The sequence below is a fragment of the Tamandua tetradactyla genome, chromosome 7 (assembly GCF_023851605.1).
Source record: "Tamandua tetradactyla isolate mTamTet1 chromosome 7, mTamTet1.pri, whole genome shotgun sequence".
Taxonomy (NCBI): Eukaryota; Metazoa; Chordata; class Mammalia; order Pilosa; family Myrmecophagidae; genus Tamandua; species Tamandua tetradactyla.
The window spans coordinates 56,850,753-56,911,975 of record NC_135333.1 but is presented as its reverse complement, the minus strand read 5'-3'; the positions used below and the strand labels follow the sequence as shown (position 1 = coordinate 56,911,975).

At 40.6% G+C, this 61,223-nt stretch overlaps 1 long non-coding RNA gene across 1 annotated transcript; it reads left to right on the top strand.

Annotated features, from left to right (window-relative positions):
- The first annotated feature begins 6,537 nt into the window (after positions 1 to 6,537).
- Positions 6,538 to 14,385, top strand: LOC143689685 (uncharacterized). Its single transcript, XR_013178890.1, has 3 exons — positions 6,538 to 6,682; positions 8,560 to 9,006; positions 13,719 to 14,385. It is a non-coding gene; the product is annotated as an uncharacterized LOC143689685 (long non-coding RNA).
- Positions 14,386 to 61,223: the final 46,838 nt, after the last annotated feature.

Genomic DNA, 61,223 nt, shown 5'->3' with positions numbered 1-61,223 from the left:
TACCCTAATCCATGACCATTTATTGTATCAATGATGCCAGAATCTCCTTCCACAGTTTTACATGCACAGTCCCTTTCTTTGGCAAATTCAGAGCATGTCATTTTCTGGATGAGTAACAGGCGCAAAGAGCTTTGCAATAGATGATTTTATGCTGCCGCTCCTTGCTTAATCAAATCAAAGCAGATATGGTTGATTACATGGACCAAAAAAAAAAAAAAAAAAAAACCGAGTGAATAAACACATTTGTTCAGGAGTAACTAAGCATTAGATAATATTATGTAATGTGGAAGTAAGTCACTGCCTGGCTTAATGTTATGGTTTCCATGGAAACTACCTCAGCAAAGGGTAAAGAAGTGCAAAAATACTGGTTTCTTTCGGTGCATAAAGGAATACCTCCGATGCATGGGATGTATTTGGTGGCTTTTAAAAAAGTATTACACTCATTAGTGAGTGAATTTAGTCATTCATGAGTGAAAATATTTGGACTATAATCTTAGAAAGAAAACAGGTTGGTGTTTGCATCTCTTATGTTCTTTGGGGATAGACATGATGTTCAATTTGAGGGAAAGAGAGGACTGCATGAATTTTACATGCGACATAGAGCACTGGAAGCTTAGTCCCCTCACATGTAGGGTCTATATGCCATAGATATCTTTTTCTTCTTTTCCAAAATGAAAGACAGTGACAGCGATCGCAAAAAGCCAAAGTCCCAGCCAAATGCCAAACACTGCAGAGGACGGTTCTTGCAGAAAGCAGAAAAGATTAATTATGGGAGGAGGAGGAAAGGAGCTTCGGTTTTGTATTCAGCTGGGCTTTGCAGCGCTCTCCTTCCCTTTATCTCCTGCAGCAGCGCAATTACCAAGCATGGAACCAGCCGAGGGTTCACGGGAGGGGGGTGTGGTCGGATGATCCAAGCCCAGTTCCAGCATTGTTGGTCTGTTTTTAAAATTTTCATTTTAACCTCCATGGGTTTGATGAAGAATAAAGTTAAACATACAAATTCTTCTGAATTGCAAGTCACACCTTAATAAGACTTAGAAAATCCTATCACTTTTTATTCTGTGGTTGAAGGGGAAATTTGTTTTGGTGGTCAGCATGTGGGGTTGACAGACAGGAGAGCCGAACTCTGCTCTTGGCTCTTCCACCTGCACCCTTCGAAACTCATTGACTCCTGATGGCTGAGTCAATGGTTTCCCCTGAAGCTTGCATCTTTAATAATAAGATCCTTAAAGTTTCCTTCCAATCTGAATATTTTAATTTACTAGGGATCTTAACTTTGTAGTTCATCTTCAGGGGTTCTTTGCTACCCACCTCAAAAGTTAGTTTTGAATAAAGAGACTATGGGTTTATAGGACTCTTCGAATGGACTTTCACTGGGCTCTGTTCCAGATCTAATGCCCATCCATGTGTCAGCTGCCCCACATATTTTGTTATTCTCAAGTACCGACCCTCCTCCATTTTATTTTAGATAATCAACCTCCAAGAGGACTCCCATGCTGTTAAAATGTGATTCACATTTATAAGTCTACCATACAATATGAGGAAAACGTGAAGTAGCCATTTTTCTGGCCCTGCCCTAGAAGTTGGAGCATGCTATAGAGAGTACAGTCTTGGAGTTACCCCACAGTTCTAATGAATTGGATAAGACACCTTATGAAGCAATGACATGCAGCAACTTTACCCCTTGGAAACTTTGACTCATTGGGTCTATGTGAGGATTGCTGGTTCTGTGATGCTGTCTACTTTATATGCAGAAAATATTGGCATGTAGAATAGTTTCTGTCAAAGTAGAGCCCTGGCAGGAGATTTGTCCTCTCTTTTTGATCTTCCTCATAATAATGAAAATAGAATGTTTACAGATTGCTTGGTATGTGCCCAAAGCACTTTATTTCTCCATCACAAAAAGCACTTCAAGGGAGTTATTACCATCCCCATCTAACCAGGTAAAAGACAGTGTTATATGAGTAGAGCTGGACTAGCAGGGGCTCAACCCAGAATCCCAAGTGCTTGCCAATACATGGCCAAAGGTCAGAGCGACTGTTGCCTGAGGTCTGGAGTTAAGTCGTGAGGCTCCAACCAGAACGTCAGGCTCCTGCAGGAAAGTAATTATAACAACAAGAGGTCTTCACCCATAAACACCTTTTCTAGAGATCACCTTCTCTGAGTTAGGGAGAGAGTTCTGGTCCATGTTTGGAAAAGGCTTGCCGGTAAAATAAAGCCTGTGAACTGTTGGCATACTTACAACAAATACCTTCAACCTGGTACCCTTCCTTGTTCCTCTTCATCAGCATTTTGGCCAAAAAGAGGAAGGGTTTTAATAATGTCCCACTTGTGTATAGTATTTCACGGTCTCCATAGGACATGCCATTCACTCACAACAGCCCAACCATTGGTAGATATTATGATCTTCATCTTACTTGGGTGAAAACTCAGGCACGTGTCAGCATAAGACATTCACCCAAAATTAAGGGGCTAGTAAATGGAAGAATTGGGACTCACACTTTGGTTCTGTGTTTGTTTAGTCTTGTGTTTGTTCTGCTGCAAAATGTGTATCCCCTGATATGGCGTCTGATAGGCCATCTGATGGCGGAGCCATGGCATCAAAATAAAGACGCTGCCCTCCCATGTTTCCCTGACTTAACTAGGGTGCGATCTCACTGTCTTCGTGAACATTGGTTTCTAGCATGACATGGGAGAAAAATCAGCTCTACTTTAATAGTTTTTAAATAAAGTGGTTATTTGCCAAGATATCCTCTTATCAGAACCTTCCCAGAAAATTCATTAGACTTATGTGGAAAACAAAGGCAGCCTTATGGCCCAGAAATGAGAGTTTTGATTCTGATCTACCCTCTGGGAGTTCTGAGGCCACCTCAGCTCATTTAACCTCCCGACTACACCGCAGCTCCCTTGTCTGTCCTGAGTGAAATAATGATGGCGGTTCACTGTACATACGTATAATAAGAAATAGCTTCTAAAATTGGCCATCATGAGATTTGCCTGACATAAAGAGGTCTCTGATTGCTTATTCTAAAGATAATCTACCTACAAGCACTGGTTATCCTGTCTTAGCTGCACACTTGCTATTTGTACTGAGCTGGGAGCTTGTTTCCAACATTCCATGAACAGTAATTTGAAGCTCAGTTACCCTCCCCCTCCAGCTCTGTTTCCCACAAAGAAAGTAAAATGGCATTAAGACTATCATGGGAGGATGTTGATTATTACCAGTCTGCTGTTTAAGGAAGCGAGATTTTTCTTTTCTTCTTTTTTTTTAGCCTTTCCAAAAATGAATATTTAAGCCATCTATATAGTTCACGAAGGCAGGCCATTAATTATTTACTGATAAGCACAAGGCAAGTAGATCCTATAGAGGACAAAAAGAGAAAAAAAACAACAACACAAAACACACAGCCTAGTCTAGTCTAAGAAATCGATTCAGATTTTATCTGAACAAAAGAAAAACCTTTCAATGCTTCTGCCCAAATAGCTTATTTTATTCAGGCCTCAAAAGTGAGTACATGGAAAATGAAGGTGGTAGTTCTCTCAGATATTGTACAGTTTTCTTCGAAAGATACTTTTTGATGAGAAAAATCTGAGTCTTTCCCTTGAGAGCCTTTGGCAGTAGCATCAACGGCCATTCCATCATGAACCAACTTGTGGGCAGTCTTCTACCTTTGTGATTAAGTAAGTTGTTGTTGCTTATTTTCCCTGGCCTTGCTGAACCGCTTGAATTTTCATCCTTAATGGATCCCAGCTCTTTCTTATTGGCTCTCCGAAAGATGCTGTCAGGACCCTCTTTAGATGGGAAGTTGGTAGTTCATTATTATAAAACTTCTCTTTTACTAAGAGCCCCCGGAGAAATCTCTGATGCAATGCACAGAGTGGAATGTAATGCCTCAGCTATGCTAAAAATGATAAACTGGAAGAGACAGACAAGCAAAGGAGATTTGGCATGCTCAATTTCTTAAAGGGTATGTTTAAGAATGACTAGCTTTGGAGTAAGGCTTGGTTTTGAATCTTATCACCCTTTGACAGTTTTAGAGGAAAGATGCACTAATCTTGTTCCCCTACATGTAAAATGAGGACACAAATGCCTATCTGGAAGTGCTGGGAGGATTTGACATTTTATGAAAATAACCAAGCATTGCTGTAGGTAACAAATAATTATTAGCTCTCATTATCCTTTGTCATTACCAATAATGAGGAATATGTCTTTTTCAGGGGAAACTCAAAGCTCTTCAGATTGCAGCCTTCCTTCTCTAGATACTCAAGGTAGCATGGACATATCCGCATGGAGAGGGCAATTAGCAAGCTTACAATCTGTGATTCTATTTAATTATGATGGTCTAGGGTTAGGGGTCAGCAAATGTGGCCCTTGAGCCAAATCTGGCCTGCTGCCTATTTTTCTAAATAAAGTTTAACTGGAAGATAGCCACGCTTGTTCATTCATATATGGTCTGTGGCTTGTTTTGTGCTACAACAGCAGAGTTTACCAGATGCGCTCAAGCCTCAAATATTTACTATCTGTCATTTTACAAAGTAAAAATGGCCTGTCCCTGATTTTGGGTAAATGTTTCTAAGTTTACATGAAAGTATTGACTGATCATGACTGCTTGAGTAGGAGATTTGCATAATTCAAATGCTAGTCTCCCCTTCATGTACTGATAGTCCTGAGAAAGGTACAAGTTCTAATTTCTAAATACTTTAAAAATAATGTAGACCCAGACATAAGTATAGGTGATGAATCTACGCAGTTGTTCTGCCAGTCCTTTGGGGAATTTATTTGGTTCGTGGGAGAATATACTTAATTACACCATATACTTGGCCTACTTGTTAATATTAGGTATTCGAGTTGCTGGCCCAGTCAGCCCAAACCACTAGGCATGCGTCCCCAGCCTGGCATGTCTGGGTTTGCTGACCCAGTGCAATGAAGAACATACACAGAGCAACTGTGGGGCATCTCGTCAAAAATTTTTTTAAATGACGTTATTATAGGATTCTGGGAAATGGTGGATAAAATTTGAATGAAGCAGTGTTTTAATAGGGTCAATGCAAATCAGTGTAGTTACAAGGTATCCACGTCAGGTCTAGACAGAAAACAGGCTCCAGGGTCCGGTTTTCTGGGAAACAATAAAGTTAAGATGTGCGTGAAATGGTGTGACCCCAAAAGCCCCTGCCTGAAGTGCTACACATGGGGTGTAAATCCAGGCTGCTTCTCTGTGTCAAGAAGCGACTAGAAAGTGGAAGGTTTCGTTCTGGCTGATGTAATTTTAAAACAGCAAAGGTTCAGATAGTCTATGATTTAGAGAACGAAGTTTCTCCGTAAGTAAAAAAGCAGTAGCCTCTCAAGGAAGGGGTGGTTACAACCCGATAGAATTGCAGCATGTCCTTGAGAGAAATATTGTTTCCTGTAAACTTTGCAGCCGGCTTTATCATTCTCTGTGATTCCAGCTTGATGAATGGCTAGGTGGATTTTTACATTCTGGGTCTGAGCTAATTTTTAATTTCCCCTCCGGAAGGTGGTGCTGGTAAGGTGGGGAGGTGAAAGTGGCACAGATAGACAAGGAGGAGGGAGTAAAGGTGGAACAGAAATAGTGGAGAGCTAAAGTCAGGTTGCGGGCAGACTGAAGGGAACTTTCCTACAGCCTCATATAGTGTAGTAAATAATATCTAATTTAATAAATATGTACCCAATAAATGAATAAATCATCTTTAAGTGGTTCTATAGTCTCCAACTCCCTTCACGAGTACTTGTGTTTACCCTATTAAGGAGGAGTAGTAATTTAATGACCCCAATATTATTAGTTAGACTCTTAACATAGAATTTCCTGATGCCCATTTCAACATTTAAATGGAAATTCTGAGAGCAAACCAACAAATGTGTTATAATCTTTTTCTTTAGACAGTCACAAAATGATTACCAGGCTATTTTTCATAGCCTTCAGTTGGTTGGAATAATCAAGTGCCTTGAGCAGTGAGAGTCCCACCGGTGGTGTTAGAGTAACAGATTTTAGAACCTAAGATTGACTTGATTCCTGGAACCACAAAGTTCATTTCCTGACCTAATTCTGAAGGACAAGATGTCCTAAATAAATATCACAATTGAGTCAGGAATTGAGCCATGTGAGTCTAGAAAGCAAAAGGGTAGCTGTACTCAAATATCCGACGTACGGCAGCACCATTACTTCATCCATGTGTCCTCCTAAAGGAAACGAAACACAGGAACAAATCTAGGTGAAGGCAGCAGCTTCTCCAAGATCCACACTTCACTCCTTCTCTCTAAGTGCTAACCATGGGTTTCCCTGTCTTCTGCAATCTCAAAGATAAGGATTAGTTGAGAGAAAGAGGTTTAAGAACTTACTACGTTCACAGTGCCTCCATCTTTCGGTTTGGAGATTTTAATGTCCATGATTTCACTTGGCATTTGAAGAAATTTCTTGCTATCAGCACTGACTTTTCTTAATGAAATCTTTATTTCTGGGAAGCTATTGACCTTTACATGTTCATCTCTCTGCAATCTCTCTTTTTCAAATTTTTCTCCTCTGTCTTGCACAAGTCATTAGTGTAAACTACTTTTAAAACTGGAATATTCTCCCCACCTTCCATCCGCCTTCCCTTTCACCTGGCTCTGTGAAGCCTCTCGGCTAGAGTGAATTCCTACTGAGCAGGGCCTGAGAACTGTTACGTGAGTTCGTCCCATTGGGGGTGCGGGTGGGTAGGGAACCAGTCCTACTTCAGAAAATATGGACACACTGGAGATAAAGAGAAGGGCAAGGGAGATCCTGAGCTGCATTGGAAACAGGTACATTTACCATGGGAGGCCAGCAGCTAGCTGTGGGAAAGCAAAGGAAATGAGAATCTGCTTCCCAAGCACCCTGAGTCATCTAGTTTAATGGGGAGATCGGTGTCAGCACATGAAGCAGGGTGAATGCTGTGGGAGAGAATTAGCTTTGATTAGAAGCAGCTGGGAGCAGAGAGTGACCCCCCCCCCCCCCACGCCTCAGGTCCTCAAACAAAGGAACAGGCGAACTGGTAAAATACAGTCTTACAAGCTCAACTTCATTGTTCAGCTAAAATAACTGTTGATAGTGTATATAGTTAGGTAGTTTACGGTTCAGCTAAGATAATTGGAAGACAAATATTAGGAGGGGAAAAAGTAGTAACCTATGCAAACTAACTAGCGTCAAACCTGAGAATAATGAAATCCAGGACTAGTCATAGCAGCATGGATTTGTTTGGGACCAATAGTATCTGGCAAATTCAATAGCTTGCTTCTTTAAAAGAAATGCATGCACATATCCATGCACACACGAGCCACTAGAATGAAAGGTTTAAGGGGAACACAGCATATGTTATCTATTTGGGATTTACTAAAGCACTTGATAACAATGTCCCATGAAATTTTACTTGCAAAACAAGTTCAAATTGGCTGGAAGAGAACTCTGATACAGATTGGAAACTGGCTCCAAGACCATAAAACAAGGGTCATGGGACTGATAAATAAATGGCAGCATAAATAGCTGAAGGAAGGTATTTAGCAGACTGTCCCAGGGGTTACCGTGAGGACTGAGTTTATTAAAAATCTTTATCAGTGGGGTGGAAGAACCAGTCAACATGATGCACAGGAATTCTTCCAGGGACACTAAATTAGCGAGTGTTAGAGACAGCACAGAAGATCAAGGTCTAGGATAAAAGAAGAGGTTAGAAGTGTGTATGAGGAGAAGGAAGGAAAAAGCATATTGCTGATCTGTAGACCACTGGGCTGTGCAGTCCTATAAAGGTGACAACAAAAGCAGGATGGTAGAGAACAGCCCTGGAGAGAGAGGAAACAACAAATGAGGGATAATTGGGGGATGCTGTTTGGTGGTCAACAAAGAAAGATATAAGTTTTTTGAGGCCTGGAGTTTATAAAATTTGGGAGGCCATCTTTAAGAGAAAGACAAAACATGATGAATTTTCAATGAGGTATAGGGTCTTGAAAGGAACATGAGTAAATGAGGGGCCCAGAAGTTTAAGCTTAATGAGCTTAGTGGTTAATCTGCATGTCATGGCCAAGCCTAGCACTAATCAAAGATTTTCTCTTCTTGGTTTGGATAAGAGGAGTAGAGATGGACAGGGTGGGCTGAGCAGTTCACTAGTTGGAGACAATTGAAATCTAAGTGAATTCAAAAGCAAGAGACAAAGATTACCTGGCTGTGTGTAAACTGCTTGAAGGCATGGAAGAGGAATAGGATGAAACTTGAAATAGGATAGAATCAGAAGGAAAAGAGAAGGAATAAGACTTGGCCTGTGTCCTGAGGGGAGCTGAAGGCTTGGAATGATCCACTTAGTATGCATTAGTAAGGAGCAAATTGTTTTCTTAACATAGGCGCCCAAATAATTTAAACTTACATCTATTATAACAATTTTTCTGCTCTACCTAAGTACTTGTTTATAGAGTTAGTGATTGAGTTCTTTGAGGAAGAGCCTCCAAAGGGCTATCAAGTAGAATTTCAATTTTCTTTCATGTGTCTGAATTGGGCTAAGTGCTCATTGATCTTGTTTCCACTTCTGATTACACAGAAAGGCCAAAATCTCCACCTCTCTTGCAGTTACACTGGTGCCAATTTCTGGCCGATGGAATAAGAAAGAAGTGATGTATGTCAGGAACAACCCAGCAAGATCATGTCAAAGATGGAGGCATTGCAAGATGGAAGGAATAACAGATTTCTGAAGCCCTGCTTGGAAGAAAACCAATCAGGAGAGCTGTCTAACCCAGGTCGGGCAATAGCATGAACAAGAAGTAAACCATTATTGAATTATGCCATGGAAATTTGTTATAGCAGCTAATGTGACTTATCATAACCAAGAAATTGAAATGAAAAAAATGAGTTGCTTTGGCATCATTTAATCTACCTGGATTTTTATTTCATCACCTATTTCAAGAGAAAAATGAAATTATAGTCTCAGTACCAATTATTTTGTAAGCATTCCTGTTCTGTACTGAACATCAGGATTCATCTAGTATTGGTGAGGTGCTTTAATATTTATTTAATTAGTTAGTTAGTTCAAGGGTCACAGAGTTAAGTCGGAAAATCAAATTGATAATCAAATATGTAAAATAATTATATCTATCGGTGTTTCCTAAGGAAAATCTAGGCTCAGAATAAGGTTTCTTGGTAAACAATAGTACATTTCCAGTCCTATGTACAAGTAAGTTTGTCTCTGAGGAAGGAAACAAAGATAGGGAACTCTAGAAAAGCATACAGGAGAAGGTAGTTTAGAAACAAATTCAAAATTTCTGGAGAGATTCAGGATGGAAGACATTCGGGGGGGGGGATACTTTAAATGAAAAGGGCAAGTAGATTGAAGAATTGGAAGTGAGAGAGGGATCATGCAGAGGCACCCAAAGCAGAAGCGCTGGTACAGAACTATTTCGAACAAGAAGGACTTCCATGTACAGCAGTGAAAAACATACATTAGCAGGTAAATTAAGACTTTAGAACCATAGAGGAAAATTGAGGTGAAGAAACGTGCATGTATGTCAGTTTAATGCCATGTCTTAAGAGGAGGGGGGTTTTGAAACTAGAGTGTGCCGTCCAAATAGATCTTCCTAAGAAAAGTACAAATGCAACATCAGGGGCTGGGAATGTCAGGGTAGGTTAATGACTCTTGCTTCTGACATGTGTTGTGGCTCAATGAAATTCTGAATGATCTGCCAGGACTAGGCCTGAGGGAAGGAACGGCTAATAGGTAAATGCTTGGGGGCAGTTAGTGTGGGAAGACCAGGTCCTTGCTGAAGTTGCGGAGGACATTTGGACTGGAAAGTGGGTGCTCTAAGACAACGCTTCCCGAAGCACATTCCACTGCTGGAAGTTAGTAGGAATTACAAGGATATATTTAGGTTATACCATTTGAAATTGCTGTTTCTATAGGTGAAAAAAAAACTGGTCAAATTTGGCAGTTTGATAAAGTTCAACCTAGCTGGTGAAAATGAGTCTTGATGTAATATCTAACAGAGGAGTTGGTGTGTGATAGAAAAAAAGCTTTATCTTTATCCTTTGAGCAAGGCCAAGGTGTGGCCAAGGAAACAGAAATAGTGAATGGTCTTCCTTTTCTCTCCAAGGAAGGAATAGCTTAAAGAAATTAGAGCTGTCAGCAACTGGGTCCCTGTAGCCCTGGGTCCCATCATAGGGAGTTTGTCTGGTTTGTCCAGGGCAACCACCTCTCTGCGGCCACTGGGACAATGCACTGGAGCAGAGGCAGGAGCTGCAACCCCATTTGCTTAATCTTGCCCCTGTTCAAAAGAGCCTCAGCTTTGTTCTCTGCGGTTATTGGTCCCTCCAGTTCCCAGTTTCCTCCCCACCTAGTCTTCAGCTTATAAGCGCACTTATAAGGCTGTGATATAACTCTTTGCAATAGCAGTTCATGGGTGATAGGCTAAAGGAATAAAAATTTAGGATAACTTTGGGTTAATGAGATTTTACTTTGCATAATTTAATTTCGAATAAGGATGGGGATGTGCTAGACTTCCTTACTTGATCAAAACTTTTTTTACTCCCATATTAGGGCTGTATGAGACACATTTCAGAGACGCTGCTCTAAGGCTTCATGAAGCAAGCTTTCTTCAGCTCACCCTGAAAGTACAAAAAGGAATGCTGACAGCAATGCTGGTCTCTAGACAGTCAGTGTTCCATGGGTTGAGTAGCAGGCATAGCAGTCTCCTGTTAGAGTGCTGCAGTATTGCCTTACAGTGCTGTGGTGGCGTAGAGTTGTTTGTACCCCAGAAAAACATGTTCTTAAACTTAATCCATTCCTGTGGGTGTGGACACATTGTAAATAAGATCTTTTGAAGCAGTTCCTTCAGTTAAGGTGTGTTCTAGTTTGCTAGCTTCCAGGATGCAACATATCAGAAATGAAATGGCTTTTAAAAGGGGAATTTAATAGTTACTAGTTTAAGATGTCCCTATTAAAACAAGTCTATAGAAATGTCCAATTTAAAGCATCCAGGGAAAGATATATTGGTTCAAGAAGGCCAATGATATTTAATGTTTTTCTCTCAGCTGGAAGAGTACATGGAGAACATGCCGAGCATGGCGAACACGGCAGTGTCAGCTGCTTTCTTATGGCTCTACAAAAAGGGCTTTCTCCAAAATGTTTCCTCTTTTAAAGGATTAATGGGTGGAGTCACGACTCCATGGAAGCTATCTGATCAAACGTTAATCATCCACAATTGGGTGGGTCACATCTCCATGGGAACAATCAAAATCCTCCCACCCAGAAATATTGAATGAGGATTAAAGGACATGGCTTTTCCAGGGTCCACCACAGATTCAAAATGGCACAAGGTGTGACCCAACTCAATCAGAATGGGTCTTAATCTTATTATTGGAGTCCTTTATAAGCAGAATGAAATGAAATTCAGATAGAGAAAGCAAGCCATGGGAAACAAGAAGCTGAAGGTCAACGAAAACTGAAAGAGAAGGAAGAGGCCAGGATAGGCTGCCCCATACATTTCCATATGACATAGTAGCCCAGGACTGAGGATCACGGAGAGCCAGCCCCAGAATGCCAGTCTTTGGAAGAAAGCATTGCCTTTACGAGGGCTTGATTTAGATTTTTTCTTAGCCCCGAAACTGTGAACTAAATAAATACCCATTGTTTAAGCCAACCCATTTCACGGTATTTGCTTGAGCAGCCAAGGAAATGAAAACAAGTGCTGAGTGTAAACTGCTAACTGAAAATAAATGTCAGAGCATTTGGCTAACGTAGAGTATTGCGTTCATGCTAGAACATAGTGTCTTTGCATTAGGATGAATACCATCTGGCCCTGCTATTTTCCTGCTTGCCTTCCCATAACAATGAAGCTAAAAGAGGTCTTTACCCTTCACTTCTTTATTGCATTTATATACATGGTGATATATGGACAACCTCTGAAGATCTGGTAAGACACTCATCTCTACTGTCTGCCCTTCTCTATTCTTTTCCTTTAACTACCACCTCACTCTTCTATTCTGCCTTTTGTCACTTCAGAAAGTATCCATAAAGATGCCATGGTTGTTCTGAATTGCTAGAGCAGTTTCTTAATTATGGAAATAAAAGTGGGAAAAAAACAACTCTTGTCCTTGCTGTTTTTTATTATCTCTTCCTCTCATTCATTTCCTATTCCTATCACCAGTATTTAGCTGTGTGGGATGCTCGAGATTTGTGGTAAACAAGATGGATAGAGTCCTGAACTTCCAGAGCTTGCAGCATTGGGATTGTTTTAAGATCTGCCCAAATCAGGGACAGCCCCCTCATTCAGATAGATTAATATGATTCTTTAGTTCAGAATTCCAAGAGGCAGAGACCAATCGAAAGAGTTCCCTATCCCTTTATTGCTAAGTTCATTGCTAAGCAATTTTCAGGCATTGATTGCCCTTATATTTAAAAGTTCATTGCTAAGCATTTTTCAGGTATTATTCACCCTGATTTCAGTCCTCTACTGAAGTTGATGTTTGATTTTTTTCTTGGTCCAAACAGTCTTGGACCCCAGAACTGGCGTGGTTTACTTGCTGGCCGTGTTATTTTGATGCCAATGCACAGCTAAGCAGTCAGGTGGCCCTGCCAATGAGATTGTGTTCTCAATTATTATTACTTAGAGCAAAAATTATAGTGCCCCTGACATTCAATCAGCTACCTTACCTCATATAGTGCAGGTTTCTCCAAATTATCTCTCCAATGGAAATGTCTTAAAAAATTAACTCAAAATAAACATGCTTTCTACATGATGATCAACTTTCCATAGGAAATAGGTTTGTTGTACGCTCTTTTCCGTGAGATAGACAGTGCTTTATCTCTGAAGAGGAGCATACATTTTGTATCAAACTTAAGAATAATCATGAAAGTCTACTGGTTGCATTGGATTCCCATGAGAAGGAGCAATCTGTGCATGTAACTATCACAGGAGACCCAGGCTCTCTGTGGAGAAGATTTTTCCATGAATGTTTCATAATAAGGTGAAAGTACACAAATAAACAGGCTACTGTGAGAAGTGTGATAAATGATGGGGATGTATAAGGTGCTGGTGGGTGGGGTGAGGAGACCATCTCACCAGTCCTGGAGAGTACCAGGAAATCTTCTGGGAGAAGTAACACTTGAGCTTAATCCATATAAAGCTGGAGTCAGAGGGGACCTGGGAGACAGTATGAGGAAATGGTTTAGGCTACTTAGCAGGTGCCAAGGCCTGAAGGGAGGAAGGAGTTTCTGGTGTTTATGAAGACCCAAAAGTGGTTCTGCATGTCAAGAGCACAGGATGTGAGGCGGGAAAGACAAAACATGAGGATGAAGAGGAAAGTAAGGGGCTTTGAAAGCTATGTTGAGGAATACTTACTTTATCCTGATTGTAATGGGACCATGAAAAGGCTTAAGCAGGGGAATATTATTATGTGAATTGAGCATCATAAAGATCATCTGGCTACTGGGTAGAAAGTGGATGCAAGGGAGAAAAGAGAAAAATAGATTACATTGGAGGTGGTAGCAGAGAACCAGATATGAGATGATAGTTGCCCAGAATGGAGGAAAGATGGAAGAAAAAGTGAATATATTTTAAAAATAAGAAGGGATGGGAATAGGTGCTCAATTAAATGTGGAGGTAAAAGATAGGATTTTTTAAAAATGTCTATAATTCTTGCATTTGAAACTGGAAGGATGAAGGTGCCAATTCACAATACAGTGTTCCTAAGCTTGACTTCTTATTTCAGGGAAATCACCTACATTTCTCTTGGCAACTCAGAAGAAAAAAGAGTTATAAGTCTCCAGGACATTGCATTTCTGGTAAGATACTTGATATATGCCTATAGAAGGACTTTGAAAAAACTGAATGCCCTGGTCAGTAGAATTATTATCTTCTTACATTGCCAACTCTTCAGATCCTGGCTACATAGAAACAGATGGAAATTATAAGAAAACATCTTGGTGATGGTGAGGTGGTGACCTAGGGTGTGCAGCTCAAGTTTGAGCAACATTCCAGTTCAGTTTTCAGAGAAACCCAATGATCTAGGTAATTATGTGCATCTGCTTGACACACCCAAGCAAAGTTCCTCCACCATAGAGAGTCTGGAGTCCAGTTTGATTCTGGATGATGCTGAGTTTGTTGAAGTCAAGCTGTAAGCTGAAAACTGCCTGAAACTACAAAAGAGGTGGACAAAAAGCAACAGCCAGAAGACGGTTTGGAAGGAACTGGCTTCAGCCCAATGGACCTGGGGATGTTTGGAAATTTTGCTTTTTCCACTGAAGAGCTTGGAATTACAAACCTCTTTGGACCAGTTGTTCCCTTCAAATCTGCAAAACTGGCTTGGACATTACTGGCGAATAGACTTTTCTTGTCAAACTGTCATTATATTCTGCTTCCAGCTGAGCTGGAAACACCCAAAGAAATGCTTTCTCTTGCAGCATTCTGTATAATTTTATTCTGTGTGGATTCCCCATCATGTATAAGGAAAATAAATCGCTTTCCTGAGAGCAGTGTGCTCGTGGTGTATAACTATAATCAGTCTCAATCCTTTTGAGTTTCGCCTGCTTGTCTTTTCATTCCAGTCAGAGGTGCCGGGTTCTCACGGTGCCCTCTTTTTTTAGTGTATTGATCTTGGTCTATAGCATCTGGCTTGATAAACGTAAAAATCTTGTGTTTATCATCTGCCAGGTTTTTGTTGTGAGTTTTACTTTTTTTTTTTTCCTTTACAAGCTGTTCAAGTGTTCTAGCTAGAGAGACCAGATGGTTTTTCTATCCCCTTGATATTTCCTTCACATGCATAATTGTACCGAGATGTTCTAAGGCTGGACCAAGATAGTATAGTTTCTATAGCTACCCTGGTTAGCCTCCTTGCATTTCTGCCTTTGCCAGCATGAGAGAATATTCAATTTATCAAAGTCTGGAAACCACTTAAAATAAATAGCCCTATGTGTTTGGAAATCATGTGGGGAAACCCCCAGGTTTCAAGTAACCATTAATAAATAATTACCCTTTTGTTAATGCATCCTGCCAATTCCATGATAAGGAATGTTGATGGTTGGCTTAGCAGTTTGTGAATGTAGCCTTGAGTTTATTAGAATGTGCTTGTCTGGTAATCCCCACAGATATAAGCTTCTAGAGAGCACGTGCAAAGCATGCTGTCCCCACACTGTATAAAGTACTTGGTGCCTAGTTAAAAAATATGAAGACAAAGATTTCCTGTAAAGCTTTAGGCCAGAGCTAAGTGCATAGATGCCCAGTAAAGATTTACTAGCTGATTGTGAATTCCTGACTGGTGATAATGGGAGGTCAAATTTTTTTTTTTTTAGGATTTTTATTGTTAAATATAACAAATATACAAAGAAAAAAAAAGAACTGATTTCCAAAGTACACTTCAATAAGTAGATACAGAACAGATACAGAACCAAGAACAGAATGTTAAGGGCTACCATTCCACTATTTCAGATTTTTCCTTCTAGCTACACCAAAACCCTGGAGGTTGGAAGAAATAATTTTTTTCTTTTTTGTAAAAAACAACATATGAACTAAAAAGCCATACATTTCAAAGCACATCACAAAGATTAGTTGTAGAAGAGATTTCAGAGCCTGGTATGGGTTACAATTCCACAATATTAGGTTTTTACTTCTAGCTGCTCTAAGATATTGGAGACTAAAAGAAATATCAATGTATTGATTCAGCAATCATACTCACTTGTTAAACTCGACCTCTCTGTCTAACTCCACCATCACCTTTGAGCATTCTCCAGTAGGGGAGGTCATTTTTGATCCAGGAGAATGAGAGGATACAAATAGACCAGCCCAACACAGTCTTCTCAGTGGTACTGATAACATTTTTTCTTTTGAGGATGACAAGAAGTTTATTTGAGGTAACATATATGAAATATAAGAGGGGAAAACAGGATTTGGCAAGGAGAGTCTTCAGACCTTAATGCAGATCTGACACCTTTTCTACGATTGTCACAGCCACAGCCCGCTGACCACCACTGAGGGTCCTCTTCACATGTCAAAATGGTTTCCCAAATGGTGGAGGTGGAGGAGTGGCTAAAGCCCGAGAGTTTCAGAGGTAGCCCATATCTCAGCATTGGTGTCTGAGGTCTCCCATGGGGTGGTGTATCTCGTGTGATCGAGAGGAAAGAGGGAGCCCTTCTGTAGCTGCATTAACCTCTCCATGGAGGGTTCTGCTTGGCAGGTCGTCTGGCCATTGGTGTCTTCATGCCACAACCCTCTTATGACTTCTTATTTTGAATTATTTCCAATCAAGTCCTTATTGTTTACATTCTGATGTCTCTCATTATCCAGAGTAGCTCATGCACACTGAAGGATGTCACCCCATATTTCATTCCTCCCTTCAAGCATTTTGATGTTAACCTTGCAATATATATCTCATATGTATATATATGGGATGTTAAGGATTTATATATATATGGTTTTATGGCTTGATAGGTATGTGTGTATATATGAGGCCTTATGGCGAGGATAGTGCCCCAGATGAAAAATGGCAATTAAATTAATTCCAGCAATTCCAAATTAGATAGTGATAATGATAGGCTTCCAAGGGATTCTGCAAAAAATCAGGACTAGGATGAAAATTGTCAGGCAGAATTACAGCATGATTGAATGGGAAGCATCGGTCTTCATTTTTTTATTCATGAATTGCTTGAATTTAATCCTTTGTGAAATTCCCCAAACTACACTCAACACCTGAGTTTGGGTGACCCGGAGGCCAGAGCAGAAGGAGCCAGAAGAATGTCCCAGGCACCGACATGTCCTGGTCCCCACAGGGGTGCTGGGGGCACTGGTGAAGGGGAGGGGCCCTGCCAGGCAGGATCTGGGATGTGTTGGCCAGGACCAGGGCTGTGGTTTGTGTGTGTGGAAGGGGAGGAGGGTGGATACTCTTGGGTCTCTAGAAGGGAGTGGCAGGTGGGAGGGTGGGGTAGGATGTTAGGGGAAAGGGCGTGGGGGTAGGGAAGGGTGGAAGGGGGTTGCTGATAGCATTTTATGGGCTAAAATATCCAGGTGTTCTGGACCAAGAAAGAGTTTAGTTGTCAATTAGTAAAAAATAAGTAAACAGGCTCTCAGAGTAGTGCTCAGCAATTGACAAGCAGGCATCTCAACACTTTAGTTGTATCAATTACTTTCAGCCAAAGACCACCAAAGACAGTAGTTGAACAAGTTGAGTGTATTTCTCCTTTCTAATACAGAGAATCCACACCATCAGGAAATGAGAAACACTAAATATAAGAGGGTGTTAGAACGTAGATACAGGATTATTGCTTTGGTTGGGTGGTTTGGCGAAGGGTATAAGGGAGTGGAAGTTTGCTCTCGATCGGACTGTCAGAAAACGGGTAATTCCAAGAGTGGGTATCTCAATTAATATTATCTATAGGAAGGACAGATTAAAGCAAGGATAAAGCTGTAACTGGGAAAGATGCAGCAATCCGTCATTTAACATGGTTGGTATTGGATGTGTTGCGCGGTGACCTTGTCTGAGGCAGCTGTTCTGTGAAATTGTTTATGTGCAACTGGAGAACAAAATGGCTCAGTTGTAAGCATTAGATCAGTTTATGAGAACACTGAGGCCTGGATATAAGGTCAGATCAACTTCTGGACATCAGGGCAGGAAGACTTGTTTCCTTTCTCAGATGTTATCGGAGAAGTTAGGAGAAGCACTGGAGGCCCTATTTCTCATTTCACCATGCCTAGCACTCTCTGGCTTAGAGAAGTGATTTCAATAAGACTGCCCCAATCTCGGACAACCATTACCACTCTTCTCCTTCTCTTTCTCAGGTAAGATAGACTGGCCTTCAGTTAAGGGCAGAACAGAGAAGCTCCTCTGCACACACGAAAGCAGCAATCTGCCTAGGGTGCTGTCTATTTATTGTTTAAGAGTCAAAATAAGAGTTTAAGGGTCAAAAAACCCATCCCTCCTCTCAATGGGTTTACATGAGCTGGAAATAAAACAATTTTAAGACTTGGGCAAGTAAGGGTATGTATTTAAAGAGTACATCCCCTGGTACCAGTTTAAAGAGAGGACAAAAGTCTCTTTTCTGACAATCACCTATCTGCGTATCTTCAATTACTAGATGCCAAATGGGGACCTACTGCAGTTCATTCTACTCACACATTTGAGCTCCAAAGTCTCAGGACATTTAAAAAAAATTCTGGTTGGGAATATATTTGGTTAAACCCAGAAGACTCTTTGAATACAGCATTGAGCTGTACACATAGTAGGAGTTAGCAGAGGTGTGTTGTTTGATTTAATTGATCAAAGTATTTTCTTGACTTAGATCAACAAGAAGAAAGAAGTGGTCTAATTTTTAAAACTCTTTAAAATCTGATTGCAGAAGTAATGTAAAAAAGATAGAATAAGCAAAAAGCAAAGAGAAAAAAAATCACCACCTAGAGACAACCACAGTTAATGGTTTGGGCATTCATTCATTCAAAAAATACTCACTTAGCAATTATCATGGGGCATATATGTTGTTAGTTGCTGGGGATACACAGACCGATGAAACACCGCCCCTGACCTCAAGGATCTCACAGTTTCATGGGGAAGACAGGAAAATGGGTAGATAATTATAAATGAGTAGATAATTAAAATACTGTTTGGTAAGTGCAATGATGGATGTACACATGGGACATTATGACCATGAGGAAGGGACCTAACGCAGATGTGGGCACGGGATTGGGCATGGTAGGGGAATAGGATGGGTGGCCACTTCCTGGGAAAGTTCCTTGTTGAGTACTTAGAAAATAAAAATACAAAAGACGAAATAAGTGTAGCTTATAATCTGAACTTTTTAAGGGGATCAGATGCCTGTTTTTCATGGATGCTCTGATTCCACTGTAAGGACATACTGCAATGTGCTCTGATATGTTTTATGGAGCTCTTTGTTAATCATCAGTAATGGGTCTATAGCAGCACTACTTCCATAACACAGTGTCCTTACTAGTCAAGCAGGTAGAGGTGGACATTTATTCACGTGATGGTTTCATGCCAAGCTCTTCAGGAGGACTTTTAAGGTCTGGATATTAAAATCAAAAGATTTGAGAGTGAGAGGGGAAATATAGGAACTCTCTGAAACTTCTGCATAATTTTTCTGTAATCCTAAAGCTGTTTTATAAAATTAAGTCTGTTTAATCCATCAACGGGCTTGTGATTCAGAGTTGTGATTATGTTTCTTCCAGCAAAATAGTTTGCTGGACATGGTGTACACACACTCCTACACACACACACACATGCGCACACAGGCTTAATAAAATCTCTGAATCTGGAGTTTCTCAGCAGGTATCAGGGAGGTTCGCTGTGGCTCTCTGTCCCTTCTGCTCCTCTCCCAACAGTCTCCATTCTAATTTTGCCTTTTTAATTGTCACTGTTCGTCAGCATCTTTTGAAAGAACCAGTCCATGGCAAATGCCCTTCGCAAGCAGGTATTAATCAAACTCCATTTGTAGAGGCAACAAAGATGAGGCAACACTGAGGATATAGTGTTTCTAAAGGGAGATAACGGTTCTAAGAGAAACCTGCAGAAAACAAGAGCCAGTCCTAAGAGTCATTTAGAAAATATAGGGGGTGGGGAATCTTATTTCAATAAAACCATCTCAAGGTATATTTAAACTTGGATCCCTGAAGGCTGCTTGTTCATAGCCCAAGCTAATTAATATAAAGGAGAAGCTTTACTTCAGAGAGAATTCTAATGAAAAGCCAAAAAAGCAATTGCAAATAAAACACACACATAGATTGCACATGGCCTCTTAGAAGACAGCGTCTCTCTCCTATGTGGTTAGCTGACAGAAATTCTTTCACGGACATGTTTTTGTGCAGATTGGATTGGCTGCTTTTGCCACAAACTCACATCAACAGCCTACAGAGTGGTATGTTTGTCCCTGGGTCTGTCAGCTCTAGAGGCATTCTGGTCCCTGTAAGTGTATTGTATTGCTGGCAAACAGGATGCTTAGGGACAACTTTGAAGTCCCTCCCATCTTTTTTCCACAGCTCCCCAAAATGATGGGCAATGACAGGGCAAAAATAAGCCCTGTGGTGCCAGAGAGAGAAATGAGACACAGACATCCTGGAGGGGTAGGAGGAGGTCAGGAAGTTGAGGAGGTGCCAGCTTTTGCCAGAGAAAGTAGAGACCAGGCCCATCTGTGGTTCTCAAAATGTGGTCCCTGGACCAGCTGTTGCATCACCTGAGACTGTTAAAAGTACAACTTCAAAGGTTGCACTTTAGACATTTTAAACCAGAAACTCTGATGGCAGGGCCGAGGGATGCGTATTTTCAAATACGCCCTAGGGGATTCTGATGCTCACTGAGGTTTGAGACCAAAGGTTAGAGACCCACCATGCTGCATCTCTGGCTCCTACCCCTGGGCAATCTTCAGGCTTGCTTAAGAATCCAGAGCCCCAGGAATTCTGACTCAGTGAATAAGACAAGGTCTCCGGGAACCTGCATTTTTAAGGGTGTTTAAAGGTGCATTTTAAGGTGATTCAGATGCTCCTTCAGGTTTTGGGAACCACTTATTGAGCTCTTTGGAATGGTTTGAAAGTGCCAAAAAGGAGTGCTCCCTGACCGTACCTTGCTTCCTGCCCACCGGCAGTTTTGCCGGGAAGGCTCATCACATTCAGTTGAGCATTTACTTGTTCTTGCCATCCTTTGTTAAAAGGTAAATTCCGTGGACTGATTCCTTTGCTCATTCATTCAATTGATCATTATCAAGTGTTCACCAGCACAGAGAGCTCTGCTAATCTACCATGGGGTGGGGAGTATAATGTGCCAGTATTCCTTCCCAGTGGGGGGCAATCTACCCACCCATAGAGGATGTGAACCTCCCCCTGCCAGAAGAAGTAACAATATGAGAACATGCCTCAAAAAAATGTCCAGGGGAAATGTTGGGCCATGGACATGTGAGTGGTATAAATGCTAAGCAGGCAGGAGGTGAGAATCTTGTCTCATGTACTCTTTGCTAGAGTGATGTGACCTTTTCCTTAGAAGAGGGACCTGGGTGCACAGGGAATGGGTGGCTCACTGGTCTGAGGAAGAGAAGAACCTGGGACTCTCTGCACGCAGGTCTTTTCTCTGTGTGGGACTCAAATTCTTCCCCCTACCTGGAGGTGCTCATAGCCCTCTGTGACCAAGCAGTCAATCCTTAACTTATCAGAAGATCAAATGTTCTCTCCTTTCAGAATACACTCTTTATCCTCACTCCCTTGGCCCTGAAAAGCAGATGTATCTTTCTCCCTTACCTGGCACCCACAGAAACATGTACAAACTTTGATTCACACTTACATTGATTTGGAGAATAGCAGGCATGAGTTTTATTCCACATGCTTAGATTTGCAAGAATAGTCATGTCATGTTCTTTTTCTAAAATCACACTTACTCTTAGTTAGATCTCATTTCACAACATTAAGGAAAATTCTCTTTTAGCTGTAGTTGGCATTTCCTTTCTTCTCCATGGCCCTGCAGAAGTCCTGGGGCCTCATGTAAAGCAGGATAGTGAGCTGAGTCCTCCATTTTCAGGCCACCATGCTCATCGCAGAAGCCTTGGTTGTTTGAGCCCAAATGGCCCTCCTTTGTAGGTGGCTCTTCTGACTCCACGCCAGACACAGCCCCTGCCATGAGGGGTGCCCAGGCTCCAGCCTTCCGGCCATCCCCTGCCAGCCGCCCAGGGAGAAGTGAGGGAGTTGGCAGCATGGACCCTGTAGAATGGTTAGATTCAGATGGAAAGAAGGGAAGAGGGAATTTCAGGTGGAAGAAGCAAAGGCTCTGAGGCTTAAATCTACCTGACCTTTTCAGGAAGCTATGAATGATGTGTGTGATTCAAGTGAAGGTTTATGTTAAAGAGAGTGCTAGATGATAGAATAACAAATGTTATTTTGGTCCAGGCTGTAAAGGCCCTTGAAATACCAGGTGTTATGGATTGAATCATGTCCCCTACAAAGACAGGCTCAAGTCCTAAATCCTGGTCCTGTGGATGTAAACTCATTTGTAAATAGGATCATCAAGGATCTATTCAGATGAGGCCAAATTGATTTAGGAAACCTTAATCTAATATGACTGGAGTCCTTATAAGAAAGGAAATTTGGACATGGTAGGAGAAGTGAGAAGGAGGGAAAAGGAGGCAGATGGCCAAGTGACAGATGCAGAGATGGAATTATGGATCACCAGCCAGCCACCACAAGCATGCTACAGACTTCAAAGAAAACATGGCCAGCTGATAACCTTGATTTTGGACTTCAAGACTTCCAAACTGTGAGATAATTCTTTCTTGCTTTTTGAAGAATAGTTGTTGTTGTTTTTTTTTTTTTTTTTTTTTTTTGCATAGGCAGGCTCCAAGAATCAAACCAGAGTCTCTGGCATGGCAGGCAAGAATTCTACCTGCTGAACTACTGTCACACTGCCCTTACATTCTTGTTTTTAAAGCCAACCAGTGGGTGTGTTTGTTACAGCAGCTCTGACAAACTAAAACACCAGGATATAAGAATTATAATCCGTGAAAGGGATACTGCTTTGTCAGATACACACACGCCTGACCTAATCAATGGGGTGATTCAGGGCAGACTGAGATTGTGGGAGCTGAGGAGTGCTGCCATAAGAGGGTGAAAGGTGGTAAGCGGATGATATCTATGACTTTGTATGCACCAAAAATATGCCAGGTACTCTTCTAAAAGACATGTGTGTTTTAAACCCCTAATACCCTTAAGAGTTCAGAGCTCTTATACCATTTTATTGATGAGGAGATTGAAACTAAGGAACTTGCCCTTGGTCATATCATCAATGAACAATAGAGCTTGGATTTGAACCCCAGGCCTTCTGGCTATACAGCTGTGCACTCACCGCTATGCTATGCTGCCCCCTACTTCACCTACTGGAGTAGGATATCACTAGATGGTGAATAGAATGGCTCATCTCCAGCCAAAGCCTTAGTAAGACATGGGCTGCAGTGTTCCTTCTATAGAGCTACAAAGGAGCCAGTTCCAGCCCGGTTGCCCACCACTGCCACAATGATGTATGGAGATACTGAGCCAGGTCCCACGGCCGAGAGGGGGTAGCATGCCTCATCTGCAGTAGCTTGAGAGTAAGAGGAAGGAGCAACACTTTGCCATTCTAACCTCTCAATCCTGGAAGAGGAAGAAGGAGGTCTTATGAGTAAAGGGCTCCATTATTATATGACCATTGAGACAAAAATAACCCCTTCAAGTGGCATAACATGAATAGCTGTGAAGAATGTTTAAGTAACTGACCTCCTGCTTGGTTGTACGTTCTAAAATGGCAGGTGTTTTAGTGTTCTGGGCAGGTTAAGCAAATGGGTCAGTTTAAACAATGGGAAGATATTTACTCATGGTTTTGAGGTGAAGAGAAAGCCCACATCAAGGCATCATCAAGGTGGCGCTTTCTCCCTGAAGACTGTGGCATTCTGGACCTGGCTTCCCACAGTCCTTGCTCCTTGGCTTGTCCCATGGTGGCATCTTCTGGTCTCTCCTTTCTCTTCCAGGTTCTGTTGATGTTCAGCTTCCAGCTGCTCCCTCTGACTTTCTTTCTCTTTTGGTCTGAACTTCATTTTGCTTATAAAGGACTCCAGTTATAGGATTAAGACCCATCCTGGGCCATACCTTAACTGAAGTAGCCTCATCCAAAGGTCCTACTTGCAATGGGTTCACACCCACAGGAATGGATTAAGTTTAAGAACATGTGTTTCTGGGGTGTATACAGCTCCAAACCACCACAGCAGGAAACACTGAATCCACCATGTGTAGCACCTGCATGCATTATGTACTACGAAAATGAGGTGTAAAGGGTTTAAATAAATTTCTCAAGTCCCCCATAGTTAATGAGTGAACATTGGGATTCAAGAGAGTCTTTGGATGCTAATGCCAAAGCAAGTGGCTCTTTAACTGCCAAGTTGTTTTGTCTCCCAACATTAAATAATATTCATTAGAATGAATTTATAAAGCTCCCATAATGGTCAACCCTCCAAGAGTAATTCTAGGGACACAATGTAGAGGCTAAGATCATAAAAAGATAGATCGTGCACTGGCTCTAATTCTTCATTGCTCCTTATCTACATTCTTTGCTAGTGATTTTTTCCCCACTCCTTGACTCTGGTTTGGCCATGAGACTTCTTTTGCACAATAGGATGAAAGAGCCAGGTCCCGAAGCAGACTAAGGACTTGTGTGTTTCCCATGAACATTTGTACGTCTTCCATCATCATCAGAAGGACATGCACTGGCCAGTCCACCTGTCTCAGGGAAAAATGAGACTCAAACTGAGCAGAGCCACCTCTAACTGCATATGCAACCTAGATCAGCTGACATGTGTTCATGACATGTCTCCATGACAATAAATTAGTGCTGTCTTATGCCATTATGTTTCTGGGTAACTTGTTACGTTGCATCTTTGTGGCAGGAGCTAACTGATACAGAGGTTGTTTGAGTTAAGGGATATGGCCCCAAATTGACCTCTATCTTTTACTAGTTTGGGCCATTGTTCAAACTTTCTAAGCCACAAGGTCTGCCATGAAGGATGAGGAAATAAAAGTGCTTACCCATGAAAAAGTTTTGTATTTGTGTGAGCCAATTAGGTGAGATAACGTCGCTAAAATGCTTAACACAGCGCAGAGCACAAATCATCATATGTGTGCTATTACAGTAGTGGACATATGCCTAGTAAAATGCCCAGAAGGTTTGTGTCCATTGATTGGCTGTTTCTATCACATTCAGGTTTTACAAATTAAATGTGATAAAAGTGACATGGATGTGTTTGTTCAGCAGCATTAACTTACAAACACTGAGCATTCTCAGCCTAGGAGAGTGGCGTAAGTGTACACCCACTGACAAATGTGTGTTTATTGTGACTAGAATATGAACAGAATCCTCAGAGATGAGGAATATCTCTCTTTCTCAAGATTCTGCCTTATGCCTTTCTCTAGATTCCATCATTGCACGGAGTTTGGCACTGCATTTCTTGGAGCTAAGAATCTTTAAAAGAAAAACGATATCAGGAAACACTGGCATGTCTCCCAGCCCTTATTACGTTGGTAAGCATGTCTTTCCGGAGCTTTTCTGTGTTTGCAGAATTGTGGTGAATCATCTTCCCAGAGCAGAAGTACTGTGTGCTCCAGAATCTCCCCACACTTTGGTCTGTGTGTTCCAGTGTCCCAGCAGCCTGATGTGATGAGATAGAATAAATGGTGGCAGTTTCTGCCCAGGACTATGCCACGTTTTGATTCATTTGGGCAACTCCTTCAGCAAGTTCCCAGAAACAGGCCGTGGAGTGGTCGCTTTTCAGCCTGCGAGGTTCTCAATTGCAAGCCACACAAAGAAAGGAGGAGGGGGCTGCTGGTATTTACTGAAGCTTATAAAACTGTCAGCAAATCAACCACTTACGCTTGGGCTGCCCGGCTGCCGTGTTTTACAGTGCTGAAGTCAGCATCTTGATTCAGCTGCATAAATAATCTCCGGGAGTCTTGCAGAAGCCTAGACTGGGGGTGGTGGTGGGGGGTGGTGAGGGGGCGCAGGGGAATCTGTCAGGACGCGAATATGAATATGGGCAGAAGGGACACACGACACACCAAGCCCCGGACTTCCAACTCCGCCACAGTAGGGATCAGGCTTTTTTCTTTCTTTCTTTCTTCCTTTTTTTAATTCTTTAAATTATTTCTAAATCCTACATTAACTCTGTCATGCATGTAATTGATTCTTAGCAATTGTTAGCCAAATGACTGAAGTATTTAGAAATCTGATTGACGTTTAGGCACCTCTGTCTCAGTCTCTCTCTCTCTTTCTCAACATTGTTATTTCTAATTATAATTTATTTTCTTTTTTTTCAATTTTCCTAACCAGATCAGACATCTGACTTTCAAATCTAGTAATCCCTTTATATCTTTGGTCGATGCTAAGAAGCCCAAATTATTATTTTTTTGCCTAAATTGCTTGCAGAATAATTTGCATAAAATAAGGCTATTCCCAATCTCAGAAGTGCCTCCCATCCTCTTATTTCAGCAATAGCGAAAGCCCACATGCCGACAAGCAGCTGTCACACCGGCCTCCTCACTTGTGCCCTCCTCTGGGCCGCAGCCCAGGTTAAGATAAGGGAAAATTCCATCACACACAAGGGCAGTGGTGGGTTCTGAGCGGGATGAGTAGAGCGCTGCTCTTTCTTATGAAGACAGATCTGGACCAGCGAGCGGCATAGAGGTGGACCGTGCAGATCCCACTCTGGCTCGGGGGCTGCTGCTGTGTGGGTGATGATACGCAATATATTCAGTCTCAAAGGTGCTGTATTTAGCATCTAAAATGTGCATAAAGAGGACCGCAGATATAACTGAATAGAGGAAAAGATCAAGGCATAAAGATTCAGTGTGCCTTCTTGTTGCTGGTGGGAGAGCAAGTTACCTGCCTGGGTGCAGAGCCCTAAGTCAGGTCCGCAGGCTGCAGGCCAAGGTACCCCCTGAATGGCACAGCTGACCTTACAGGTGCACGGGCATGCAGGCATTTTGTCTTGAATTAATTCCGACCGTTGCTCTGTAATGTATGTGGTCATACTGAGCCTGGGCAAGGCTCCTTTCTCCCTCTGGCTTCCATTGTCTTAATTATTTTCTGTATTAACCATGTGGTAACCTTGGCACCATGTAAGATATAACTTCTAGAATTTTCTCTCTATCCTCTCAGGGATAATATGGATATAAGGTAGAACACCTGTGCCCTTTATAACCAGTATAACCACACCAGGGGAGGGTGATGGAGGCAGGGGTGGGGTAGGTCAGACGTTATGAAAGAATAACAAAAAAAATACACGTGACAAAAAATACTTTGGAAGCATTAAAATCAGGATATCAGCAGATACCAATTAATACAATACAGACAGACTGTAATAATCTTAGTTCTATAAAGAAGGGTTATCCTTAAATATTCTAAAATCATAGGTTCAAAAAATAAAACCTGTGTAGTTGGAAAATATAATTATTCAAGAGCTCTCATGAGTTCAGTACTTATTTTGCTGTTGCTTAACAAAGAGCAATATAATTTAGATGATCAAAGAAAATGTTTTTCTTTTTTCATTATTACTATCCATTTCTAACAACAGTAAATTTTTAAGTCAAGAATTAGGATTTCTTGGGTGGGCCACAGTGGCTCAATGGCAGAGTTCTCGCCTGCCATGCCGGAGACCCGGGTTCAATTCCCAGTGCCTGCCCATGCAAAAAAAAAAAGAATTAGGATATCTTACAGACACATGCCTCAATACCTCAATATCATCTAAAATGAACTTCTTTTTTAATCCTCTCTGAGGTTATGTAGCATTATTTAGCAAAGTCCACGCGCTACCATTTTCAAAGAAAAATATTTCACATGTGAGAGATATTCAAGCATATATGTATCTATTCAGCTTTGAACTTTGAAAGAACAGTTTGGAAATTATATTAATATTAGCTCCCAACTGTCAGTAACAGTTATTCTGTCAGCCAGTTATTTAACAATTGAATAAAATGCATAGTCCTACCTGTCCTGGCTTTGCTTAACGTAGCACAAATAAAATTTACTTTCAAACTAACATATTACCGTAGGCAAGAGCCTGTGATTGTGGTTGTGCTGATTGTTCACAACAAAATTTCTCCAATATTTATTAGATTAAAAATTCTATCATTTGATATTAATTACTGTATTAACTAAATTCACTTTAGGGATTCATTGAACAATGTAAGTCTTCAAATCCTTTATTACAATACAGTTCTGCAAAATAATACCTGATTGTTTTTATTTGTTTTCTTTCTATCAGAATACCATGCTTAAAAAAACATTGAAAAATCACCTACTGTAGGTTAAACCAGGATTTAAAATCTCACGCTAGATCAACTTTCCTTTGCTATATTTTCTGTCATCGTAAATCTGATATTTTGAATAATATCTGATATAGAGATTGAACGATGATTTATATTAATGGCAAATGGGGAGTTGAATAAAGTGTTTTCAGATATGAATCTTACTTTCCTGAGTGTGAACTCTACATGGCTTTCTACTTGGGCAAATCTATGCCTTAAAATTGTAATTTCACTGGAAGTCACTGAAAGTATAAATACATTATGAGACAAATGAGAAAAATAATGCCTTTGACTATTTATAGTTCACTTGGCCTTTGGAAACAACAAGTTAATGTATACTATACCAGCTCTGGGGTCGTCATACTCTTCACACCTCAATAGTTTTATTTTATTGAGTCTGTGCCCTAAGACAAGGTTTTGCATTCCTATGAAATTAGAACCAGGACGCTGGATTTTAGCAAGTGTTGCCAAAACATTCATCTGCATTTCAAATTGTTTTGGAGGAGGACCACACTTTTCAAATTATGTTTCTAAGAGATTCACAGACTTTTTCTGCAGTTGTGTAGCCTAAATATGTTTTCACCAAATTTATCTAGCTTCCAATACACTCATACCCATTTTAAAATGTCACTCTTCAGAGAGTAAACAAAGTCACTCAACTGCGTTTCCTAATGGAGATCTTTTGCTTATGTCAGAGACCAGGGACTCTCTGATTAACTGAGAACCAAGCATAGTGAATGCTGTTTGGCAACAGTTAATCTACATACAGGCAAATCATTCATCAGGGTGCGCTGACATTTTCTCAGCCCACTTGCGATGTCAGGTTTTCATGTATTTTGGTTAATTTGGTTTTCACAACAGCCCTATGAACTAGGTATGCTATAGCTGTTTTATAGATGAAGAAATTGAATCTGAAGTAAAGTAGTTTGCCTGAGATCACACAGCTAGTGAGAGATGGAATCAGTCTCAAACCCAAGGCTTCAAACTCAAATCCAGGGCACTGGCCAGTCACCACTTCCAAATGAGAGCTGCTGATAGAAGGAACATGCTTATATGGATCTCGATGCAAGTGACATGGACAAGACATTGGAACCGTCCCAGTTCCACCCCTTTTTAAACAGACACTATTTACACTCTTGCAGAGTCAATGCTTCTCATTTATGCTTCTCTTGTTTGCTTTCCATTATGCATATTTTAAATACTTGTGCCTGTACCATACTATACTATCAGGTTCTCATTTGCCTATTGCACACTTAGGTTATTGACTATTTTCACCTGTCTTCAGCTTTCCTTCATTTCCCCCTCTATTTTCTTCAGTTTACTTCTATATACTTAGGTGTCATTAATTTTTCTCTTCTTTCCCTAACACTTTTCTTCCTTCTAGGATTGCTCCATTTTTTTTTCTGTCTTCTTTTTGCATCAACCTCCTGCCTCCATCCCAGCCCCTTCAAATGAGGGGCATTTGTTTTGTTAAACACACACACACCAGCTTCTGATTAGTGGACCAGGCAATCATCATATTTCTTAGCATTTGGCTTAATCTCGTGTCTTCTGCTGGCTGACTGCTCTTCCTGTTCACTGATTTTAAAAAACATTTTGGTAATGAGTTTTCTGGTTGGTTAGCTTCTGGATTAAAAACAGTTTATGCTAAACTTCCAATTTTCAAAGTGGAAATTGAGATACCGATGGCACAAGAATACTCCCTGAGTTTGTATAAATCATCAGTATTGACAGATTAAACAGGAATTCAGGCCTTCTCATTATCTGAACTGAACTAGTGGTCCCTAACTTTTAGATGGAGAGAGATTTATGTTTTATTCGATCACGTGCTGAGGAGGCAGGGGAAAAAAGAGAGAAACTGAACAGTTCCGGTGTTGGAATGGGTGTCAGGTGAGAAGGATGCTAGTAGGAAATCTTGTTGCCAATGAGCTGGAAGGAGTGGCCCATATGTCTTCATGCAGATTCCAACAGACTTCTAAGATGGAGACTTGGCAGAAGGTAGGATGTGAATGAGGTATACAGAAGTAACAGCAACCTAGAAGTCTTCTGGCTGGAGATATGCACCCAATGGTAAAAGACTCCTGTACCAGCTTATGTCACTTATGTCAGTTATTTTGTATGACTTTGTCAAGTTGAAGACCAGATCAGAAGCATAAGTGGAATGATTATGTTCAATGACTCAACAAATACTTATGAAGGACCCACTCAGTGAGGCCTCAGAACTCAGAATCTACGTGGTGGGCAGACATTATTCCATGTAGGAAAGAGAATGTCTTCAAAAGCACATCGGGGGACAGTATCACATGGAGATGCCTGGGATCCGATTCTGGCAGCACCCTCTCCCTCACTAAGTACATGTCCTGAGGTAAGTTCCTTATTTCTGTGAACTTTGGTTTTCTTATCTTTAAAATAGGCATGCTAATTGTACCTCCACGTAGAGTCATTGTAGTTTTGAAATGAAATCCCCACGCAAAGAGCAGCATCTGGCACACAATATCAATCAATGTTCACACCTGTTAGTAAGGAATTGTCTGCAAATTTGAATGTATTGATCAATAAATATTTGTTTCTCTGCCTTTTGCTTTTAGTCATTTATCTTTTGCCCAGTGTAATTTATCACTGGGGCTCAAGAGGAAAAGAGGTTGATTGATTGAGCTTTTTGTTGGATAAAACTTTGGAAGAGCAGATTGCATACTGCTGCTAGACTAACAATACTTTTATTTCTAACTATGTTGCTACTTTAATCTCTACTAGGGCTTATTTTAGGACAAAATGCCATGGGTTTCAGGGAGGTCTGGAAAACTTTTGGGGGAAGTTGAATAGCAGGCTAGAAGTTCAGAAAGAAGAGAGAATCTGAAATACCTTTTTCATTACCAGATTTATGTTCAATTTATATTTACAGTCTATTTTTTGTTGGATCCTCACTTTAAGAAAGACTTGAAGTCTTCTATTATTGGAATAATATAAGTCTTATATTATTGAAACGTGCTATTGGAAAGGGAAGGGAGCTAATAAATTCCTACCATTTGCCAGGCACTCTCATACATGTTGTTTCATTTAATCCTTAAAACCATATGGATGTTTATTTCCTTTTAAGAAATGACAAAATGGAGATTCAGAAGACTTGAATCACTTGTTCAAGATTATACCATTAATGTCAAGAATTAAACCGGAAGCTGTTCACCACTGCGCTTAGCTTCTTCACCCAGACCCCCTCTAGACCCTGAACTATTTCTGTTGGCTAAGAATCTACAGTATATCTGAGGCACTAAATCTACCCATTTCATGAAAATGTGTTAAAATACTAATTTTTCCAGCATTAGTTTTGCTTGTGCACAATTCAAGATAGCCCAACCTTTCACTCATAACTCAAAGATAGAAGTACCCTATCTGTCTATCTCATTTGCTTATTCATCCATTCAGCAAGCATTGATTGTTTACAGGGATGAGTAAGATATGATCACCATCCCTAAGCAATTCACTGTCCAGTAGGGTCCCTGAGTTTCTTGACCTCAGCACTACTGACGTTTTGAGCCTGATAATTCTTTGTTGGATGTGGAGGAGAGCTCTTCCATGTATTGTAGGTCTCTACCCTCTAGATGCCAGTAACATTCCTCCCGCAAGTCTCTAGGAAAAAAAGCATCTCCAGACATTGCCAAATGTCTCCTGGAGGAGCAAAAATGCCCCCAGTTAGGAACCAGTGAGCGGACAATACTAATAATTGAGTCAACTATGACTTTCCATGTGATATATACAAAGAGAAAAGTATGTACCACAGTCCAGAGAAATTGCATCTAAGTTAGCACAGAGAGTGAGCAAAGGCTTTTAGAAGGAATCTCAGAAAAGTCACTATTTTAAGTATTTGGGACCTTTTGAACAAATGGAGGATGCTACTGTTTAATAATTTTAATAACTTCCTGTGCAGTAAAGAATTTTACCTTGTCTAAAGAAATATTTGGCCTTTCCTCTTGGTGTATGTGATATGAGGTGTTTTTTTGTTTGTTTGTTTTGGGGGTCTTGGGCTAGCCATATAGTAGCAAGATGATTTAGGTTGGGGACTTTGAATCAGACCAACAATATAATTTATGGTGGAAGCCTTGGGCCAGCCAGATAGTAACAATACAGTTTAGGGTAGAGGGCTTTGAGTCACACCAACAATGTGACATAGGTGGGGGTTTGGGACATGTAGTATCAGCTCAGCTTCTGGAAAGACTGGAAACTGGAATCAGTTATGTGACCTATCAATCATGTCCATATGATGAAGTCAAAAATCTCTGGACACCAAGGCTCAAACGAGTGTCCCTGGTTAGAAAAACTCCATGCATATTGTCACACATCATTCCCCAGAGGAGGTAATGCTGTCCATGACTCCATAGGGAAAGGATGATTAGAAGCTCCTCACTTGGACCTTCCTGGACTGTTTCCCTGTATATCCCTTTCCTTGCTGATTTTAATCTGTAACCTTTCCCTGGAATAAACCACAACGGTGAGTAGAACAGTTTTCAGTGAGTTCTGTGAAGTTCTTCTAGCAATCATTAAATCTGAGGATAGTTTTGGGAACCCCATTTTTGCTATCAGAACTGATGGTGATTTTGTGAACCATGTTCCCTTAACTTTCTATTTATATTTGCACTTTTGCCATATGCTGGGCTGTGTTTTAATCCGTAGTCACCTTCCATTTTGTATTAGCCTCTGACTGAGGGAATCCTATGTTTTTCTTGCAGTCAATATTCTACATAAAACAGCAGCAATAAAAGCCACAGGGAATAGATGCTGTATGCTGTAATTTGGCCTGATTTGCGTACTAAAGAAATTGCTCTAACTTGCCTCTGCTCTGTCTGGAGGCTGTCAGTTACTCATGGCCTTGACTTTTGAGGTAGCATCTCTCTAAATTGGGTGCAGTTCTTCCACCACCTGGACTTTTTCATGCTGTATACACAAATAAATTATAGATAGTAAAACTTTATATGTAAAACAAAGTAATTGAAACCTTGCAAGGGTCATCTAGGAGGCTGCAGGTACAATCTAACGATCAGTGAGTTTCCTGACAAAGACTGGACTCTTAGAAGTAATAAAAAAAAATTTTGTTATATATAAATTTAAATTTTTTGTATGACAAAAGACAAAATTAAATGATCAGTTACAAATCTAAAAATGTGATACCTGGATAAATAGAAAGCACTCGATATAATCCTTTAGTTAAAAATGCTTGATACAGTCTCCAGTAGCTAGAGAAATATTTATTATGATTACTTTACTCAATCAGCCTTGAGCTATTTTAAGCATGAAAAGCCCTTGTTGAAATAGCTTGCTGTTAATCTAATCTCAACCAAAAAACTTACTCTCTATTCCCAGAAACCCTGCCAACATTGCCAGCCAGATGATTGAAAGAAAAATCACCATATGGTCCAATCACCAACGCCTTCTTCTTAAAAAATAAGACTGCATGAGGGGAGTACTCCTAATATAGAAGGACAAGCTGACCAAACAATTTTTCTTCTTCTATTTTTTTTCTTTCTTCTGGATTCTGGCCATTTCTTTGTCTGTTTGGGACAAACCACCCTTTTCACTCCAAACAGACTTGGAAAATATTTCCTCCAGTTCCTTACATATACACCTGTTATTACTTCTCACCAAGACAAAGAAACCTGTTCCTCTGTTTGATGCAGGATCAGGTGGGCCTGACCTACTAAAGACGATGTTTTCTTATGGTAACAAAAGTGTCTGTAATATTTATGACGGAATGTGGGCCAATTTCTACTGTATGCAAAATATTTTCAGATTACAAGAAAAAGATGAGAAATACAATTAAAAAACAACCACAGGCCAATCATAGGAACAGAAAATTTACAAAGAAGTAACACAAATGAAAATTACTAAGTAACCAAGGAAATGCAAAATTAAAATAACAATAAGCTACCACTTAATGCTTATCAGACTTGCAAAAACATTTAAAAGAATATAAATATCTACGAAATTAGAGCTGTAGAGAAGAGGCTATTTGATGGAGATAATAAGTGTTAGGTAAACCCTATTTGGAAGGCAATCTGATGATAATTGGCTAAAACCATATATTTATAAGGACAATTTATGAGAAAAGAGGGAAAGGTATTTATGTGAGAAAATGAGATGCAGAAATGTTTGTATACATTTCTGTGTGTACACATGCACACACATATATTCTTGTTATATAAGGCTCACATAGCTACAGTGATGGTTACTGCACATGGAGAGAATGGGAAAGACTGTTAATGGGGGTTCTTTCCTTGGAGGGTGGTGGGGAAAGGTGCAAACTCTGCACTCAGTGAAGATATGTTTCAGTCTCTTGGTGGTCCTGAACCTCAGGTTACTAATCATCCCCTAAAATAACTTTGCTTATACATTGCCGTGGTTCTCAAACTTAACAGAGCATTCAAATCACCCAGAGGGCTTGGTGAAACGTAGCTTGATGGGCCCTTCTCCAGGGTTTCTGATTTGGAAGGTGTTCTAGTTTGCTAGCTGCCAGAATGCAACACACCAGAGACAGATTGGCTTTTAATAAAAGGGATTTATTTCATTAGTTCTTCAGAGGAAAGGCAGCTAACTTTCCATGAGGTTCTTTCTTACGTGGGAAGGCACAGGATGAGCTCTGCTGGTCTTCTCTCCAGGCCTCTGGGTTCCAACAACTTTCCCCAGGGTGATTCCTTTCTGCATCTCCAAAGGCCTGGGCTGAGCTATGAGTGCTGAGATGAGGTATGCTGAGCTTCTTGGACTGTGCTACATTGAACTCTCTCGTTTAAGCACCTGCCAATTAAATCAAACATCATTCATTACAGCAGGCATGCCTCTTAGCCGACTGCAGATGTAATGAGCAACAGATGAGGTTCATGTACCATTGGCTCATGCCCACAGGAACAGAACTAGGAACCTTCACCTGGCCAAGTTGACAACTGAATCTAACTACCACAGAAGGTCTGGGGTAGGGCCTGAAAATTTGCATTTCTAGTAAGCACCCTAGTGATGCTGATGGTTCTGGTTCAGGGAATCACACTTCCAGAACTACTGATATTCTTGTAACCTTCATCATCAGAAAGGTGATTAGTTCTTACTTTTGACATAAACTCCAGTTGTAGTTGTATTTGAAAATACTGTTCTCCTTTCAAGAAATTATTTTAGGTGATTTATAGACGTGACATTGAAAAGTGTAACATAGTACTTTCAGTCCAGGAATTATATTAGTTCAAGACTTTTAGCTTCATGGAAGCTAAATGATTTTAAGAAAGGCTTCTTTTTCCATAAGATCTTTCTTAGCTTTGGGCAAGGTTTATTAATTTATCACATCACACACAGATCAAGCATGTGCTTGTTGGTAAATATTATAAATTCAGCTATAATATTTAAAGGAATGAAATCTCTCATTGAAGAAGGCATGCATCTAATCCGTGAAGGTCTGCCTCCATGCTCCCATTCTTATTTCACTCAGTGTAGGAAAATCCATTTAGCCCCTTCTCATAAATGTTAGAAAGAAAGCCGTACTTGAAAGAGAACAAATGCTCATTCGATTGTGGAGAAGAAAATAATTTATTCATGATCTTGCAAGAAAGGGCGCTCAACCGAAAAAAATGGTGGCTGGCGCACCAAGCGATAGAATGCCCCAGATTTTATACCCTAAGTCTAGCACACAGTTCCCTTCCCTGTTTCTCCACTGATTGAATACTCCAGAGGTTGCAGCCTATCCAGATAGCCTAACTAATTTAAATTTCCCACCACAGGTTCCTGCTTTTGATTATGCTTTACATTTCAATGACCCTTGCCGTTACTTCTTTAAACTTTTTACCTATATAAGGATTTGGTGCCAATTCTAGGCTTGTGTCAAAGGCCCTCTCCTTTCCCTGCCTGTAAGACCAGTCTGAGCTGTTTTGTTTTCTTGTCCTCTTCCATTTTATGTGAAAGCTAAACTTAATTTTATTCTTACAATAGACAATCCACCTGGCCTCCATCGCCAATCTTCCCTTAGATCCCTGCAATGAGACTAGTTTGTGATCCCACTGAGGCACACAGCTGTGACAGCTGCCAAACCATAGTGCCCAGTCTGGAGGATTATTTTGAGCTGGATGGACTTAGTGGCAACAGTTCCCGGGATCCCTCCAATACCTGGAGGACAAGTCAGGAGGTTCAGTGGGATCTCCTAGTCTAATAGGAGAGAAATAGAGGGAGACAGGAAGAGGTAGAGAGGGACAGATAGAAAGGCAAAGGGTTTGGCCCTTTACCTCACCCCTGGAAGGTGTCTGAGTGGTAGAGTATCCAGGAGCAGTGCTTGCTGACTCTTCCCATGAAGCAAAACACCACTGATGTGTGGTGACTTTGCCCCATGCCTCTACATTGAGTAGCCTCTCTAGTTAAAGACCAAACAAACACAGAAGCCAAAAAAAAAAAAAAAAAAAAAAAGTAGTTTTACAAGCAAAACAAAAAGAAAATCTTGGGGCATGAGTTGTCCTGTTGTTGATGAGATGCCAAACCGGTGATTAGAGATAGCCTCAAATAAACACAGAGGCGTCCAAGAGAATCTACAGAATTGATGCTTCTGGAAGTTGATGAAGGTATTTAAAAGGTTTCCAACCACTGGGCAAGACGGAAACAATTTACCCCTACTTAGTGGAATTGTCTCAACCAATTTAAAGGAATGTTAACAAATAGAGAAGTGTTTGTAGAAATACCTGGTGTTCAAAGAAGCTGGGCAAACAGATTGAAAACCATCTCTGGACTAGTCACCATTCTCCTGATTAGCATGTTTGCCCTGATTTTGCATCACTGCTCTTTGTTTGAGGAGAGAATATCTTGGTTTTCTTACTGGCACAAATCTCTATGAAAGCCCAATAAAAGAGGAGCAGAAAGGAGCAGAGTTATTAAATTTCCCTTAAGCTCACAAACTCATTTATTTTATGCCCACTTGGAAATGATACCATGAGTAGAATACAGTGAGTCAAACAGTTGTTGGACCCACTGCCCTCAATTCAAGGTCAGTAGCTCATTTCTTTGAGGGGCTGGACCCCACCTGCCCCTCACCCCTCACAAGGAGAGATGATGGTTGAGCTCCTGTGACATACATTCTCCATTCCCACTCATTCTCACCCTGAAAACTGAGACTTACTTTTATATGGTTGTCACAGAGGACTTGAAATAAATCTCCCATCCATAATTTTACAAGGTTCCAGCCTCAGCACTAATCCCCTATTCATTTGTCCCATCCTCCATGGCTCAATGCCTCTGGTTACCCATGGGGTAAACAGAAACATGTGCATTTGGTGTTATAGAACAAGCATTGGACTGGAAGCAGGGAAACTGGGTTTTTAGCCTTAATGTTGCCACTCACCAGCTGTGTAAGTCTGAGAATGTCCCACGATCTCTTCGAATCTCAGTTTCTCCACCTGTAAAATGAGGGATTTAGAGAAGATGTCATGGGAGGTCAGTTTCAGCCCTAGTGATCTTGTTTCTGTGATTCTGGAGCTCAACTAGATGTTAGGAAAGCCGTGGGAAATATAAATGGCTTAATAACCAAGGAGCCTGTGCCCTTTTGCAGCTGAGGTCTCCAGGCTGGTGGCCATCGAGGGCTACTCTTAAAAAGAGTAGAACATGACTCTCATTGAAGGCAACATTCAATTTGCCAAAGGAGAGATGATTCCTGTAGGGCATAAGGTCTCAGTTGGGGTGGCTGGAGAGATGGAAAGCTGGAAAGGCGGTGAAATCATATCATACCAAGAAGCAGAATCCCATGGGTTAGGAGTTTGTTAGAAGACAATGTGTGCATTTGTTAGCCACCACAAATGCAGCAGCCCCTGCCCTGTTTGGCTCCCAAACTAGTATTGCTACATTGATGTGATGGTTAATTTTATGGGTCAACTTTTGCTAGGTTAAGATGTCTAGTTGTTTGGTCAAGAAGCACTGGACTGGTTGTTACTGTGAATGTATTTTGTGGATTTAAATAATCAGTAAATTGATTTCATTTATGGCTGATTTAATCTACAATCAACAAAGGAGATTACCTTCAACAATAAGAGAAGGTTTATCCAATCAGTTGAAGGCCTGAAAAAGAGAACTGATGATTTCAGCAGTCAGAAGAAATAACTTCCATCTCTACTTCAACCAGCCAGCTTCTCTTGGGGAATTCATTAAAAAAATCTTCATTAGAGTTCCCAGTTCACAGCCTGTCCTAGGAATTCAGACTTGCGCATCCCCACACTCACGAGTCAATTCCTATTAAAAAAAACATAATATTTACATTTTATGTATGTATGTATGTATGTATGTATGTATGTATATCATATTGGTTCTGTTTCCTTGGAGAATAAGGATTTTGAAAAAATTTGTATAAGTAGAACCATTGCCAGCCTGGACTGAAAAGGAGAGAGAAGGGACATATTGAAGGAAGAATGACTTCAAGGGCAGAGCCGTAAGAGCCAAGGTTTGGACTGAAGAGCTCTACTCGAGCCAAGAGAGCAGGACCCCACCCTGTGGGTGTAAAGGGCAGGTTCGACCCTGCGTTTGGAGAGAGCAGACCATCTGCACTGGCAGTTAGAAGGGGCAGGCCTTGTACTCTGTTATTCAAGGAAAATGCTGCCACACCAATGTTCCAAGATGGTGGAGTCTTGGTGTTTGTGGAGAGCCTGGTCATCATCCTGATGCTTGGAGAGGATGGAACCTTCACCCCAGTGTTCAAGGATATCATGGCCACTGAGTGAGAGCTTGGAAGGGACGGGGCTGTCACTTCATCAGACCTGGAGGACAAACACTGATCCATAGATGACTCTCAGATCTTGAAATCAAATGGAGTTTGCCCTGCTGAGTTTCAGCATTGTTTGCCATCTGTGATCCTTGTTTTACTTACAATTTCTCCCTTCTGGAATCAGAATATCTACCCTATTGGAAGCAGATAATATGTTCTCTAGGTTTCACACATCCACAGGCAGGGAAATTGTGCTCCAAGATAAAGTACACACATAACTGATTCTGATAAGACTTTGTACTTGGTTACTGAAATGACTTAACATTTTGGGGATATTGTGATGGAATGAAAGCATTTTGTATATGGAAAGGACATGTCTTTTTGGCGTCCAGAGGGCAGGCTGTGATGGTTTGGGGCTGCATATATCCCAAAAAAATATGTTCTTAAACTTAATCCATTCCTGGGTGTGGGTGTGATCTCTTGTAAATAGGACCTTACTTCAGTTGAGGTATGACCCAACTGAATCACCATGGGTCTTAATCCTATTAGTGATGACCTTATAGGGAAGGTCATAGAGAAAGAGAAAGCCATAGGGAGCAGCCAGAAGCTAAAAGTCAACAGAACCTGGAAGAGAAACGAGAGGCTAGAAGAGGCTGCCATGTATATTCTGACAGAGGAGGCCAGGGCCAAGGGTTGCCAGCAGCCAGTCCCAGAATTCTACCGTTTTCTAGCAGAAAGCATTGCTTGATGACATATTGAGTTTGGACTTCACCTAGCCTCAAAATTACTAGTCAATAAATTCCCATTGTTTAAGCAACAACAGCATGATATTTGCTTTAGCATCCAGGATAATAAAACAATGGGATTTTTAAAGTAAGAGTGAGCAGGTATTTTAGTTTGCTAAAGCTGCCAGAATGCAGTTCACCAGAAATGGATTGGTTTTTATAAAGGGATGTATTTAGTTACAAGTTTACAGTTCCTCAGAGGAAAGGCAGTTAGCTTTCATCTGGGTCTTTCTGTCATGTGGGAAGGCGCACAGCAACGTCTGCTGGCCTTCTCTCCTGGCCTCTGGCATTTCCAAATGTCTGCATCTATGTCAGCTCTGAGCACTGAGCTAAGCTGCTTCTCCCTTTAAGCCTTCAGCTGATCAAATTAAACATCATTCATTACAGAAGGCACTCCCCTTAGCAGACTGCAGATGTAATCCACCACAGATGAAATTCACATGCTGGTGATTTAAATCCACAGCAGCAGAACAACTGGGCACAACCACCTGGCCAAGTTGACACCTGAACCTAATATCATAACAGGTATGAAATTAATTGAACGTACCCTAGTAATTTGTCTTACAACAATGAAGTCAATAAATGTATGTGATGTTAGAGGAATAGCAGGTCAGTCTTTCTCATTATAACTTATCTGTGAGAAATAAGTTTTAAATGTCTATCAGAGATTGGCATGCGTGTTTCTGCATTTATATTTATAAGCACATTTTTCCTTCCTTCTTTTCATCCTTTTTTCCCTCTCCCTTCCTTCTTCCCTCCTTCCTCTTTCTTTCCTTCCTTTCTTCCATCCTTCTTCTTCCTGCTTTCCTTCCATTTCCTTTTTCTTTTCTCTCTCTCTCTCTCTCTTTTTTTTTTTTTTTTACTGAAAATTAAACCATTCCATTGTAGCCAACTGATGTTTCTGTCAGCAGCTATTTTGGAAATTGTTTTGTCAGATGGGTCTTCTTTCAATAAAATAAATGGCAGTGATGAGTCTCAGCACCAGTGCAGGTGGAGGACTATGCTGTGTGTAGAAATGGCACTTTCACCTGCACCAAGGATTACGTTTCAGCCACTTGTTGTATGGACCACTTACAGACCTCTCTTCTCTGGAGAAGTGGGGCCGCCTGTTTTGATTTTCATTACCCTGCATGCTTAGTAAAATTACAGTGACACCATGGGAAAGTCTGGCAAGAAGAGATTTCTCCATGGAGGGTCTTCTGAGAAGGAAAATGAAATGTTAGTCTAAGTATTTTCCCAATGTGTCAGGTTTTGATATTTCTGTTCACTATTCACATTGTAGCTGACAGCCTAATCCTACAGACTTGTGAGGAGGACAGCGTTTTCTATGACATAGATGAATTTCCATTTTTTGAGTGGAAAAGAACCTTGTTTTTCCTCTTCATCTCTTGGACACCACATTTAGATTAATAAACCAGAAGCTGAGGAAACACCTTCTTTTTGTCCTTTTTTGTGTCAAGTGGCAGGGTATTCTGGGATCCAGGGTCCGGGAGGCTGATGTGTTCATAAGTTGTAAGGAGGGCTGCAAAGCTGGAGCATTCCTTGGAGCTGCGGGGGCTGCTGGATGATGCAGATTACCAGGGCTGGTGATGCAGGCCTGAGCAATTCTCTCTGAAAACTTTGAACTCTGTGCTCTTTTGGGGTGGGGTTGGGGAGATCCTGAAATTATTTTTTCACTGTGCCCAAATCCAGCTCTGAATCCTGGTCCTCCCGACTCCCCTTCTCTGCCTTACTGGGCGCATCCTACTCCCCTGGCCGAGCACCTCCAGCTTCCACCCTTCCACCTGGCCTCTTTCTCCTGTCAACTGGGATCAGCTAACCCCCCAGGGGTCAACTGATAACTCATGCACTCACTCGCTCATTAGCTGATAAATGTTTTTTAAAATCTGCCTCCCTTCTAGAAAAATTGTATCTGAAAGGTTGGTTCTTAAATGCCCACATCTTCACATTTCAAAGGAGGGAAAATATACAATTGAATGATGCTCACTAAGCTGATATTTGAGAGGAGACAGCCAGGCCTGGTGTTCAAATCTGTATTTCAAAGTCCATCTGCGCTCACCAAAATCTTTGGCAGTGGCTATTGCTAGATGGGGGTTCAAATAAGATAAGGGTGTAGATGTGTATGTAAATCTACTGATGACACTCGGAAGTTTTCATTCATTCTTATGATCTATTCAAGTCGTTTATGCTTTATTTACGTATTTGGATGTCTTCTTATTTCTTTTAGACATTAAAATAAAGTTCACAATGGCTCATCTATGGAAATACATATCATGTTAAAAAAAAAACTCACCCCTAGAAAGGGGAAGAAATTCAACTTTCCCATTTGAAGAATTCCTGATATTCTTGCAAACAGTGGGGACAACCAAATCAATAGGCTGAGCCCTCAATCTTGGGGTTTGCCCCTAGGAAACTCATCCCTGCAAAGGATAGATTAAGCCTACTTAAAACTAGCCTAAGAGTCACCCCCAGAAAACCTCTTTTGTTGCTCAGATGCGGCCTCTCTTTCTCAGTCAACATGGCAAGCAAACCCACTGCCCACCCCCCTGTCTATGTGGAACATAACTCCCATGGGTGTAAACCTTCCTGGCAACATGGGACAGAAATCCTAGGATAAGCTGGGACTTGGCATCAAGGGACTGAGAAAATCTTCTTGACCAAAAGAGAGGAGAGAGAAATGAGACAAAATAAAGTGTCAGTGTCTGAGAGATTTCAAACAGAGTTGAGAGGTTATCCTGGAGGTTGTTCTTACACATTATATTGATATCCCCCTTTTTAATTTATGGTGTATTAGAGTGGCTAGAGGGAAGTACCTGAAACTGTAGAGCTGTGTTCCTCTAGCCGTGTTTCTTAAAGATAATTGTATAATGATAAAGCTTACGCAATGTGACTGTGTGATTGTGAAAACCTTGTGTCTTATGCTCCTTTTATCTATGGTATGGACAGATGAGTAAAAAATATGGATAAGAAACAAATAGTAGGGAGAACAAAGGTTAAAATAAATTGAGTAGATTGAAATACTAGTGGTCAATGAGAGGAAAGGGTAAGGGGTATGGTATGCATGAGTTTATTCTTTTTTCTTTCTTCTGCTGGACAGATGCAAATGTTCAAAAAAATGATCATAGTGATCAACACACAACTTTGTGATGATATTGTGAGCCATTGGTTGTAACCATGTCAAGAATGTTTGTGTGTCCAGTATGTTTATATGTTTGTTGTTTACAATAAAAATATTTTTTAAAAAAGGAAAAACTCACCCCTTTCATCAATTCTCACATTCAGTGTCCCACAGATACACAAATCACTCTGACTCTGGCAGATAGAAAGCTGCTATTAATCTGTGCCAAGTTTGTGTTATCTAATTGATAATAAAACTAAACATCTTCCTGTATTTTTATTTTTATTATTACCGTTAATTTTTTAAAGCCTGCCTGAAGTATAGGCAGCACTCAGATGTGAATCAAGTTAACAGAGTATCTCAAGCGGGAGAAATACTTGGGGCTGAGCATCTTCAAACTACACCACAGAGGAGGAAAAAAATCAATGCCATGTCACATTCCCCTAACAACGGAAAATTACACGAAATCTGTCTGATATCTAAGCCATGTGGAGATAAAGACCCAATGTTATTTTTATATTATTAGACACAATTATGAGAAGCCATAAAAGGGAAAAAATACACACTTCTGTATTCAAATGGAAATAAGTGCCTCATTAGTATTAAAAGCTCCAGGTTATGTTACTATGTAACCTTTTGTTCAAACAGGGATGTCTGAAATTTGCATAAGTCGTCAGCTGTGTATATCTCAGGGCTATTGAAATGATATGACTCACCAATCTAAGCAGTCTCATAAACAGTGTTTTTCTCCTTTTCTGGCGCCCTTGTTTTCCCAGAAACACAGCTGTACAGCACTGGAGGAAAAGTGGGAGAGTGGGAGAGAGAGATGACAGCAAATGCGCCTGATTCCTCCCGGGAATCTCGGGGATTGATGGAGCCTGCTTGGGGGCCACTTTAAATGGCCCAACGCACAGGATGCGCGCCTCATGTTCATAATTTTACACTCAGATTGGGAGCAAAAAAAGTGCAAATGGGATCGAGACGGCAAAAATGTGCTGACCCGTCCTGAAGCCCCCTTGGAAAGCATAGGCTCATTTTTTAATTTAGTCTTGGCAATAGTTTAACATCCTGTGTTAAATGGCTGGGTGGGGTGGAGGTAGGGGGAAGGTTCAAAAGACTGCTTTTGGACTTCAAATGGGACTTGCATAATAATTTTCTGAGGAGTTAAGTATAAATCAATCGGAAACACATGGAATGCATTTTCCTTGAAGTCCACATGTGGAAGTAGAGATTCAGTGGGAAAGAAGAGCTGGGGAGGGGGCGGGAGGGTGGAGGGACAAGGGGAGAACAAGTTATATGGAAATAATAAAGCACAAAAGGTTCCAGAAGGAATTGTTTGGGTTTGCCACTAGCTCACAAAGCCTCTGAGATCTCCATCCTTTCAAATCTCCTGTGATTCAAGTTCAAAGTCCCACGTCAAATTAAAATCCTTCACCTGCCAGATGTGTGAGTGGTCAGCAAAGGGTGTGGAGCGAGTGGAGGTTCCTGGAAGCTGCCCTTAGAGTTTGCAGGCCACTCAGGTAGAAGCAACAAACAGATGGAAAGACCTGGAAGCACCAGGAACACAATTTGCTATGTTAATCCCGAAGTTTTCCAAAAGAGGTAAGATGATGTTAGTAACTTTCAAGCAAGTCTAGCATCACTGCCTCTAATTTAAAATTAATGAGGAGGGAAGGAAACAGTTCAAAGTGTTGGAATGGCTCAAGCCTCTCTGCATGGGTTTAGAAAATATCTGATGAGCACAGAGCACTTGCAGTCGCCCAATTTTGTCACTGATTTCTACGGACTTGGGTACGTCACTTCACCCCTTTCAGGACTTTGGTCACCACCACCGTGAAATGAGAGGGTTGGAATCTTTGGTCTCTTCTGGCACTAAGTAGAGATAAGAATCAATCACAACTGATCCCGAGGGAGGCTGGTGGTACTGATTCCTGCACCACCTGTCCATTTGGCCCCGGTCTGCTTTAGAGGGCACAGAATAGGAGTCATGAGTTTTCACAGAAAAATGGGGATTTTTGGGTGGGGAAATTTTGATGCAGGAAGACTAAGTTGAAGCTGGGACAAATGAACTATAAAATAAACGAGCCTGAGATTGATGGGCAAGAGCTTCCCAGTTTTCAAAGAGACACATGACAACAGGGGACCAGGGCATATGACAAATAAGGAAGTCCTGCCCTGCTTTGCTCTACTGCACAGCAGCCCTGTTTTGCAGGGAAGAAAAGCAGCCATGCTTTTCCAATGTACAGAGGGACAAAGCCAAGGCCAGAAATAGTGTGCTTCCACCGGGGTGCACTGCTCTCTTTTCTATTTGGTAGGCAGTAGAACCAGCAATTAGAGACTTAGTGAAGAGACCAGTGCAGTTTGGGGCAGCTGGATCACAGTGAACATTTTTACTTAGGGGACACATGATTTAGGGAAATTCCTTAAACCCATCTATAAAAAATGGGTAGTTCATGAACCACCAATATGTGTGTTCAAACAGTGATTTGATGCAGGCACAGAAAAATGATCAAGTCTTCATAAAGAAGAATTAATTATATTTAATAAGGACCTCTAACAAGTTGGCTAGAGGCTATAAAAGAAAGGAGTTCATACCCCTGTACATGGGTAGGCATTGTCCCAGCATGGAGCAAGCTATTTTTAAGTCTAGTGCTTGCCAGTCTCTGATTCTATGACCTTGAAATGCACAAAAGCATCCTCTACCCAACTGTCTCATTAAATTGCAATAAAAAGCTCCCATTTATTGAGTGCTTTGCATATACTTTATGTTAATTTAATCTTCATGACAACCTCATGGTAGAAAATATGGTCTTCAATTGAAAGATAGCAAACTTGAGGTCAGAACATTTGAGTAACTTGCCCAGAGTCACACAGCTATCAAATACCAGAGCTAGGATTTATATTCTCCTTTCTTTGACCCTAAAGTTCATGCTCTCAACCATCATTCAGTATTATGCCACCTCCTCCTCGTCTGGTGTATGAAATGAACACAATGGTACTTGAGGAACATACCTCCGGGACTTGTTTTGTTCTACAATGTTAAGTACTACTTGTGGTGGGAGAAAACTGACTCTGGTTAGGGAACCCCCATTCCTCCACCCCCACCCTTTGTTTCACTCCTGCTACCTGGACCTCTTTGGGTGGGACCTTGGTGAAACCATTGACCCTTTTGGGACCTCAGTAGTTGGTCTGTAACCTGGAGGAAATTGACATGAAGACAGGCACAGGAAAAGATGATCTCTAGTGTCTTTCAGCCCTAAGACTCATCGGAGTGACATGAAGGGAATTCATGCTAGCTCACCTCCACGCTCCTTTCTTTTTAAGAACGCACACATATCCACAACCCTGTTTTAGTTCCAGTTCCTAATTTGTCTTCTCAATCCCTGTTTTTTACTTTCAGAGGAAACACGGTCAGGGAGTGTTGCAAAAAAAAAAAAGCTATCCGTAATCTATCTATTAATTATCTACATTCAGGTAACGAAACAGTGGTTAACATTTATTGTATACATACCATGTGCTGGGGCTTTGTAAATCACTTTGCAGGATGAACAAAACAAATCAAACTAACAAAGAATCCTGTTCTGTGGTCCAGGTGAAGAGTGGAAATTTCCTTCCTTCCACACCCGGACCCCTCCAAGCCACACAGGCCCCAGTTCTGGTCCGTGGTTGCCCCACATTGAATGCCACAGCCTTGAGTTTCTGAGCACTGAGCACTAAGTCATTAGGTTCGCAAATTACATTGTTTCTTTCCCACTCTTCCTGTGGAGTTCTCACTTTCCAAGGGCCAGAATCTCAATCAACTAAACAGTAGGAAAATAGCAGAGTAAAATAATTCCACCTAGACTGTTAATGTCTTACAGAAGCTTAATGCAATACCTTTCTCAGAAACAGTCACTTAAAAAAGGAGAATGCCTGCTAGACCACAGGACTTAATGCGTCAGTGAGGGACATTCAGATCTTGATGGAGGGCAGGTTTTAAGCAGGGGCCCCTTAGAGGCACCTCATAAATGAAGATGACATCAGGTTTGGTTCCAGGCTATATGGAGAACTGCAGACATGAAGAAACAAGAAATTTCAGACCCAGAAATTTCAAGCTTATTCTCACTAGTGATTCATGCCTAAAAGATAAAACATGAGATACATGGGGACAGATGGCCTAGCATTGAACTGTGGAGGCTTCATGAAACGGGTATGAAATGAATAGTGTTGGGTGCCCTCAGCTCAGTCAAGGTATTGGAGCCAACTTCAGCTCTATGGACCCTGATCCTCCCCTTTAACCCAGGTGAATGGGGCTGGGCGTTCTCCATTGCTTCCTTCAACCTGGGTGCTCCAGGTACATACTTGAAGGTACATACTTCCACCTCCTGTCTATGTAAGGTCTCCCCAGTTCATTTGGACAGCCTAATAAGCACACACGCCCCAGGACATGGAAATTAAGACAATCAACTAGGGCCTCCTGTTGCTGTAGAAACAGCCAGCAGGAGTTTTTAAATGAATCAGTAAGGAATCAGTAAGATAGCAAGCAGAATGGAGAAAAAGAAGTTCTCTGCCACTTGATTTAAAAAAGGGACACACACACCTTGATTTGACTGTCAGGAGGGCAGGATGAGACTGGCTGTATTTCAATATCACCTTCAAAACTGTGATTTATGAAAAGCTAGGGACCGTGTCCTCTTTCCTTCCATGGTCCCATTCCCTAGCACAGAGGAGCGCAATAAATGCCCCATTAATGAATGAAAAAACATTGGTGTCATTATCTTCTGCCTCACCCCCAGCTAAAGCATGAAAACCATTTTTGTGTGTGTGTGGTTTCTTTCTCCACTATTCACCCTCAAGGTTGTCTTGGTGTGCACTCTGAGAAAGTCTCAAAAGATTAAAAAATCTGTTTGTGTGTGTGTGTGTGTGTGTGTGTGTGTGTGTGTGTAGGGGAATAGGCAACCAACACTAATTTATTGCAGGTCTCCTTAGAATAGTCTTACATGGGGAACACTTAATGTGCTTGAGTCACTAAAAATAAAGGAGCTATTGTGAGACAATATTTTTATGTCCCCACATATGACATTTGCTCTTTCATCTTTTCTTCCTGAGAATTGGGTTTGCCAAGAGCATATGAAATTTTAGCCAGGGATTCTGTTGCAAGGCTGTAAGCAATAAAGGGGAATCTCTAAATATAAGCATAGGGTGAGGTGGAGAACCTCTTTACCCACATTGCCAAGTGGTCCTCACTCCAGCTAGGTATCTACTCAAATGTCCCATCATTGGAGGATGCTTTCCTGGCCCCTGGGTAGCCAGCCAGATACCACCAGCCATCCCTGTGACACTTTCTTCTCTTAACCTGCTTGAGTTTCCTCCATTGCTACTGTCACACCCAGATATTTATTGTATCATTTTATTTATTTATTTATTTATTTATTTATATTTATTGTCTGTCTTCCTTACTTGATTTGAAGTTCTGGGACATTCCCATTCACTTAAAGCTAAAAATCCATGTCCACATAGTAACCACTCAATGATTGTTGGGTGAATGAAGAGATAACAACAGAATGAATGGATAAATAAGTGAATGCAACAAGGTCGAAAAGATTGAAAGAGAAGTTGCTCTTATTCTTCTAATCTTCACTGGTCACTATGGATAAACAAACTAGTAGGATGGAAAAGATAACACAGCTCCAATAAATTGTGCATAAGCAGAGTTGGGCTAGAGGTGGAACCTTATATGTTTCACTGCCACTCTTTCTTCCCTTTCTCAGATTTCCGGAACTTCCCCTGGAACTTGCATTCTTAGGATGTAAAGAACTAAGAGAGGACATCTCTGGCTTGGCCCATCCAGACTCTTCTAGAACCTTCACCAGACAGAGGAGGGAGTTCAGAAATCACCTCTAGGACAGACTTGGAATAATTTGCTCCATGTGAAATTTGAAAGAGGCACTGTGGTATAGCAAAAAGAGTGTGGGCCTTGGAATCAGAGGCCAGGGTTTCATTCCAGCTTTGTCATTTTCTAGCTACATGAGAATCATTTTTTCTCATCGTCAATTCTTTCCCTTGAGGTATCTGTACGGATTTAAAGACTGAAAACCTTCAAACTCTAATGCTTCCAATACACTCGAAACAGATTGGAGTGTCAAGAGCAAGACTCCAGATCCAGAGGGCCCAGGCTCCAAACTCAGCTCTGTTGCTTACTAGCCACATGGCCCAACACCCAGGTTTCTTCATAGGGCCATTGCGAGATTGAATGAGTCAAGGCACGTGTGTGGGCTCCAAGCACTGGACCCATTGACTTAACATTGGTGATTATTGCACTGTATATAAGGCATCTAACATTTAATAAGTGCCCAATTAACGGTAGCTCTTATGGTGATTTTTTATTTAAGTCCAATAGTATAAAATACAGATCTAGAGACTAGTGCTCTGTGCACTGGCCACGGGATAGCATGAGCTATGGAGACTTCATTCTCACATCCCCAAGTACAGAAAGAGTGTGCGCACATTATTTTCCTTGATTTTACAAAAATGTTAGCAACATGCTTTTTCATTATATACCTTTCACATTTCATTTTTTTGGCATGGGCAGGCTCCAGAAATTAAACCTGGGTCTTGGGCAAGGCAGGCAAGAATTCTGCCATTGAGCCTCTCTACCGTACACATTTTTATGCAACAATTGCTGACTAATCATGTCAAAACTTTTAGTGATCAAGGATCATCTTAACCTTTCTTGGACTAGTTCTGGCCCATTTGCTAGACTCATTCTTCCATCTATGACTTTCTCAACACCGCTCTTGGGTGATTCAATGCTTACGAGTTTTTCTTTTTGAAGGGGATGGTGGAGAAGGTGAGACATTACACTAGAACACTCCCTACCCCACATGCTTCTTCTCAATCACCCTTGAATTTGGCCTCAATCTACTTATGTGTATATTGTCTAGGCACAGATTTGTGGTGGGGAAGAAGCACTGAGCAGCCCAGGCTGCAAACAAGGCCAGGGAGGCTTGAAGGGAAGCTGCACCAAGTTCAGTGCACACCTCCTGAAAGATGTCACATAATCACTACTTTGTAATCCAAAAGCATCAGGAACCCCAGATGGGAAATAGCAGTTCCCCTTTCTGAGTGTACAATGGGGGGCTGGGGGTGGGGGTGGGGACCCAGAAACAATGTGGATTGGAGAACTTTTTAAAAATGACTTTCTGCAGCCAGAATTCTGATCACCTTTTTACCCTCCCTGTAAATGTTTTGTGCAAAGCTGAGTGTGCTACAGCATTTGTATTGAAAATTCATGGCTTCTCAGGCCTTCTTCCTCATTAACACAGTATATCTCAATTCCCAACTCTTAACTGGGGCATTGAATCCTAATGATGGTTTGTATAGGGGCAGAAATACATAGTGGGCTCTCTGAGTAAAGGTGAGCTGGGTATCATCTGCAGCTTCTTTATTCACACGCCTCCTTGGAGCAGCCTGGCAGCAGCTCTGGACTGAGAATACCTGGATTTTGATACAGCCTCCATCACTCACTGGTGTCCAATTGCCAAAGCTCATTTCACCTGTAAAATGGGAATAATAATGAGGGCTGACTCAAAGTGTTTTGAAGATTATGGTGGGGGTGGGGTGTGATACCTCAATGCATAGCAAAGAATTAGCAAGAACAGTAGCTTAAATGATACTTATTATTATTATCATTATATTTACTACCCCTCATTCCTGCAGCTCTGGATGTTTTATCAGAGAACCATTTGGAGACAATATTCTGATAGCTACTTTCAGAAATGAATATCAGCCTCAGCAGGTGAGTGAGTGCTCTCTGGGTTGGCCTTCTATAGGATGCTGTATGTTTGGTCAGTGTTGGAAATGGAGGTAGAGAAGATTACGTACCCCAACAAACACATGTTCTTAATCTTAATCCATGCCTCTATGAATTTGAACCCATTTTTTTTTGTCCATATAGACAGGCACCAGGAATTGAACCTGGGAATCCAGCATGGAAGGTGAGAATTCTGCCACTGAGCCACTGTCGCACTGCCCATGAACCTATTTTAATAGGACCTCTTGAAGATGTTATTTTCAGTTAAGGTGCAGCCCAACTTAATGAGGGTGGGTCTTCATTCATATGACTGGAGGCCTCATTAAAAGAAGAAACCAGAAGTCGGAAGTTGGAAGGTCTACATAGGAAGAAGCCAGAAGTCAGCAGAAACCAGAAAAGCTTACATAAGGAGGGAGAGATCACCATGTGATGGAGACAGAGATGCAAGCCAAGGAGAACGAAGGATTAACGCAAACCCAAGCCTGAATGCTTCAGATTTGTAGGAGAAAGTACTGCCTTGTCAACACCTTGATTTTGGACTCTTGACCTTTCAAACTGTGAGCCAATAAAGCCCCGTCATTTAAATGAACTTATCATGTGTTATTTGTCATAGCAGCCTGGCAAACTAAGGCAGGAATTGAATCATGCGTCCCCCAAAAGATCTTAATTTGCATTCCTGTGGGTATGAACATCTTTATAAACAGGACCTTTGAAGTTGCTGCTGTTAGTTAATATATGGACTCACTTGTGAATAGGATCTTCAAATCTCCTGTTTAGATGAGGTTCTCTGAAAAGCTTTTTATTCTTCCAGGTGTTTTTCTGTATTTCCAACTGGACATATTATTGCGCACATACATTAATTTGCAATCCAAACATTTTAACAATCCAAACGTTATTGTTAAAAAGGAGCAAAAGGAAGCTTGTTGATTTGTTTGATTTTGGGTTTCTGCCCTGACTGTCAGTTGATTTAGAACAAGCCGCTAAGGACCTCTATGGCCTCATCTGTAAAATGGGAGCAAAAACAAGGTCCCGTTTTCTTCAAGTGATTGTTGTTAGGCTCAAAGGAGAAAATAAAAGCAAAGGGGGTTTATAAACATTAAAGCCTCACAAATATTTAAAATATTTGGCATCATTATGAAACGGACAGGCACAGATGCACCACAGTGTGAAAACTGCAACTCATGAATCAAAAATATTCCCACAATGTCATGGCCTTAATACGCGTGGGTTCCATGCAAACGTGGAGTATTTTATTGTTAGGGAGTGTCTTTTCTCAAAGATAAACTGTAAATGTGACTCACCCCCAAGACAAAAACAAAATCCTGTTTCTTTGAATGAGGTAGGCTGTCACACGTCCAGCATGAACCTCATCTCTGCAGTAAACACTTTCTCTTCTACTGAGAAATGCACATGAAAAAGCATGTTGCTTCTCTTTGTCTTCAATGGACGATTCAACCAATGGGAAGGATGGAAACATTTCAAAATATGGCAAGTTTGCTTTTATGGAGTTGCCTGTGTTGAGTGGGCAATTTGGATACAGTCTTACAGCAGAAGGAAGCATAAATTACAACCAAAATGGGACCTTTGAAGACAATGCAGGAAACTGCTATTAAAAAAAAAAAAAGCTGAGAGGGAAAAACATTTGGGAAATGGAAATTAGGGCAGGTTTTGAAATATTTTCAAACCCATTTATTACCATCTGTTAGGAGTCTGTGTTGCTAGGGATTTATTGTTTCCTATCTATAAAATCCTCTGGCTATGGAGAGCAAATTTGGTAAAAGATGATTAAACTTCCTTTTCAATGACGAAGAGGTGAACTGGGGCTGTGAAAGGAGTAAAGCGTGGATGTGAAGGAGCGCCCCTCACCACCACACGCACATTTTTTAACCCTTTCAGGGCCTTTTGAAGTTCATTTTCATAATAGTAAAGATCACTCAGCCACTGTGCTCCTTCACTTGAGGCTGGCTCTGCCTCTGACTGCACAGCTGTCGAGGAAGATCACACAACAGAGGACAGAGTTCTGCTGCAAAGTCAATTACAGGCTGCGCAGTCAGTGAGATTCCTGGAAATGGAGCCAGCTCAGCATTCGGATCCATTTCTCAGATGGTGGAGTGAAAACCATCTGTAAACAGAATGAGTCTGATGCTATTAAGAAATCAGGAATCAAACACAAAAACAAGGACTGTGTTTCAGGGAAATGGCATTTGGGCTTGCGTCTTAAAGATGGTATTTTGGTTTGCTAAGGCTGATGAAATGCAATATACCAGAAATGGTCTGGCTTTGAACATTGGGGACTTATCAGCTTACAAGTTCATAATTCTAAGGCCATGAAAATGTCCAAATTAATGCATGAACAGGACGATACCTTCTTTGAAGACCAGTTACCAGCGAGCTTGGGCTCCTCTGTTAGATAGCAAGGCACATGGCTATGTCTGTGAGTCCATCTCTCCCAGGTTTCAATGCTTCCAGCTTCTGGTTTCAGTGGATTTCTCTAAGCTTTTTCTGTGAGCTTCTCTCATATCCTTCTTTCCTGTGTGTTCTATCCTCTTATAAAGGACTCCTGTAAGAGAATTAAGACACACCATGAATGAGGTGGGTCATATATCAATTGAAATAACCGAATCAGAAGATCCTACCCACAATAGTTCTACACCTGCAGGAATGGATTAAATTTAAGAACATGATTTTCTGCGGGCTCATAACAGCTTCAAACTATCACAATTTATAAAACAAATTTATTGTTTTGTAAATTTGAGTAAATTTATAAAACAAACAACTTGCTTTAGCACAGGGCTTCCCTGTCTTCAAAGGGCCAGCTAAATTGAGCTGGGAATGCTTGTATAGATGCCCTAGTTTTTAGTTCTTCTCCCTTGTCATCCATCTACTTACTCTCAACCCTCCATTGGTTTCCAGTCTCACCCAGAATAAAACTGAAAGACTCTCTGTTATCCTCTAGGGCTCTATATGAACTCACCCAACCCCAGATGCACTTGGCTGATTGCCTTGCTGGTTCTAGAAGATTCCAAGCCAGTTCCTACCTCAGCACTCTTTTCCTGGTTGTCCCTCTGTCTGAAATCTTTTCCAACAGATGGCTAGTTCCCTCAATTCACTGAGAGCTGATCATAAGTAAACTTTCCTGATCATATGTTAAAATAGAGCCCCCCATTTCTTTTACAGTGATCACCCCAATTGTATTTTTTGGTTCTTGCCTATTTCCCCTCTAAAATAAGCTCCATGAGGGCAGGGTTAGCTTAGTTCAGTGTTATATTCTCAGTGCCAAGCAAAGTACAGGGACAGGGCTGTGATATATTGTGATATATTCATTCCCTCTTTGCCCCTGCTGTATTGCTCTGTGGTGTTGACTTGGCTTGGCTCTGTGACTTGCTTTGCCCCTCATGTCATGTGGTGTATATTCCCTGCCTCTTGACTTTATTTTGACTTTGAGCCTTGCTTTGGCCAATGGAACGTTAATGGACCCAAACAAGACTCCAACCATCCCTCCTTCTTGCACATCTGCCACTCTCCTGAAACTAACTTGACCAAGGAAGTTGAATCAGGAAGGATAAGAGACAAGCAGAGCAGAACCAGAGTCTTTACCCAAAGCCTGAGACTTGCCCAGTTCAGTCCTTCTCAAATCAGCTATGCCCCAGCTTATCCATTCACAGATGAGTGAGAAATAAATGCTTCTCAGTGACTGATGCTGAGATTTTATCATTGCTTTTACACAGCAACCCTGACAGATGTGAGGTCCCAAAAATCTATTCAATAAATTAATAGTTAAGGTTTCAGTGTTTTAAAAAATTCTTACCCTGTAAAAAACATATTCAAAAATCAAACAAAAAATCCAAAGGTGAGGGATGTGGTATGGTTCTAGGCTTTTAGTCACATGAAAAGGAGGCAAAAGAATAAACTTTCATTACCTGGGATTAGTATTTGACAACCCAAACTCTCTTTTCCAAGTTCTTATGACTTAGAGATATGGACTAAGATAGAACACCCCAGTTCTGGTGCTCAATGCCTGCAATTAAAATTAATGTCTGGAAGTTCCCATGTTTTCTTTCGAACATTGCAAGGATGTGTGTGTGTGTGTGTGTGTGTGTGTGTGTGTGTGTGCTTGCACATGTGTATAAGGAAGGCAGTGGTATGGAGGGAAGGGAAAAATTTTCAAATTGAAAAAATGCCTTTTAAAAAAATGTTGTACATTTAAGACTATTATTAACCTAGATATTATTAGTAGGGGCATTTATATGTTTTAAACACAGATGAATATTTAGAGAAACACATTTTCCTTTCAAATGTATCAATAATATATTTTCAGAGTGCTCAAGAAGTACATATTGCCTAACTTTCAATTAAGAAAGATTTCTTAAAACACCACCTTTGCATTTTAGAGAATTTTCTGGAAAAGTCCTATTACAGCTTCTTTCAAAACATATGTAGGTATTCTTTTAAAAAGTGGTTCATAGTATTCAGTGTTTTCATTGACCTTATTTTTGAAAAGAGACTAAGAGATGTCCAAAATCTGGATATAACCAATCTATTGTTCAAGTGTCTCTATGGTCTTCCTAGCAGTCAAGTTCCTGAAGGATTAATGAAGTTTGGATTTTCTGTTACTGACCTTTTGGAGTCTCTCACACACTGCACGGTTTTGCCAGGTGTGAAGTATGGCGAGCCGTACTGTGAAACGGTCACTACTATATCAACAGAGGCAGGAACAAAACTGTGATCAAGAGAATGAAGTCCCCTGGGTGCCAGTTTCTAAAACCCATACATCTTGGATCATCCCTAGAATGCATTGTTTCTGATGGAAAGATTAATGTGTATTTGCCAAATCTGCCTTCTGCTCTCTAGAACATTCTCCATTACAAAGATATCACCATCGGAGAAAAAAAAAACCCAAATTCATTTGACTGTTTTCATGACCATTTCATAAAACAGAACATAATTTTTCCATTATGATAATCAAATAAATGTGTTTTGTTTGGTTTAGAAAGATTTAAGAATTTTTGACCTAATTATAGAATTTATGTTTTAAATAGGAAACATATGGGTATTTATTCAGATGTGACATAACATCCTCAAGTGTGTAAAAAGGAACATCCTGACAGATGTTCACAGAGGATTGTACATAGAAGAAATATCAGGTGTGATTTAAATGATGGCAGCAGCTGAATTTGATTTTATTGCCAAAGAAGTGAGAAGAGAACTTAACCTTCAGAATGGCTTCTCCTTGATCATGTATTTCTCAGATGTACTTTTCTCCAAAGATACGTTTCTCCTGTCAAGGCTGAACTTAGCGTGGTTGGAATAGATTGATTTCAGGTCTCAATTTGTTTTTCTGGGATGCTGGCATAGCCTTGGCACCAATAAAACAGAAAAAGCTCTCCTAATTCTAAGGATAATGATTGAAGTCCTCCATCCTTTCCTAAGGACTTTGGTTCTCGTTTAGGAAAAAAAAAGTGTCCTTCAGAAAACAATTTTATTTTGCCTTCTCTTACTTTTCAAGCTCAGTATCACTGAGGAAGGTCAGCAATTAAATCATCATTGCACAAAAGACTATAGCTCTGGAAATGTTTACTGTGGACCTATACACCAGGGCAGAAAGCTAAGAACCACCTAAATGGCTGGTAAAGGGTGGAGTTAAATAAATCAGGCTGCTTCGATATAAGAGCAAACTCTGTAGCCACTGAAAAAAATATCAAGGAAGAGTTTTTCTGCAACAGGAAAAGAATCACAACGTGCAAAGTGAAAAAGGCAGGTTGCAAAATAACATAAAACATTATTTCACTATTTTTATTTATCATTGCAAAGAAGCAAAAAAGATACATGCCAACAGATTGATAGTGGTTATCTCCAGGCGAGGGAACTATGAATGCTTTAATGAACTTTTCTCTACTTCTAAATTTTTGACAAATGATATGATGTGGATGACAATATATGGTGTCTGCTCATGGTGGCACACCTAACAAATGCTAACATTTATTATGGTTGTTTATAGTATTTATTTTTATAAAAATAAAACAATTGCTTATTTGAAAAGTTTAATTTAAATTTCTGGGATCATACGTGATTGGAGGAAAGTGTCATCTGGGAAGCAGTGGGTAAAAGAAACAGCTCCTGCCTCTAGTGGGGGTGGGGTAGGAACTGTGAGGGGACAGCTGATGGGAAATACTGAAAACAGATTTTACTTACTTCCTGATACTACCCAGGGCCATTCATGAATCCTGGGCAAGTAAAGTGCTAACTATCTGTGGTGATTCCCTGCATAAACCATTGACCTCCCTTTAGAATTAGGCTTGTAGAGGTATCGCAAGAACCAATGAAAAACACGAGTGGTTATTGACTCTAACTTGCTCCCAAAAGTATTTTTCATCACTTCTATATCTTCACCATATACTATTACCATGATCAAAAATCAGAGTAAAGAAAGGTGTTTTTTAAAAAAATTAAGAATTCAAAATTAATTGTGTATACTTATATAAACAAATACATATGTACATATATATGTATGTCTGTCCTAATCACAGTCTTCAGACACTTTAAAAAAGAATATATTATTTACAAGTCAAAACAGTCTGATCTTTGTTTTTGTCCCCCCCACCCCAAATTTCTCTTTCTGCCTTGTAAAATGTGAGTTATTTTAATTTAATGGGCATTACTAAGAATCCAAACTAAGCTTATAAAATGTATGCAATTTTTATTTTCAAGATTATCAAATATTCTTGGAAAAAGGAATAAACTCAACCATTGTAAAACAAAATCAGAGTTGTTCGGAAGCTAATTCAGAAAATATTCTTTCTAAAAGTAAGCTTTTTGAGAAGTGGTCACCATTTTAAAAGTCAATATTTAAGTAATAACTTATTTTGATGCTTCTCATTTAGAAAGAATCATGCAGATGGGTTTTTTACTTGTTTTTGCCTTGCTAAGAAATTCTTATTGCAATTCACTGTAGAACTTTCAGAAGTTATCTTAATTTGCACAGGAAGGAAGAATGCATATGTTAATGTCCAGGAAAATTTGAAACATTGTAAAAAAGTATTAGGGGAAGGAAGTGGAAAAGTTTAAGCACATTCATTCAATAGTTATTATGCAGTCACTTCAGATTAAAACTCATTTTGCTTTGTTTGAAGCAGGCAATTGTACAAAAAAATTGGCTTGCTCATAAAATTTTTATGACTAGTATATTTAGAGATTAAAAGGAACTTTCAGAAAAATATTTTTGGGTATTAATTTAGAGAAAGAAGATGTCCTTGGAAAAAGCATATATATATATATGTACTTTTATAAATTTATTCTTCTAATTGTCCCTTGCATCCCCACTGCTCCCAACTGCCATATTCTCAAAACCCTGTTCAGGTACTATAGAAATGATCACACAGATTAAACAACTATTGTGATGGTATCACAGTGGTCTCAATATTTATCTATTTTATCTGCTGATAACAGAAGTGAAGAAAGAGAATTATTCAGAAAAACTAGTCATATGTGGCAGTTTCAAAGATTGCCACAAATTCTCTGTCATGCCTCTTCACTGAGAGGTAGAATCCAATGCCCCAACTCCCCAGCCCCAGGAAATCTGGGCTGGCCTTAGTGATCTACTCATCACCAGTAGGATATAGTAGAAGTGATGTCATTTGGAGTCCAAGACTAGGTCATAAACAGGGCAACTTCTGTTTCTTTGGCTTGAACCTTTTCCCTTGGAACCTCCTGCCACCAGGTAAAAGCCTGACTACCCTGAGGCCATCACACTGTGAAGAAACCCAAGCCACATGGAGAGGCCATGTGTGGGCGCTCCAATGGCAGACCCAGCTGAGCCCAGCACTCCTTGCATCCCAAACCAGGTGCCAGGCATATGTGTGAAGATGATTCTGCCAGATGATTCCAACTCCCAGATTTCTGAGTAACCCCCAGCATGAGTCTTCCCAGCTGAGACTCCAAAAATAGTCCATCTCTGTTGTACCATTTTTTTTTCAATTCCTGGTCAACAGAATCCATGAGCCTAATAAAAAAAATTTGTACCACTGTGCGTAGGATTTTTTAATGCAGCAACAGGTTGTTGGTACATCTTGTGATTTGGACTTGGGAAGAACTAGAATAAATATTTGAGGAGATGATGTGATGTAAATATGTTGTCTCAAAATTCCATTTTATTCCTCAAGTACATCCTCTGGATTTTAATAGAACATAAAGTTATTATATGCCTTTAGAATATCACTTAGCTTTCAGTGTAACAGAATCACGGGTTGTCATTATTTAAAATCTTTACTTGAATACTTAAAACTGGACAAAAGAATTCCTTCCAAGGAATGTGACATTTTCCATTGGTCTCTAGTCCCAGGCTATGGTCCTATCTGTTTTCAGCTCACCAATAAGTGCTTATCTACCTGCTCTGGCTCAATCAGTGGAATGTTCTCATCACATCATGGACAAAATATATCACAAAAGCAGCTTCACTCACTGTTCATAAGCCAGGATCCTCCTGGGGCTAGAGAAAGGGCACCGTCATTCAGGGTTTACAGGTTTGATACATGTAAATTCTGCCTAATTTTTAGCATTGCAGAATATTGGTTTAGCCTGGTCCTGGCACCATGGGATCAACAATGCTTATCTGACCAAAAGGGGAAAAGAAATGTAACAAAATAAGGTATCAGTGGCCAAGAGAGTTCAAATAGAATCAACAGTCTATTCTTGAGGCTGCGCTTATGCAAGCTTCAGCTAGATATTGCTGATTGCCATGGTTTGCCAAACCCCAATACACATCATTCCTGTTAACCCGAAACAGCACCCAGGTCTCTATCAGAGATTCTACCAAAGTGTCATGAATTAAGTTTACTTTCCGGATGCCTATAACTTCCAGATGGGTTCCTAGGCCAGATAAGTCCTGAAACCCAGAAGGGCCAGCCTCTCCATACATCAACTAGTTCCATCCACCTATCCTATATTGTCTATACCTCTTTTCAACATGAAAGTTAGAATGGGCATAGCCCAAATATCCCTAAAGACTGGGAGAAGGTCAAATGAGAAGGAGGAGGTGTAACAGAGAAGAGAGGATTTAACAAATGAGTATGACTGCTGAATCATTATATTGATATTTCTTTCAGTTTCCAGTGTCTTGGAGCAGCTAGAAGGAAACACCTAAAATTGTGGAACTCTAGCCCATACCAAACTCTGAAATCTGTTTTATGACCACTTGTTAAAATGTACTTGGCAATTTATTGTTTTTTTGTATATCTTTTATATTTCACAATAAAAAATTGTTTTAGGCTTAAGCAGCCTAGTCTTGGTGATTCTCCATTATTGCAATAACAGTTCAAAGAAATGAAAGGACCTAGTTTCTTTTTTCTTTAACCTAATAATCTCTGAAAAGAGAATGTCACTGATTTATAAGAACACTTGAAGCAACCTTCCTTGGCTCATGCATTCATTTGTTATTTAAGAAGTAAAAATTCCTTTGGTTCCTGGCCCAGGCAACAAAAATAAAAACAAAAAAAAGTAAAAGATTCAAACCATCAGGCTTCTGCTTTTGAGGAATGTTTGTTGAATTCATCATTATCCAGCATTTATAAACAGAAATTTAATTTTAAATTGATGAAATGGTTATAGATTTACAAAATCTTCAGAAAATATGTGTGGGTCCTGTGCTTTAATTGAGATTATGATGCCAATTGTAAATTATGAACTATTTCACACACACGGATGATTCTGCTAGTGGCAAATTGTTGACTGCCCTATAACCATGGAAACAGTGAGTCTGGGAATGAGAGTGGAAGTTCTACCCAAAGTTCAAATGAGGGTGCAGGGACTTCTCACCATAAACCAGTGATTTCTGAAATATTTGTTTTCCCCACAACTGTCAGGATTTTGATTTAACGTGGCAGTTACCAATGCGTTTTGTTTTTTAACTTGATAGTTTACAGGAGGTGAGGAAATTACCCAGTGGATTTGCAATCTGTCTAGACAAATGGGGAGGATTAGGAAACCCTGAATTCATGCAGACAGCTCCTCATGGAATGAAAGTTAAACCCTGCCTCGGTTTACATATGTTTGTCCTTATGCCTCTACTGAGCATTTTCAAAACCGGTGGGAATTAAAAATCATATTTAGTACAAATCGTCTGTTTCCCCACATGCATAGTCTGGGCTGCTTGCTCTTGCACCTCTTTTGGGCTCTTTCGGGGTTTGTTGTTTGTGGCAGTACAATTCTGTTGTCACATTCCATCATTTCAAATGAAGTCCCCAAAGAGATCACACAAGCCTGACCAGATCAGAAACACTTAAAGTGAAGCTTACACTACCTCCTTCCAGGATGACGCCTAGGGGATGAGGTACCCACAGCTCCAGTGCCCAAAAGGCCATTTGTGGTTTGCGTACCTCTTCCTAGTGCCCCACTTAATATGAGCTCCGACTCTCCAAAGTCCACCCAGAGTCACACTCCTAACATCTGTCTCCATGCAAAGAGCCTGCCTTGGTCTTGGAGAGGTAAGGGAGCCAAGCGAATATTTGATTAAAGCAAATCACACTAGGGTGGGATTCCCAGGAGACTCATGATTCCATGTGGTAGAAAAGTTGGAGCTTGTTAACACAAATGGTCTAGAGAGAAAGTATGAGGGAAATGGTCCCCTCCACTCTAGAGTCTTTCTAGGAACAAACAGCAGGTCATCTTTCCTGAACAAACAGCATCTAGGATGCATTTGTCATCTTATTTCTGGACCATTGTGAGCCCTTTGCTTAGATACAGGGTAGATAAACTGAATTATCCTAAAACAAATGATGGAGAGGAGGGTTTTCCGTTTCAAGCCTTGACAGAGGAAGTAGCAAATTTAAAACCACAGCGTTCTTTATCATACTGTTCAGAAATGCTATCAAGTCTGTGACAGGTAGATAAACAGGTAGAAAAATAGATGGGGAGGTATAGAGAAAGAGAAGAAGATCGATAGAAAAGAGATGGATGGATGGGTGGATTATAGAAAGGAACAAAAAAGACAAAGCTAGGTAAACGGAGTGCTACTTAACTACATG